The 71,186-nt window shown below is 44.6% G+C and overlaps 2 protein-coding genes across 3 annotated transcripts in view; one reads left to right on the top strand and one right to left on the bottom strand.

The window, feature by feature from the left end:
* Positions 1 to 24,805: 24,805 nt before the first annotated feature.
* RIPOR2 (RHO family interacting cell polarization regulator 2) lies at positions 24,806 to 58,831 on the top strand. Of its 2 annotated transcripts, XM_059815428.1 has the most exons (22): positions 24,809 to 24,924; positions 26,154 to 26,309; positions 26,953 to 27,031; positions 27,250 to 27,273; positions 28,313 to 28,366; positions 31,275 to 31,424; positions 32,395 to 32,458; positions 36,734 to 36,777; positions 38,184 to 38,309; positions 39,583 to 39,731; positions 40,775 to 40,904; positions 41,456 to 41,602; positions 42,938 to 43,627; positions 46,230 to 46,414; positions 48,216 to 48,384; positions 49,843 to 49,978; positions 50,904 to 51,065; positions 52,053 to 52,211; positions 53,281 to 53,483; positions 54,980 to 55,063; positions 57,172 to 57,262; positions 58,731 to 58,831. In XM_059815428.1, the coding sequence occupies exons 1-22, from the start codon at positions 24,824 to 24,826 to the stop codon at positions 58,829 to 58,831; spliced, it is 3,204 nt and encodes a 1,067-aa protein (XP_059671411.1). In that variant the 5' UTR covers positions 24,809 to 24,823. The 2 variants fall into 2 exon arrangements, with proteins under 2 accessions (XP_059671412.1, XP_059671411.1); XM_059815429.1 differs by lacking the exon at positions 41,456 to 41,602 and having other exon boundaries at positions 24,806 to 24,924.
* A 7,568-nt stretch (positions 58,832 to 66,399) lies between these two features.
* GMNN (geminin DNA replication inhibitor) overlaps positions 66,400 to 71,186 on the bottom strand; it is a 6,118-nt gene continuing 1,331 nt past the window's right edge. The window contains exons 3-7 of the mRNA XM_059815314.1: positions 69,966 to 70,064; positions 69,462 to 69,597; positions 68,685 to 68,767; positions 68,496 to 68,606; positions 66,400 to 66,899 (exon numbers count right to left, since the gene is read on the bottom strand). Coding sequence (XP_059671297.1) covers positions 66,696 to 66,899; positions 68,496 to 68,606; positions 68,685 to 68,767; positions 69,462 to 69,597; positions 69,966 to 70,064 — 633 coding nt within the window. The 3' untranslated portion in view covers positions 66,400 to 66,695. The remainder of the gene's footprint in view (positions 66,900 to 68,495; positions 68,607 to 68,684; positions 68,768 to 69,461; positions 69,598 to 69,965; positions 70,065 to 71,186) is intronic.

Raw genomic sequence — 71,186 nt, 5'->3', positions numbered from 1 at the left:
TTATAAATTGAATGATTTAGGGAGTTTTGGTTACATTAGGACTGAAGGATTGGGTTATAACGTGCAGCCTTCACACTGAACTGAGGTTTCCTTCTCTTGAGCATCTTGGAGAAAAGAGAGTTTTTATAGATGTAGATAGGTTTGAAGCTAGATAGCATCTCTGAGATCCTCCTACAAAACACTAGCAATACTAGCATACATTTAACAAGTGAGGCACTTTTTTTATTGAGAGGGGTGGGAATGATGAAAAGAGTCCCTATAATGATATTCTCAAAGCAAAATGAAGCCACAGGAGGAGCGAAGCCCTCCAGCACTGCTGAGCTCAGCTCTGGAGTTGGATGGCTATAGCTTTTTTTAATTTTCCCGCGGAAAAGCAGGCAGCTCGGGAGGTCCTGATATTCTCTGCCTCTTCAGTTGCTCTGGGGAGCTTCCTGCCCTTTCTATTCCTGATGCCTGTTGTGAGCCAAGGAAGAGTTAGCTTAATCAGCAAGACCAGCCACTGATTAGTGCCAAGGTGTTGTCATTAATCACTTCAAAAATCACTGCGCTGAAAATAGTACCCAGGGTCAGATGTTCAAATACTGGCGTGGTTTAGCTGGTGTCATTTAACCTCAGCCACAAAGCCAGGCCACATCCCTAAAGAAACACTATTGCTTTGCTTTACATTACATATCATTTGTGATTTTTTAATTCAAATCCACTCACAGCCCCAGTGACATGGCACAAAAAGCTGCTCTCCACCTTTCCTAGAGGAAACAACTGCTGCAAGTAGTTAAAAACCTCCAAGTGAAAGGCAGGCTGGACCAACAAGCAACCTCTATCTTTCCAAAAGATGCATAGGGGTACTGGCCTGAGGGTTCGCTCATGAGCTTCTCCATGCTGTGGACCCCCCTCTCCTTTGGAATCTTAGTCCAAATATTTGGCAGATGCGCTTGGGGCTCATTATGTTACAGAGGCAGCGTGTTCATTGCGCTCCCCCGAATGGCATTTCGTGTGCGCTGCACTTGTTTTATATTTGCTATATTTAAGCCACAAAAATATGCACTGATGAGGAAAAGAGGGCCGTGGCGGTATCTTGGAGGCAGGAAGGGAATGAAAATAATTTCTCAAAGCTGCAGTCGTCTGTGAAGAACTGTGGCTCGGGAGAAAGAAAGAGGAGCGCGGTCAGCTGGGGTCGCTGGTCGCACTGAGGACCCGGCTGGGTCACCCATACAGCTGACCATCTGGAAATGATTTCAGGGCAACTCTGGTTTTATACTAGTGCAACTGAGGACGGAAACTGCTTGGAGCCTTTGCCCCAAAGGGATCTTCCTGAGGTTCTATTATGAAATGGTCATGTTAGGAACATGCAGGAATAGGGGTGTGCAGCACTGCAGGGTTCCTATACAGCACTTGATTTTGAAACTTGTCTGGCATTATTTGCTCCTTTCCCTCCACCCCAGCCTTTGCATCCTTCTCCTACCTGAGCATCATTTTCCCCAGACCGTGCTCTTCATCCCTGCAGCTCCTCCCCTTCTTGCTGTGACCTGTGGGACACGCTGAGCAGGAGGAAGGCAGAAGCTGTTTCTACACTGCTGCTGGAGGGCACAGCAAGGCAGGCCAAAGCTCCCAACCCGCTCTTTCAGTCGTGGACCTAAGATACCTTCAGTGGCTGCTAACATGTCTCACAGTGTCTCGCCCCATATAATGACCATCCTTCATGATCCTTGGTCTGTCCAGGCCGATTGCCTTCTTCATAGCATGGGGGTGGACGAGGATGAGGCTGGCCCATCCATGCCTGGGACTGCTAATCAGAGTGTGCTTGGGCATGTACAAAGAAAGGCTTTCTCTTCCTCTGTGCTTCAGAGCTTGCCCAAAATTTGCCTCTTAAGTGCAGGTGAGGCTGCAAGGGGAGTCTGGAGGTGAACATGGGCTGGGTCCGCATTTTAACCGCAGTCCAGCAAGTTTCAGCAGCGGGTGCTACTGTCTGGTAACATGGGTAGAGATTGCACTGATTCCTAAGAGACCCCCAAACACAGCAGGGAGCTCAGCCTGCTGTCGTGATGGAAGATGAAGTTTGTGGCAGGGAGCTGGGTCTGGGCACTTGAGAGCCAAGAAACAGGAAAGAGCCAAAAGATTACCCAAAGATTCAACAGGATCCCAATGAGGAAGCTGGAATCAGATCAACTTTCTGTCTACAAAGCTGTATCCTTTCCTGGAGATGGTCTAACAGGGCCTTCTTGATCTTACACATGTTGGTTGTACTGGGAAAGGCACTCTACCTGCACAGCAGCCCCGAGCAGGTATTTCACATGCTGTGGACCCATGGGAAGCATTGCATCCCACTCTCTGCTCTCCTCCAAGCAAGGTGGGAGTGAGGGTTTTGAGGCTGTCCAGCAGCAGGACTTCAAGGCAGCCCATCGCCAACAGCATGGAAGAGGTTGTCTGACAGCCACTCTCCCAAAAAGCAGACTGACAGCACCATACCTGTTGCTTCAGATCTCTGATCACTGCCATAGCTTTGATCATCACATTGCGTAGCTGACTGCCAGCTGTCCAGGAAAGCAAAAATAAATTTCCAGCAGTTTTTCCTGTGCCTTAATTAGAAAACAAGGAATGCTTTTCAAAAACAAAAGGGGGAAAAAAATAAGGCTAGAGCTGCAGTACTAGACATGCCATCCACACACTTGGCGTGCACTTAAGAGCGGCTCAGCCGGCCCTGGTTGCTAAGCACTCTGAGAAACTGGAATGTGCTGCTGCCTCTAACCTTCCATGAACTCCTCCCCATTGCCACCCAAAACCTGCCTGGAAGAGGCATAGGGACTGATTTTGAAAGGGGGACAGTTCTGGGGGAAAAAATGCAATCAGTGGCTCCTTTGTCCCGCTCCCTCAAGTTATGTGAGGGTGGGTAGGGTGTATGTTTGCACATATGCCTCCCAAAGTTAACTTGCTATCTTCAAATGTGGCAGAGGCACGTCAGTGGGAAGTGTTCTTGCTCTGAACACAGCTATCTCAGACCATCACAAATGCAGCATGGTGGGACAAAGAAGAGATAAAAGAAGGATTACCTAAGGAAAGTGTTATCTCTTGCGGTGCATTAAAAGCTAAAGGCAATTCCCCTTTCTGTCCCTAGCCCTCTCCCTCCACGCCTGTAGCTTGCTGTTCCTCAGTATACCAACTGTGTCCTGACCACCACGCCACAGGGCACAACCACTGCATCACACTTTAGCCATTCCCAAAGATCCAGCTGTGCTGAGCATCTGGCCAGAAGTCCCAGAAGATTGAATCTGTTCCTAAATCACTGCAGAAGATCAGCTCAAGTAACTTTTTTCCCACAAAGTGCCCTGAAAGCTGCAGGTGGAAAACTTTGCGAAAGAAACATCAAGAAAAATGAGGAACTTCAGGGTGGAGCAGCAACACAGTGATGGGAAGTAAAAGGGGGGAAATGGTTGCACAGTGGTTCAAGGATGTCAGCAGTGAAAAACAAGTGGGTATCAAAAGCTTTTAGAAGGAGAGCAAGAAGTGTTACAGGGTGATGATAAGAGCAAGCCAGATGTACTGGGCAGGCTTGTCTGACAGAGAAGGTATAAATATGGGAACAGAATCAACCCAAAGAGCAGCATGGGCAGGGTGTAGTATAGAGTATGAAAGTTGTGGCAATACTTTAATATGTTTAGCTGGAAAGAGTAACAGTGAACGTGCCTATGGTCAGCAAGTTAAAGCTCACATCTTGTCCAGGTTGCTCTTGGCAGGGATCAGGCTCTTGCCTTTTACTTCTCCAGTAAAAGCCTTTGCCAGTGATGGTTCTGGCACCTGCCCTGTTCCCCACTCTCAAATCTGATCATTCACCTCTTTTTTTGGACTGAGGTTTCCAGGTAAGAGCACTCAGGTTTGCTACCTGTGTTCCCACAGGAGGCTTGCCTGAGTGTGATACCTCCTGGAGATGTCCTGTGGGGCGTCCGTCAGCGATAGGAAGATGCCGCATGCTTCCAGGCACCCCCCTCTGAGCAAGGGAGTTTCACAGAAACACAGCAAAGAGGAGTTACAACAGCAAAAGCCTATGTAGAAATCATCTTCCTTAAAGGCTAGGGCAGGCCTGATCTACCTCAGACAGCCAAAGCTCAAAGGCACCCATCCTCCAGGCTCCATTGGCCTCTTGCTGATCTGAACACGCTCACGAGAGACCTCCATGCGAATTGCTATCTGCATGGTCTGCTGAGCATTGCCACCCACCACCAAGACACCCAGGACTGGGCTAAGTCTTTGTGTCTGCATACCAGACACACATTCCCACAGTAAGCAGGGAAATTGCAGCAGTATCCCACATTTTCATGGGGGTTCTCGCAGAGTCCTCCCGCAGAGTATCTTATGGGGGAAAGAGGGTTTCCCCCAGAACTCTGTCCAGACTACCAGGTCCCGCTCCCCCTTTCCAGGTTTCTCTAGATGATACGTCTGCAATGGACCTGAAAGCCAGGGGGTCCTCCAGCTCTGCTGATTCGGGGGATTCAGTGGGCTGGAGCCTGTGGGGTGATGGGAAAAGTGAAGTACTTCTCATTATATCCACCCCCCAGAGCGATGTGTAACTGATGCATATCAGCCAGAAAATCCTGCTTAGCCCTTGCAAGAAGCCTTCCAGGTGCCTGGGAGGAGCAGAGCATTTAGGTATTCTCAGACTATAATCTCTTCTCTGATAATCCTGATTTACTCTTTGGCCTGGGAGCAAAGGCTAATGGAAAGCAAAGTGCTCTGGCAAAGCCCAGCAGGTAATTTAGGAACTCTGGCTTAGTTGTCTCAAGTATAATGTGGGGTTACCGTTGCTGAGAATTAATGTTTGTGAAGGTGCACAGAAGCTGGCAGGGAGATGGAAGTGGAGCATAATTGGCAATTACCGGTTTGGAGAGGTCACTGTTTTCTGGAGACAAAGCTAGAATTTGCTGTTGTCACTTAGAAATTTCACTGGGGACATTCCTGCTGACCTATTTTTGACATAACAGCAGATTACACTGCAATACAGTGAATAATTTATAGGAGTAGTAGCATGATCACAGCCACGATACAATGGCAGCTTTGGTTCCTGCCTAATTATGGAGGGAGGCAGAGCTCTCTGGCATTTTCCACTGAATTAGGAAAACAAGACACACGTGGAATGACTGACCCTTTCAAAAGCCTTTGTGTCAGGATGAATACATGTTCGGAAGGACTAAGTGGGGCACAGATTATATCTAGAGCATCTGTAAACCTACTCGGTCTCCGGGCAGTTTCGGCAAGCTGCAGCACTGGGAGCAGGGAAGTGGGAATGCGTGTAGAGTTGGGGGTGACAGAGAGGAGGAAATTAGCTTTCTGCGTTTGCGATGCAAAACTGTATTGAGAAACCAAAAGAAACAGCTCATACATCCCTAGCACATGTATTTGCATAGGATAGAGAGTATTTCCTTGAAAGAGGAGGCTGCAAATGAATGAGGTATTTGCATCTGCAACCTTAGGTTCAAAAAATCTTCTGCAAGATAAGACCAAAAGGGCCAGAGGGAATTTGCAACATGGGGCATACAGAGTAATTGCCAAGAACTACTGTAGGAGGCTCAAGGTTGAAGTAAGATGCTACAATTAGTTTATGGCACTGAAAACCTTTAACAAATTAACCAGGCTTCCACAGCGAGAGCTGCCACCCCCTAAAAGGCTGCAATGGACTCAAAAGCATATTAAGTATGCATGATGAGACATTTATAGCTTTCAGCATTGCCACAAATATTCCCTCTCCTCTTCCCCTGGCATTCCACAGCCTGAAGCGCGCAGCTGCTTTTTCCAGAAAGCAACTTCTCCGCCTTGGCCTCAGAGTTCACGTCCTATGTGAAACACATGAAACTGGGGCGTAGTCGATTCAGTCACAGACACAGAAAGGTCACCCTAAAAATTTCACCTTGCAGCTTCAGCCCTAGCTCTGTGTCAGCAGCGGCCCCTACACTTTTTCCAGTGGAGAAGTGAGCACCTCTGGAAAAGCCACCGCCGTGATTGCTGTAGAGCCCATCTGAACTCAGAAACCTTGGATACAGCCCTTAGGTCCCAGAGGTCTGCACGTTGATGTGAAGAGCATCCTTTTCTGCTTTTACCGAATCTGGAGTAATTTTCTCTCATTTCTACTTCTTAAGGCTACAGGGTGCTGTTCATTTTCAGCATACAATATAAATAACACATGTTCATTATTACCGCTGAAAATTACTTAAAGTAATAGGTCAGCTGGAATTGGCAGCTTGGATTTTTTATTCAGTGAGGGGTTTTTTCCATGCACAATGCCTTGTGAAACCCCAACTCTTATTCTTTGTTGTTGTTTCTTAAACTCCTACATACGGTATCATCCTATATGTGACAGGTCTGTGTGCTCCATGAAAAACATTTGCATTTGAAAGGGCGAGTCTTCCTATCCTGACCGAAACAGGGAAAGATGCAGGCATATAGGGAGAGTATCAGTATTGCCTACTCAACGCCCCTTCCAAATTGTGTCCATTTACGAAACCCATAGACTTGCCAGGGGTTCCCTCTGCCCCCCAAAAAGAAGCACTTCCAGCTGTTTAAGAGATGCAAGGGAGGGCTTGTTGAAGGAGCTTTCAATGTTGGAAGAGGGACAGCAAATCACATAGAAAATGCGACATGGGTCATGGCTGAAATAAAGTCCAATATGAAAAAAAGCTGCAGAAGAGAAATGGAGAAGTCCTAAGGCCAGCAATAAATACATGCAAAGTCCTTACCTTTATAGAGAGATGTATTTATAATAACTAGGACTAAGTATTTTGGAAGGAAGACTGAATTTGAAGAAAATAACCCACAATCCCTGTGAAAATACAGCTTTCCTGCCTTTTTATCTTGGTCAGGGTAATACAGGAGAGGTGCTCAAAGGAAGAAATGTAAGCTCTATCCATTGCCATGTTCTTTCATTTATATTCATCTTTAACTGCTGTCTTCAGCCCTCCCAATATCCAAATTTAGAGCCTGCTTTTGCACATGCTGCTGAAGGCAATGGAGGCTACAGGGAATAGCCCACCGGCCACGGGGAAGGGGAGCGGCAGCGGTCCGTTCCCTGCACCATTCCCCGGGGGTCGGATCAGGGGAGTTTGGCGGCTGTCCCATCCTTTGGCCAAACCACCGAGAGGCAACAAGCGTCGAATGAAAAAGGGAAGAGCCCCGCCGCCGCGCCCAAAAAAGGTGCAGAGCCACGGGCAGCGCCGGCTCTGCCGCACCCCGCCGGGGCGAGCTGGGGGGCGCCCGCGAGGGGCCCCGCACCGCACCCCTCCGCGCCGCCCGCGGGGGCGGGCCGGGGCCGGGGCCGGGGCCGCGGCCGCGCAGCGCCGCGCAGCAGCGCCTCCTCCTCCGCCTCCGCCTGCTCCTCCTCCCTCCCGCAGCTCCGCAAGGAAAAGCCGGCAGCGGCTGCGCTGCGTGCCAGAGCGGCGGTGCGCTGCGATCGGAGACGGGCTGCCCCCGCTCCTCCTCCTTTTTTTTGTTTTAAAATCTGAAATTAGTATTTTTTTATTATTATTAGCTGTTACTAGTTTTCCGGCTGCGGGCCCTGCCGCCGGGGATGGGGCGCCGCGGTGCCCGAGAAGCGCGGGGCGGCGGCGGCGGGCGAGCGGCGTCCCGGGGCGGGCTGTGAGCCGCGGCGGGCGCGGGCAGCCGCGCCGGCAGCAACAGGTACCCGGCCGGGCTCGGGGCGGGGGCAGAAACCCGCGTGGGGAGGAAGGGGCGCTTCCTGCTCCCGAGGCGGGACGCAGCCCCAGCGCTGGAGGGCTGAAGAGCCGCCGTCACGGGAGCCGCTCCCGTCCCCTCTCCTCTGCCAGTGCCCCGCCGGTCGCGGGAGTGAGGCGCAGATGGGTTTTTGAGGAGGGAAAACGGGCTTCTGTGGGGCTTCTTGTGTACGATTTTAGGCTGGGAATGTGAAGAAGGTCTTGGTTGTGGGTGTTCGCTGAGGGATATGAAAAGCTGTGCGTGGGGACTGGTTTAGTGTTTTCTCATGGTGCGTGGAAGTGCTTAGTCTTGTTTCCATCAAAAAAAAAAAAAAACCACCTCAGCGTTTCCTTAGGTCTTGTCTCTCTATTTCCAGTGCGCTTTTATGGTATTACTGGTTGGAAGAAAGCTTAGACCCTCTTAAGTTCTCCTTTCAGTCTCTGGCTCATTCCCAAGAACTGATACAAACATATTACACACTGGCATTGCACTTCAGTGTACCTCTGAATGCCCTGGTTACAAAAGGTCATCCTAATCCTATGACTGATCTTTCTATTGCTGGGTTAACTGGGCATTTTGCTGTCTCTCATTCAAAGTTTCAAAAAGCTTTCTGGAAACTGTGTGTGTGTGTTTGTGTGTGTGTGGCCATTCTGCCTTTGCACCCTTTCATACATCCCGCTGGGAAGAGCTGAATGTATTTTCAGCGTAATTTCTGCATTCATTAGTCTGGCCGCGCATTCTGCCATGCTCATCTTAATTACCGTGTTTGAGCTGCTGTCACGCAGCTGGAGCCTGGGGCAGGGAACACACTCCCAAACAGAAACATTATCTTCATCTTCTCCAGTGGCTAATTAGGTTTCACAAGCATCACTTTCCTTCTGAATAAACAAAAAGTGGGAGCATACCCAAACAGGGGGCTTGAGGAAGGAGGCAAGAGGAAGGTGTCTCTCCTGGAAGATTTATGTGCTCACTGCCCAGCTGTCTCTGAGATCTTCACACACTGGGAAGAGATATAATGGGATCTGGTTTATTGTGGCCAGTTGCGAGGAAGGTATCCCCTGGGGCGGGTTAGGAGCCCTGCTTTATAACCAGGATGGACAAACGTGACAAATTGCTCCACACTTAAGTAAGTATGGGTGGGTATGTATTAGACAGTGGGAGTCTAAAGGCAGCAAAATCTCTATCTTTTCTTCCACAAATTCAGCATTTTCTCAGCCAGTAACTAAATCACTAGGACAGTCACTTAAGATGGTGTCTGTGCTTCTTGTAAGTGCAGATAAGGACGTGTGCAATGGGGACTTTTAAAATCTCAGCACCGATAACCTGATGCTGGTTTAACTTTTGACATCCAAGCAGGATGTCTTGACAAGGTGTGGGCTTTGGGGTTGTTTTGATTGTTTGTTTTTCCTTTTAAGAAGCAACAGGTTGAGTTTCTTTCCAGGATCCTGGCTAAGGAACAGAGCAATTAGCTTTTCCGTGTCTCTCTACTCCTCTCTAGAATGACAGTACAGTTACATCTTAGAGGTATTTCTGTAGCAGAATTAATATTTCTTAAACGCTTGGCAATGTGTAACAGGAGACGCGTGTGGCTTGTGAAGGAGCATCCATAAGGGAGAAGGTTGCTCTACCTCCTTGAGGTCTGAAGGCACATGACCATTTTATTCACCTGTATCACAGAGCAAACACCCAGGGTAAGAGCTGTACAAAGCACAGCCTCAAAACTCACAGCAGCATGTTCACATGCCACACAGGGTTACCTTTCACTCTTTGATATTTTTAAACCCAAGCAAGCAGAAGGGTAATTTGCAGACAAAGCACACCGCTGGTAAAGGTCCGCTTCTGGGAGAAGCCACCTTGCTTCCCCACTGGGAAGAAGTAGGAGTGAGAACTAAAGACTGTGTTGGCTTTTTCCAAAAAAGGGATGGCTGGTCTGACTTTTTTTTTTTCTCATGCGGTACATGTGGCAGTGACAAGCTGCTCACAGACAACCTGCTTACTGGGGTAGTTTTCATCAGTGAAGCTAAGCCGCAAGCAGCGGGGATGTAGGTGGCTTGTGTCTGTGGCCATTCAAGCAGCACAGAGTATCAGCTGAAAGCAGACAGGGAAGGAAGTGAGGAGAGCGATGCCTGAACGCACGCTCCTGGCATGGGCTCGTTAGGGGCAGGATGTGAATTAGTATTGGATAGGGGCCTGTCACATCACTTCTAAGCTGTGTGGTTCCTGGATGACTCTATTAACAAAATGGGAAGAAACCTGGTTATTTTCCTGCTTAACAAGAGCTTGGAGGTCACTGTTTTGTTCAATCAGCTTCCAGTGCTCGCTGCTGTTCTGGTGGCGGGGTTGTTAAATAAGTTTCTCAGTAAGAGATTTTCAAAATTAATCAGCAGGAGTATGCACTGACTATTTTTTTTTTCCCTGCCAGTTTTGCACAGATTGTGTCACTGACTCCAAGATGTGCTTGCCCTTTTAGAAGGCAGAGAGAAGGAACTGGGCCCACTGTGAATTTAAAATCAAATTTAAAGTCTTTTGACAGCAGAAACAATTTTGCCTAGGGGGACTTCACAAACCATGGTGGCTCCACTCTAGATGGGCAACAGTGTAAATGAGAATTTAATTTCCTCCCTGTAGCAGAGTTGCCAACATCTTTGTTTCCCTCGCTGTCCTTCAGACAACTTAGTTTTGCCAGAGCAAGGCAGGAGGGCAGTCTGTGCGCGGAAGAGCTGGGCGGCTGGAGGAGGAACGACGGGATGGGCTTTGCCAACTCCCCATGACAGGGCTGGGAGGAGAGCGGCAGCCGGAGCCAACCCTGGATGCAATAAACCAGATCATATTCTATCTCTCTGCCTAATGTCAGGCATGGCTTAGCTAAGGCTGGGCAGCCAGCTCACTTTGAGCCCCACAACTGTCCTTCCCCGCATACCCTGGATGAGAGCAGCAACTGTGGTGTTTTCCTGCTGCAGCTGCTCAGCAGCCTCATTTCTGCTCCTCGGTGCAAACGCTGCTCTTGCCCTCTCTTACCTGTGCCCGGGTGGGCTGCACAGCTGGGCTAGGCTGCACAGCTGGCTCACTCCTATCCTGTCCCGTCCCGCAAAGCTGGTGCACTGGCTCCTGCTCCAGGCAGGTATTTCAAGGGGAAAGAAAGCAGCGGGTACCAGGTGATCCTCTCCCAGAGCTGGTTTTCCCCCCATTTGGCAACCTAGAGACAGCTGCCATGCCAAAACCTGGTTGAGCATCCTCCTGCGGGCAAGTACCGCTTGTTTGCTCCCCGGAGCACCTTGTGCTCTTGTTTTATTGCAAGTGGGCAGCAGTTTTATCTCAACTTTGTGCCTATACAGCCTAGGGCTGCATCCAGGGCATTTGAGTTCAATCCCCTCAGTTCTGGCTCTCTAACTGTAGCTTTGAAGTACCTTTGCTGCTGGGTCTGGTGCTACTGGGAAGGAGGAACCCCTCCTCTCCGACCAGGTCCAAGTTAATTAGGAAGCAGCAGCAGCAAGCCTCCAGGAACCGGCTGTATCACAGCTGAGATCAAAAAGCAGGTCCCGGTATGCGCTGCCCCGCTCCCTGAAGGTACGGAGAAGAGCAGGTTCCCTGGTGCTCTTGAGTTGCTTTTTGGCAGCCACAAGCACAGATCTTGCCTTGGTGTTTGCATCCAGGCTCTGTACCTGGTGGCCTCCATAAGAAGTGAGTCCTCCAAGCGTGACGGAAGAACTGTGTTTTTTTCCTGAAGTTGTCTTTTTCTGCTGTGTTTTTATGTTACAAGGGTATCCTGTAATTTTTACCCCCCAACCAGCACAAAAGAAATGAGGGATTAGCACAAAAGAAATGAGGGATTAGCACAGAAGTGTGCGAGCATCTTTCTTCTTTTCAATGAGAGGAACAAATTGAAGCTGACAGTTCCCTGGAACTGCAATACGTGAAGTAGTCACGATAACGCATTTTATCTTCCAGCCCTTTTAAAGCATCAGAAGCTCTCCGGTCTCTGATGCCTCCAGGAAGCTGACCTTGGCTGGCAGAGCCAGCCACCTCGTTACTGCTGTCCCACCGCTCACAGCCTGCCCTCTCTCCTGGCCCTCAAACAGCCCGACTAGCTGGAGCAGCCAGAGCTTCCCAGGTCAGGCAGCCTGCTGGTAACCCTTCAGTGATACCAGATCTGTTTCAAATAATTGCTTCTGCAAGAAACCATTTTATTTTTTTTAATTCAAAAAACCTGTTTAGCTGCAACACCCAGAGATTTGTCAGACTTGATTTTGTCCTGAAAACGTCACCGACAGGAAAACTTCAAGCCATCCATCAGCTCCAAAAAGCAGTTGCAGCAGAGAAAATCTGTCTAGTCATCACTGCGGTTCTGGTTTTAGCTTGTGCCTGAACCTCTACAAAAGGCCAGGCTAGACTGACCCTATCTAGTACTATTTAAACCTTTCTATTCGAGCCGACCAAAGGAAGGAACTCATTTACAGTGAAATCTGTTGGAGATAGACAGGCAAATAAGCACCTGCAAATAGCTGCAGAGGTTTGTGTTTCAACAGATGGGGCAAGGTTGAGCACCGCAGCTTCCTTTCTCTTTCCCCGAATTATCATCTCGCTGCCTGAGCAGCTGAAACAGCTCTATTTGTCCCTCAGTGAGGTGTCTTTCCTCTTCGGCAAATTTATCTTGCATCTGCTAGAAGACTGAGGCAAAACAGCAGAAAAATATGGTTAGTAGTGAATGGATCCCTTGAAGATGCCTCAGAAGTCTTGGGGAGAGGAGCTAATGCTTGGGGTGGAGATGGTGGCCCCGGTCCGTGGTACTGCCTCAGGTAGACAGGTAGGATGGTGGATGTAGCTCAGCATTCAAAGTCCGACAGGCGTTTTCTAATTGTATAACATGAGGGAAAGGGCCTTTTCCATAATTAAGCAACCTGACATCCTCTGTTGGTATTTAATTTAAAAATGTTTGAGTTTAAATCTCTAATTGTGGTACAGAAGTAGGGGCAAATGTTACAGCTTTGTGCAATAACATCCCTGCAAGTAGTTTTTGGGTATGGAGACACCTTTTTCTCTGCACACCACTGCAAGCATCGCTGGATAATGGTAGCAACAGCTATCCCTGTGCACTTTCCCAACCATACAGGCACGTCTGTGGGTGATGATGCTGTTGAAAAAATGCCACTGCTCAATTAAGTGTATAATGTGCCAAGTCCTGCATGACTGACTGCCTTTTCCTTGTCTTGTTTGGTGCATCCGTAAAATACCATTTTGTTAGTTCAAAGAAGGACTTGGGTTTTCATGCAGAGATGATTGTGGGATAGGAAGCAATGGGCTGTGAAGTGCTATTTGAACTGTAAGGCATTTTCCTGAATTCAGTGTAAGACTCGCAGGCCACATAGACTTAGATATACACAAAATAAGAGTAGACATCTGCTAGAGTAAAGAGAGATGAATGTTTAGTTTATTAGATGTTCTGATTAATAAAACCAAGAGCTGGAAATGCTCACTAAGTCATCTGTGCTACACAAAACCAAACTGAAGCCATATTAAAAATACTAAGACATCAGCTGAGGCTGGAGAATAATCAGCTTAAAATTCTGCCTGCATATACCAAGGTTTTGCTTTTTTTGAAATCAGAGAGGGACGTTGTTGTCATCTCCCCAGATGGCAGCTGGACCACAAAGCCTTGTTTCCATGCACACAGGTGCTGGACTGGAAGTGCTTGCAATATATTTGATTTCCATGCCGTGTGCTAAAAGCAGAAGCTCCCTGAAGGTTAGACGGCTTTCATCTGCAATAATCCAACAAGGGTTTGCTTTTTCCCCATTCTTTCCTGGCTCTACCCTTAAAAAGAAAATAATCCTCCTTCTTCCTGGTAGAGAACAAGGCACTGGTGGATCCAGCATAACAGCTCCTAGGTGAGCATAAACCGAACGCTGTATGCATGCTTTCTCCAGCCGCTGTATTTCTTGTGGGCATGTTGTGCTGCCACCAGGTGAGGAAGACAACTGGTTCCCTTGGCGAAAGGACGAAATAGTTTTCCATCATCATATAAAAACATTATATCCTCCTTTTCCTATACCCAGAGTGACGGTCCATTACTATGACGTGAATTGGAAAATGCAGAAATCTCAACAGAGAAGGAAAGGAGAAAAGAGTGGGAGGGCAGTGGAGGACAAACTGCGGGGTCATTCCTGTAAGCTGTTCATTAGCCTGTGATGGCCCCAGTGGGTTTTTCCTTTAAATGGCAGACTGTGGAAAAGCAGGGCTGTTCCGAGGTGCATGCAGCTTTAATTTGTGCAATGAAAAGTTACGCAAGATAATTACCTTGTAGTTCAGCAGCAATAAACGCTGTCAGATCTGTTTAATCCATGCTCAGTTTATCTGTAATGTCTCTGTGTCTAAAAGACTCAAATAGTAACTAATCCTATAGCATGGCTGGAGCGTATGATGTTTTAAACTCAAGATTTCTTTTTTTAGTGTTCACCACAGATTAAATTTACTGATTTAACCTGACTAGATCTACTTGCCATATATTTAAGGTTTTCATCAGGTTTGCATTTGCTGTGTCTGTGACAGTAAACTACGGGCATTTGGGATTGTTCTCAGGCACTAATGGCAACAGGCACAGACCAGCCTGTCTGTACCCATGGCATTAAACTCCCCTGTCCTCCAAAAGAGGGAAGCACATGAAGACTGCTTTGGGAATGGTCCTTGGCCCACGCTGCTTCCCAAGCCATGCCCAGTAATTGTGTGACAGAGTGCTAACTGGCCCAAGCCAAATCTGTGCCAGCAGTTGCTCAAACAGTGTAATCTCCTTTGCCCCAAGGAGCAGAAAGCCCTTGCAGATTGAAGAGGGAACAGCTTTTCTATATTGAGAAACTTGATAGCTATTGAAATGAAATGTGGTTTCAGAAAGCGGTGGCAAGGACAGCAGTTCTCCATAAAATTCTACATATTTTTTCAACCGGTGTCTGTAAACATTTGTGTGTCTATAAAGCTGTCCTGCTTTTTGCGACTACTCCATGTAAAACGGCAGTGTGGGGACAGGGAGCCGGGATACCTGTGCCTCCCAGCCATCTGCACATAGCAATAACCTCCCTAGTGTTTTTGCTCAGCTGTCCCATTGGTTGTCAAATCTCTTCTCCAGTACCAGCATCTTTAACACAAGTTTCTCCTAGCACAGACGCCCCTTACCCCTTTATCCTGCATGAAATCTCTTTCAGCTGCTTTTTACAGCTCCTTTAATTATCCTGGCTAGAGGAGATGGTGGTGGTTTGGGGGAAGTTTAGGCTATTGGTGATATTAGATGTGCACTGTTGTCTCCTACGCCTTTGAGAGTTTTTAAAATTGAGAAGATTTTAGCCAGAAGAATAATAACCTCTGTCATAACTTTTATTTAAAGTTTTAGAAGTCATATATATCTAAGTTCTTCTCTAGCACGAGATTCAAGTTTTGAATTTAAATGAACTGAAGCCAAGAGACAAGAGAGTTACATCAGAGCACACAGCCTCTCTTGGTTGTGCATGGACAGTGTTCAACCACTTGATGTACTAGAAGACACATGCTATAGCCAAATATAAATGAAGTAATGCAGGACTTTTATGGCAATGCTCTTGAAATGGCCGCGCTTGTGAGGTGTCGAAAAGATTAAACAAATCCATTACTGCAATACTCATATCTGGGACAAGAACATCCAGCTTTAAAGATATTCTGTCCTAAAACACGTAGCGATGCATCGTCAACAATATTTTAATGAGCAATGTGCCATTAAGACACCCCTTGAAATAGAATGTTCATATAAACATCGAAGGCATTTTAAGTCACCTTAATCCCACGTATTTAAAGAGGAGCAGCAAAGCATTTGTATCTCATTAGCGGCTGAAAGGATTTGACAACAATGATGTTTTACTTCCCTTTCAGGGATGAAAAGCCTGTCTTATTTGTTTAATTTAGCTCACTGGTGCTTATGTTAGAGCGTACCTGGAGTGGATACTGAGTACAGCTACAGTTTGTCTGTCTTGGCCAAGGCAAAACAACTAATCCCTAGAGCAGCCCACTGGTTGCCTAAACCATCCTACATGTGTTTACTTGATGCATTTACTTTCCTGCAGATGCAAAGAGGTAGTAGCCTCAGCTTGTTCTCCTCTCCCGCGCTGCTGCCTCCTGCATTAAATGAGGGTTGTAAACAGCAGAAATGCTGGTGCAAAGTGATAAAAGAAAGCAGCACTCTTAAGGATGATTTTATATTAAACACTGCTGGGTGATTGCTTTTCTCTCCTGCCAGTGATGTTTTTATGATGATCGTTGCTTACACACTCTGAGAAAGTCAAGCCACCCTACTACTTACACTTGACACACAAATACAGGTCACTGCTCAGAGTTGTCATGGATTTTCCCGGAAGACTCCTACCAGAGTTGCATCTATTGACATCAGGGCTGACTTACCACACTTGTTCTCAGATCTCGCTCATGGGCTCGTCCAGATGTTACTGTTGGTCAGTAAAGGACAAGGGACACCACCAGCACCACTCGTGGTTTCCTAGGATTCCCCTACTGCTAATGCTTGCAAAAGTGCAGAATAGGTTGATCACTTTTTGTGATCTGAGCTGAGAAATTGAAATTCTACCCAATGCGTGTGGTCAACAGGATGGTGTTCAGTGGCGTATGCCTAAAGAGGTAGAGAAGTAGCCAGGCTGCTGCTAGACAGCGTAATTCCCACAGCCCATTTTGCATCCTGCTAGTCTTACTACTTGTCGTAAGATTGGTCTTTGTAGTTTATCTTCTAATATAGGGATAGATAACAGAGCAGCACGGTCTTCCGTGTTTTCTCCTGCATAGCGCTGTCGAAATGACAGTGTGATCCATTGCATGCACAGGTTACTCGCGCTGAACCACTGCTATGGATTCAGTTCAAGGTGGGTTTAAAGCATGAGACCATCATTCTCAGCTGATTTTCAGAAATGCTTTTTCTTTAGGTTATTTGCCAGCGCTTGAAGAGCAGGGGGGCTTTGTTTTTATTTCATTCTTTAACTGACATAAAGAATAATCAATGATGAGTAGAATTGGAGTTGACATCTAATCAAAGATAATTCTGCATACTGAGGTGGGTTTGAAATGCATGAATGTCAAATCTAATTAGATGGACGGATTCTGATCCCTCAGCCACACTCATATATACTCTTACAGACCAAATTTTGCTTATCTACACTAATACCAGCTGAATATGATTGCTCTGTGTCCCTAGTGCTGTAAGGGCACGGCATGAGGGAGGGCACCACGTGGGGTTCCTGTGCACCTGGGGTTCCAGCTCACTCCAGCTGCCAGCACGAAACAAATGGTGGAACTGAAAAAAATGAGGTCAGCTACCACGAACCCATCTGTCATGCGCGGGAGCCATTTAGTATCAAATTTATTTTCCTTGGGTTTATTACAGTGATATAACTCATTTGCATTTCCCTCTCCTTATGTTTTCAGCACATGCTAAAGCAAGGCTAAGGAGCGGTGCTGTAGGTGTTTCTCTGAGGGGAGGTTAAGCAAAGGAAAGGGCAGCTTGTGGCTGCCCGGCCGGGGAAATGGGGCATGTACTGAGAGCTCTGGCAGAAAAGTAGCTACAAAAAGGGCAGGAAGAAAGCTAATCGTGGTACAGGACAGAAAGGTGCTGCTTTTACCTTAGCCGCCACCAGTCATTATTTCTGTGCTAGTGAGGTGATGAGAGTTAGAGCCAAAGGCATGTTTTACAGTAAAAATAAAAGATGAAGTTAAAAGTCCCCACACTGACTTTGGCACCTAGACTGGTGTGAAAGACAACTGATGCTTACTGAATTTATGGAGCTGTATTGCAGTGGGAGCACCAGGTATCAGGTCCTATACATTTACAGCCACATACTCTTTACCATTTTGCTATTGACCTGGATTGTTAGCTTTTTTCTTAACTATTATTATTGCTTTTTGGTTTATGTACTTCATCCAGTTTGGGTAGGAGGAACAGAACAAACAGCATGAGGTATTCCAGATGGTAGACAACTTGTGTTTCTGCTCAGGGTGTCTAGTGATGAGCTAGCAAATACTGTAGCATTTGAGTTGAAAATGTCCTTACATACAACATAAAAAATGTTCTTCCAGAAATGAGACCATAAAGTACAAGTCTTGCTATTAGTACCAAGCCTTGGGAAAAATATAATTTGAAACAAAAGCTAAAATTTGGTACCGAAGTACCCAAAGCTAACATTTTCATTTAGTACAAACAGGTAATGGTGCCTTTTACTCGCTCGCAGGGATTTCTGCATGACAAAGTAAAGCTCCCAGCTATGGGTTTACGCTGTAAAACATGCATAAACACTTCTTTGTGCATTGTAAAAACTGAATCCACCCAAATTGAAGGTATTGAAATACAACTAATAAAAGAAAGAATCACTGCAGGCATCACTAATGCAGATAAAACCATCAGTGAAAAGGGAGTATGAGCCTTCAGAGAGATCCCGCTGGATAGTCAGCAGCACAAGAGGCGAGGCTTGGCTGTCCACAGTGGGGAAGAGACCCACCTCAAGCAGCACGAGCTGTGGTAGGTTAAACTAAGATTCTTGTTGCTGCAAGAGATGGGGCAGAAGTTTGACTCCCTGTGATGGGGCAGGAATATATGGGCACCAGTGGCTTTGATGCCCACCCAAGCGTGTCCCGGGTGCTCCCACATCTCCCATTTGAAAGAGAGGGAGCCATCTTGGCTATAGCTCCTTCTCAGTGTAATACTGCTCTTGCAGCCGTGGTGGTAAGCCCACGTGGCTCTTTTTCTGTATGCTAAAATTAACGTTTGAAGCTCACAGATCTGCTGGCCTTTCACTGGCTGATGTAGGCTTGGGACGTGTGCTTGTCAGTATAGCCATATGCTGCTATTTAGGAATATCTTATAGCCTTGGACTTTGATGGAACAAATGCACATGATTTTGTTCTGGCAACCAAGAATAGTTCTTCAGATGGAGCTCACATGTCTGTACAACTCTGGCAAATCCTACCCTGCACAAGGAAGGAGCAGCCCAATCACTGGGAGCATAAAACGTGCCATAAAAGTCTTAATTCATGTAATCCAATGACCAACAGAAGACATGCTTCTACAGGTGCTTCCAGGAGATCCCATCCCACAGAAATGTTCCTGACACATCCAGCAATTATAAGCCTATGAACTAACACCTAAGAGTTTTTGTCCTAAAAGTGTAAAAACTCTTGGGAAAGAATTAAATTTCTTAGGAAAGTTTTTATAATGCTCCTGAGTGCTCTTACCCATATATTATTGTCAAATTTTTATATTAAAAAAACATCCACAAGAATGTCTACATTATCATCCAAGATGCATACCTCTGTGCCTTCTAGGAATCTAGGGAACACGGAAACCATAAATTCCAGGTGGTTATTTGGGCTACTGGCCATGCTGGCTTCATAGTGCCAGGGTGATTCAATTAAGTCAGAAGGAAGAAGTTAGAAAATGAATATTAAAAATGGCTAAACTGCAGGCTACAAAAGCAAGCGACACCAGCTGAAGGCGTACTGAATGAGCTTAGCATTGAACTGAGCCTGAGTAGGTTTAGAATTGAATTGTGCTCTTTGGGTTTATGAGTGCAAAGCAGAAAGAATTGGCTGACTGGGAGGAGGAAATGGCTTCTAGGGTATAATCAGTTTCTTCCCTTATTGGATTTATTCTTTTGGAGATGCACGCTCCTAAATGGGATCTTATTGCAATTAAAAGTTTTTACCTTCGTAAGCTGGCCAGCTAGTCTGATAAGCAGAACGTAGACCTTGACACAGATGAGAGAGGAACATACTCATTTTTTCCATTATTCAAGAAGATACCAGTTCGTCTGTTGGACGTACCCCAGGTTTGCAGGTAAGAAATGTTCCTAGCATGCAAAACAGAATCAGCTGACTTCTGTAGCAATCCACTCACATCAGTTTCGTGGACCACCACGTTTTACCTTAACCTAAATAATTATCACCGAATTTTAGTGGACAGCCCGCAGACCACAGATCAGCAAAGACAACAACATACAAACCATCTCGCTGTAGGGATTGCAGCTCCTTAGATCCAGAATGGGCCTTGAAACGTGTGTCGCACAAAAAAATATGATAGGAACAAAGGATTATCAAGGCTCCCTTCAGTCATTGAATCCTACTCCCCATTCCCATTCAATCAAGGAGTATACATAACCCCATAGTGTCCCCAAAGCCTCTATTCCACAAACCCTCAGCTACAGATGGCTCCCTAACACCCTGCAGCAAACCCTATACCCAGAGCTGTAACTGCAGCTGCTACAAGGAGGGAACAGGAGGAATGAAGGGCACCATCACCACTGGTATGTTTGTTGCAGCTTTACATGGTTGCTAGCACACGTGTAGCAAAAACATCTTCCCCTCATCATGTGGTGAACAAAAAATACCATGTCCAGATTGGTCATGGGGAAAAAGCAAATAAAAAGGGACTGTGCAAAAGTCAGTCTAGATTAGCAAATGTGTTTCTGACTGAACTTCCTCTCTCTTAGCTTGGATTGAAGTCCACACTGTTTATCAAATACTTCAGCATTATGGGAGGTGGAGGTCCATGCTGAGGGTGATGACGAGAGGGCAGCCCTGTGGAAGTGATGGGCTTGACAGTCCCTTCCCCTCTCATTAGCTGAGGCTCAGCTGTTTCTCCGCTTCCAGACTGAAAGGAGAGCTGGGAGAGGGGATTTTTATTTCCCTGGGGACAGAGACATCATCAATTATCTGCCATTCCCTGCTGCAAGCTGTCAGTGAATAGGGAGAGAAAGAGTACTGATAGGATTTCACCTTATCCTTCAACTCTGCTGATGGGCTCATCATTCATCTGCCGTGCACTCAGTATGGGCAATACTAATTATATTCATTATGCTCCTATACAGCGCATGCTTATATTAGCAGTAGGCAGACTGGTGACTTTTTAAAATGAAACATCAATGGTTCATTAGCTATATAGATTTAAAAATGTAAGTGTACTCATTGCATCCACTGCTGAGGTGGAGCTCTCGAAGCTCAAAAGCATTTAATACCATTTTAGATGTGCAATATGCTTTGTATTGAGAGCAAAATGCGTACTGTGTCTAGAAAACAGTGGCAGTATATCAGGTAACTACTAAATGCAGACTTAGAAACTTGGTCACTGCATTGGAATAGCACCAAAATCCCCTTAGTAGTGTTCATCTATAGGGATTCTGGTCAGGTCAACAAGAGATCTGGGCAAGTCCTTGTGAGCTGAGCCTTATTGAAATTATACTAGTGACTACATCTATGCATATAATCAGAATACAACTGTAGTATTAAATGCAGAGGTGAGTTTATTTAGTCAATAGCACAGAGGCCTGTGAATCGTTTAAGAGACAGGAAAATAAATCCCCCTCTACAAAGTATATTACAACATAACAAATATTCATCCCTCAAAGTGTGTTTGCTAGATGTAGGTATCATCAACGTGGTGCCTGTTTGCAGCCACTGTCTGTGTGAATCTGGGCTAAGGGGCTGCTGCTGCTGCTAGGCAGAGTCAGTGCAATTTTGTGGGGTCAGCTGGAAATATCTGAGACATCAGCAATATAAGTTCAAATCTGAAGAACAGATTGTGTTTGTACAATAGAGTCAACCTCTAACCTGACAAACTGAAAAGTAACTGAACAGAACTGGGAGATTTCTTCAGTTCTGACTCTGTTACCTCCTTTTATCACAGTTTTCTTCTGTACAGAAATTAAACATACATTAACCACCAAGATTATATATAATATACAGAGAGAGCACAAGCCTATCTGGGCTCTGAGTTCCGACCATTTTCTGCAAAAGCAAAGCAGAACTAGCTCCAGGCAGGTCTTCAATTTGCATTTCAATTGTACTTCTTCCATGCTTCTTTCTGGTATCTTGAGGAAAGTCTAGCCAGTGAAGCATTGCAAAGCCATGACTGCTTGAGCAAAATAAATAAAATAAATAAATATTTTTTCAAAAATTTTCTTTTTTTTTTTAAATTTCCCCAAAACAAAAGAAAACCTAAACACTTCCAGTATGTGTGCACACGGTCACACATGGACACAAAGATTTTGTTTGGACTGAAACCCATTCATCTTTCATTCACATTAATACAGAAGATATTCGTCATGTGGAAGATGTTAGCATTTTGACGAGAGTTTTGAATCTAAAGTAATGACGTTTTTATAGCCATTATTGTCATGACTAGTACCCAACTTCAAGTTTGCTTTTATTCCCCTTATTTTCTGAGGAACAGCTGATGTTTATGCATTTAAATCTCCTCTGACTGTCAGTGTTCTTTAGCTTCTACCCTCACAGGTCTCCAGATGCTGTCGGGGGGAGGAGGACATTAATCATCCTGTCAAACAGGGCAAGTGCTGAATACTTGCAGGGGATTTTCTGCTCCTTGGCGCTCTGGACCCAACTTTTAATGCAAATCCTTGTATGCAAATGGGAGCATACAGCACACAGCGTAACTGTCTTAAGGTTATTTGCAAAACCAAAGGGAACTTGCTGCGCGGACCCCCAGAGTACTGTGATCGGGTGGTTTCTGCTTTGTCTCTCAGGAGCTGGTTCTCGGTGGGGTTTGAACTGTTAGCCGTCAGCTGGCGCAGGTAGGCGCTGTACTGTCTACAGGGATGTGAGGTTTGACCCTGGAAGCTGCAAAGTGGCTTCTGCCAAATGCTGAGTATCAACAAGCCTGAGCAGAGCTCAGCCCTGCAGAGGTGTGCTGAGAGCTTTAAGGAGCTAGGGGTTGAGTGTAGGGCCAAATTTGGGCTCTCATTGACCAAAGACTCAAGTGACTCCAGCTGTGGCTGGAGCATGTTTATCCCTGTGCGAGTTAGCCAAAGCGCGTACTCATTGTGGTTTCTCCTGAGCCTGCAAGGAGCCGCTGCTCCCGAGCCCCTCCTGCTCTGGCCCTCTCTCTTTCCCCCGTCTCTCCTGGCCGTGGGTTTCTGCCCAGCGTGGGTGCTCACAGCACTGGTCTGCTTGAGAGCAACTTCTTTATCCCAACGGTTTATCCTCACTGTGGATAAGCTGGCACGGCTCTGAGCTGGATGCACTGCATCCAGGCTCAGCTGGGGACACAAACAGTGGAGCACCATTATCTGCTGGCCACAGTGGAGGAGAAAACTGGCCTTAATTGCAGCCCAGGAGGTGTCTCTGAGGGCTATCCAGTCACAGGGGGCAGCTCTTGCTTTTGAAACAAAGATTTACGCTGTTTTGGTTGTGCAATAGAGAAAACTTCATGTTACCAGTAGCACTGGCAATGCTGGGACTGGAAGAAATATTTCTGGTGGAGCTGTTGCAGAAATATTCCTGACAAAGCAGCTCCTCAGGCAATGCAGTCCTCTCCACTGAGAAGCAGTAGCTCACCACGACGCCTAATGTCACCTCAAAGAGTATTTGCCTAGCTTAGTGCTACAAATTAAACATAACTGGACAGTACACAACATTTCCCCCTGTATTTGCTTTCTCCAGTGAGTGTTTGCCATGCAGGCACCATGTAGCTCTGGTGCTTATCTTTAATAAATATGTTCGGTTGCGAGGGCTTACATTGCAAATCTGTGGCCTTCACAAATGGCTGCTTTTTTGGGCACTCGTGATCATTCCTCGTCTGCAGGGATGAGACGGTGGTTTAGACTCACTGTCAGCCCCTCAGCTCCACAGGTCGTGGTTCCACAGAGCATCAGCTCTGTTGCCTGTGGGCAGATCCAGCCCCTGCCACACGGTCCTGCCTCGGCACCAAACTCACCCCTCAGCCCAGCTGTTGGAGTGAAATGATCTGGGGGTATGGGGCATGCCAGGTCCAGCTTTTAAAATAAATGGGAAAAAAAAAGTTCTCTTTTTCATTTTTTCTCAGGTTATTTTTAAGCTGGCCTAGTTTCTCAATCCGTTTCACAGTGCAACAGCGTTAGCAGCCGTGCTGGCACCCCGGCAAGGAAAGCGGTGGTGAGAGGACGGGTCCTGCAGGATGGGGGAGCCAGTCACTGGCAGCACCTGAGGACCAGTGCCCTCTTCTCCAGCATCCCCCTTCCCCTCCCGCTCCATGCCCTGCTGCCTGGCCTCAGCTGGCTGTGATGCTCCTCAGAGGGCTCGGTGAGGCCATTCGTCTTGCCAGAGCAGCAGAAAACCAAGGCAGTGTAAAAATCTGCTTCATTGTCTGCCGAGGGCAGCAAGCGCCGGGGTCGGGACACAGAAAACAGCAGAGCAAGGAGGAAAGGAAGAGGGAGACCTCCCCCTCTGCCCTCATGGCAGCAGCAAGCTGAGGGAGCTGTTGTGAACGATGGCACTTGTTCTCTCTTTCTTCATGGGTGGATTGAAACCACTTTAGTTTGGTGCAGATGCCAAGCTGGGCATTGGAAATGATCACACACAGAGCAAGTGCTTCCTCCTGGGATGCTGAGCCCCCCCCGAATACATGAAACGCAGAGCATACGGTGCCTGGAGCTTGTTTACTCACCTCTCGTTGTGGCAAAGAGTATCCCCCTCTCATCACGGCATGCCATGGCTGCATGTCCGCCCACTGTGCCTTCTTCCTCAGCAGCCACGTTGGGAACAGCCACGGGGAAAACGAGCAAGGATCAAAGGGGAGCTGCAGGACTTGATTCATGCTGAATGGACCCTTTTTCTTTGTTTTTATTTGAATATAATAACGCTTACAATAACACTTATAATAACACTTCAACAGTAATAACACTTCACGGTGATGGTGAGAGCCCCCTAAGAGCTCTGCACACTCCCAAAATAATCTCTGGGACACCCTGGTGTAGCAGATGGGGACGCCAGGGCTGGGGAAGAAGCATGCCGAGCACAGCAGAAATTGGGGATGGCGTTGGGATTAGCATGCTAAAGCATCTGGTTTCTAGTGCCACGTCCAGACCCTCTTTGTGTCTGCAGCACATTTTCAGTAGTCTCCGGGACATAAGTCAGAAGTGAAAATAGGAGCATTTTGTTTTTGAGGCGGGACTATTTGGCAATGCAAATAGATTCGTGCCCTGGCTCATGGCCCCTCATGGGGTTCAGTTACCCCTTAACATGCCTGATGGGCACCAGGCAGACTCTGCCTCACTGCCTGCCTCTTACTCTCCTTTGTCACTGACCTGCTTTCTATTGTTTTTCAGGAATATCTTCCAGGCTTCCCGAAATCATGTCAATAGGATCACATTCATTCTCTCCAGGAGGTCCTAATGGGATTATTAGAAGCCAGTCCTTTGCTGGCTTCAGCGGGCTTCAGGAGAGGCGCTCCAGGCAAGTGCCATGCTCTTTAAGGGGAATTTCCAGATCAGGCCTTAAGGGAAGGTGAAGGTGGAAAAGAGGAGAGAGAGGACTGCCTTCTCTCTGACTGCAGACGAAAGTCTTCTAGGCTAAAATCTCTCTATATATTGTTTGTATAATTAAGCTGTTGCCCTCTGCCTTAGCTACCAAGTGCCTGTTTGCCTCTCCTCCATTAATGCAGGGCTTCCTCACATGCTTCAGAGCTGTGAAAGAATTTCAGAAAATCATTTTAATTTACTAACTTATGCAGTGATCTTTTCAACATGTGAAATGTGCAGGAACATGATACATTTCCCACTGCCCCCAATTTAAGACCGTTGCTACCTAAAAGGCAGTTTTCTCATTGCCACGCTGCTATGAATTCAAAACAACTCTGTTTCCCTCGCAGGGCTGCCTTCATGTCCTGCTGGAAACAGGGCAGAGCTTGGCTGCAGAGCCTTTCCTTGCACTGCCCTTTAGCTAGACAGGACTTAGTGCTTTGAGTCAGACACTTACCAAGTCAACCAGTCCCTAATGCCCCCAGAGGCTGCTTTACAATTAATTTTAACTTGTGTAAAGTCTCTGAGTGCCAGACCACCAGTTAGCGATTGAGGAGGAACGGCAGGCAAAGGGTCGCCCCCCATTATCAGCTTAAGTCAGTGATGGTTGTTAGATGCTGACCTACCCCCAGCAGAGTCATCAAAGAGGCACCCATATGCAGCACAACTATCCTCCCTTTTCTATACAGAGCTACCTATGGCCCATAGTCAAGACCAGCAGCGTGATACTGCTCTCCAGACACACTCTTAGCCAAGCCCCAGTCTTCCTTGGGAGCCCCCAGGCTTTACACCTGAGATTATCTGTGCTCCCCTTTGGTTTTAGCACCTGGGTGTAGCTCAGCCCTTTTATGGCTGTGGCTGAGTGATGTGAGGCAGGACAGGCATGGTATGAGACAGAGAAACGTCTGATGAGCCTTAGCCCGGCATTTCCAGGCCAGCATTCATATCTCGGCAAGGCAACTGGCACATCAAAAGCTGACAGCCCATGTCCCAGGCTGCTCAGACCTCTTAACCTGTAACAAATGCAGTCCTTTAACTGGCAGGCACAGAAGCAGATTTCATTTCTGCTAGCAGAGATAATATCAAAAGATTTCTTCAAGCTACGCTCCTTTGAGATCGTTATGATTTATAGGGATTTCCTCCTCTTTAATGTTAATTTTGCAGGTGTAACTCCTTTATTGAAAATTCCTCTGCACTTAAGAAGCCCCAAGCAAAGGTGAAGAAAATGCATAATTTGGGCCATAAGAACAGCACCACGCCCAAAGAGCCCCAGCCTAAAAGGATGGAAGAGGTCTACCGAGCCCTGAAGAATGGCCTGGAGTAAGAGCCTTTATCCTGCTTGTTGGTGGAAGCTTTCTGTGACATTTTAGAGCCTAGAGAAACATATCACAGGAACAGGGATCCTTAATCATAGGAGAGGAACATACACCTCTTGGAGCCTGGATTGTAACACTTAGGATCTGAAATAAAATTTGTGCTGGAAACAGGAATACAGGGGGCAGAATCCCATTTTCACTCAAATTGCTAGGAAAGCTCCCAAAGGCTGGGATTTCAACATCAGATTTTTTTTCCTCTGAATTTCCTACAGTCCTATCAGAGGTTTGTATCGCCTTTAAGATAACGTCCCAGACGATAACAGGGCTTCTACCAGCCAGATACAAGGGCAGCGACTGGAAGGCACCAGCCCATAAACTAAGCAGCAGATTAGCTTACTTGAAGCTGGTTGTTCAGCGTAAGGAGAACACTGAACTCTTATACACAGTGAAATAAGTGGCTCCTATTTATTCCCAAAAAGACAGTAGGGAGCTGCTTTTAGGACAGATGAATGTAAATGAGGTTTTGTTTGAAAACAGATCCAATGAGGAAAGCCATTTGTTGCGCAGATTTTCTTTTAGGATGGTCAGCAGCCAGCTCGGTATGTGCTGCAGAGCTCATGCATCCCTTCTCTGGTTTGTGTTTACAGTGAGTATCTGGAAGTTCACCAGACAGAGCTGGATAAGTTGACTACTCAGTTAAAAGACATGAAAAGAAACTCACGCCTGGTATGTGTCACGCTTTTTCATTGTGCGGATGCACAGTAACCTTCTCGAGGTGCTGGAGCAGCCAGGGAGTGGGAGCAGCATGTAGGGGATTTACACTGGTGTTCTTCTTCGTGTCCAGCCTTGGTCTTGTTTGTGATTTCTATTGACTGACAAAGATTCATTTCTCTTGGTGCTGTTATGTTGCAAAATTAATCACAGTTTTATCTTTTCTGTTGCAGGGAGTCCTGTATGATTTAGATAAGGTACGTTACCCCCTTTGACACTGGTTTGGCAAGGAAATGGTGGTATCCGTATGGTGTACATAGCTGGTATGGGAAACCTCTCTCAGCGGATCTACCCAGGCCAACACCATCAAGGGAGAGGTTACCTGGCAATTTGCACTTGCAAAGGAAGAAGTCTCACTCCCCTCCTCCTTCCCAGGGGCTGTGGTATTGCCCGGTGTCTCCGCCAGCCAGCTGTGCTCACTAACCCGGCATCAAACTTACTCCATCAGCCCTTGCCCAGGGTCCGTTGAGTTAAACTGACTCTGAGACAGGCACAGGGAAGGAGATAGACCCCTGCCAGGGGAGGAGGGAGGCAGAGGAGCAAGACCTCCTATTTCTGTCAGCTGCCAGCCGTTAAATCCACCGCCTTGCGCAACTTTGCCTGGCCAGCTCCAGGCGGGTGGCAGGCTGGCAGGGGCACGCCAGTGGTGGCTGTGGGAGCCGGGTCAAGCCCCGTCTCATCCCCGCTCCTGCCAGTTCTGGGGAAAGAAAAATTGAAAATATTTTTCCCCGCAGGAAAATTTGGGTGAAACAAAAGGAAAGCTTTCAAAAACGTTTCCTGAACAAGTCTGTCTTTTTTCCAGTCCAAATGCCAAGCTTGGTTTTGCTGTCACAAACAGTTTGCTGAAGAACAGAATGGATTTTGAAATGCAAAACCCAATCAATTTTAATACAGGTTTCAAAGTACTCAAAATACTATATTTTGAGCTAAAAAAGCTCTGATCCTTTTTTTTTCTATTTTAAGAATTAAAAAAACTAGGGAAATCCCATCAAAAAACCCTTTTTTTATTCAAAAATACAGTAGTTAAAGAAGTCAGTGAGCTCCATTTTCAGCAGCAGATTAATGGTAGCAAGGTGGGACAGCTAATTCCAGATTCACAGGCAACAAAACCCTGCGTGCTTTAAGGAGGAGTTTCTCAGCCTCATGGGGACCTGAAGACCTGAGCAGAGCTAGCGTGGCAGTGTCTTACTGATTTATTTAAACGTGCCTCACCCTCTGCCTCTTCCTTTCCTTCAGCAAATCAAAGCAGTCGAAAGATACATGAGAAGGCTGGAGTTCCACATTAGCAAGGTAACAAGTGCTCCTGTCATCTTGCTCCTATGTTATTAGGAAAACAAACCCTTGGCCTCCTGCTACCCCTCCGCTCTGGGGAGGTCACCTTGACGAAGCCTCTCCCAAATTGAATATTTTTACTGCGATGGGCTGGTGGTCGGAGCCAAAGAAAGGGTTTCCACATGGTTTGTAGCCCCTGAGGTCCAGCCATGCCCCGAGACACTCCCGCCTGCTTTTAGGTACAGAGAGAACATAGGGTCAGGCGCTTGCTGGGAAAAATCTTTCTCGTTGCATGCTTACTGTTAAACTATAGGTAGAAAGAGAGTTGCATCTGAAAGTAATTCAGTTGTCTCTGCTGTACACAGCAGCTAGATTGGCTTTATTCCTGGATTTCACTGCTAAGGCTTTTTCTGCGTGGCTTGGGGCCCACATCCACTTGATTACTTCGGTGAGAATATTCAGTAGAGGTACTTGTGATTTATACTAATACATTTTAGACCTGGACAAAATCCATGGCCTGTGTTCTCTTAGTTATAAACATATCTGCTAGCAATTAGTTGCTTTTCTGAGCCTGACAAAAGAATGATTTATTTTTGATGGATGAAATGTCTTTTGAGAGTCATTTGAAAAGTGTTCACACAGCTTGAAGTGCTCCAATTACGACAACCCATCCAAACCTTTTAATTTCAGTCTTCTCTTACTCTTGGAGCTGAATAAAAAGTTATAAATCATAAGGCGATAGACTGAAATTTTGTTCCCCAAACCACCTTCTCTCTTGCTGGCAACATGAATGGCAAAATTAGTGCTTAAAGAACATTTCCATTCAAGTCCTTCCCACTCCAGCCTGCTCAGAGCTAATGGTTTCTGGGCTCATAATAGGACTGAAAAGCACCAAACGCAAGAGGTAATGCTGGTCAGTATTAGTCAAGCTTGCCGAGTACATTAGTTCACTTTCCGTAACCCACAGCAGCAGAGACAAAAGGAACCAAGCTGTGCTGCGTTAAAGCTTATGGGCTTGGACAGGTAAAGAAACAGCTTTGTTTCTAATGATAGAGAAGGTCTTTTTCAGCTTTCCAGCCCAAATCAGGGCCGCAGTGATGCCTTCTGCCGTCTACCTGCCGCTGCTCCATACAGGAAGCAAAGTGAGGAAAACAGGATGCGCAGCAGCAGACCCCATGTATTTAGGGGGGCAGATGAGCGTGCCCTAGCCACGCTCGCATGGGCAGGGGCAGGACATCAACCCCAGGTTAATGCTCCACCCGAATGGCAGAAGTAAATACCAAGTGACAGCTATTTATAGTAGCTGTCTTTAGCTTGCTGACTTGCAAGAGAAATAGGAGTGGGTATGACTCCAAGAAGCTTTTTTTGTAACTTTGAAATGGCAGAATGCTACCTGTGCCTCCGTTACCCTTTGCTGAACTCTTTCACCTTGCAAAGCAGACCCTGTTTTGGTTAGAGGTCCCTCAAGTCAGGGGCTTTGGCCATCGGGAATCCAACCTGGCCTTGTAAAAGTCGATGTAAGGCTTTGAAGCTGTTAGGAAGACCAGTCCCATTCCAAACAAATAAGCAACACCACTTTCTGTTAGAGGTTAAGCAGTCTTGGAAAATGGGATTTTGAACAAGCCTGGATTGTCCTATCAGGCTCATTTCTAATGCAGCAACACAGAGTCGTAGACTGAGGAAGCCAAGGCACTGGATGTTTTCATAGAGGGAAATTCTGCTGTGAAAATCCACTACTGAGCAATAAGCACCATGGGGCACAGGGTGATCGCTTGATGTCAGAGATAACAAAGGAAAAAAGTTATTCTAGGTAAAAACCAAGTATCATCCTATTTTAGCAGGGACATTAGAAGCAGAAAGAAGAGACAGCTGCTTCTATTCCTTTCCTTCTCCTCACCCTGATAAAGTCAGGTTAGAAAACCTACATCTCCTGTATCTGGCAGATTAAGTTTATATAAATATATTTCACTATACATAGCTGATATATATATACACACACATTTATATACACCAGCTATATCACTGTAGACTCCTACCGAACAGCTCAGATGGAGTAAATGTATACATTCAGTGCAGGGATTAGAGGGAAAAGGGAAACCAAAGCATGAGACACATGTAAATCCCTTGTGCTCTGAAGCTAGATCCAGGCGAGACTTTAAACAGTGTGTGACTAGGTTTTGCAAAACTTCCGGAGCGCTTACGAAATGCTGGATGCCTAAGTCATGCCAAAGGAGTTTAAGAAGATGACTAGGAAATCATGTGTGTGCCTGGGGGTGCTGAAGTTCAAAATACTTTCTGAATTTGATATCAGCTGTTTCTAAGCCCTTTACCTGTGCTGATTCTGACTGTGATTCTCAGTTTCTGGAGGACGGGCAGTGAGAATTCAAAAAATCACTCCCTGCTTCCAATACTACCTATGTAGTCAAATATTGCAACAGCCTTGATCCATGGCTGGTGTTAGTGATACAGAAGACATTGCTGGCCCTGTTAAATGTGCCATTTAACATGTCCACTCCCCTTTGGCAGTGTGGACTTTGCAGTTGCCTTTGAAAGAGCTCTTCCGCACCAATATATTTGAGAAGCTTGCTGCATGCCTACTCTACTCTTATGATTGTACATAGCCCAGGCAGGGCGGAAAGGGAGTAGCAATGGTTAAAGGCAAGCAAGGCAAGCAGGTGAATTGCTGGCAGCATCTAGTGTAGCTATAATGAGATTTTTACAGTGGAAGTTATTTTTATCTTGTGTTTCTTTTTCATAGACTGTAACAGTATCACAGCTTCATTTGCTCACCCCCTCCAGTGGATCTAAGCGTTTGCCACTTGTTTGGCTTGGTTTCCTTGTAGTGCAAATTACTTCATTGTTTGTTGGTTTTATTTTGTTGGGTTTTCTCAGGTTTTTTCCAATACACCCTCATTGTTCCCCCTAGGTGGATGAGCTTTATGAAGCCTATTGTATCCAAAGACGTCTCTGTGATGGTGCCAACAAAATGAAGCAAGCCTTTGCAATGTCTCCTGCCAGCAAAGCAGCTCGAGAGAGTTTAACCGAAATCAACAGGAGTTACAAGGAGTACACAGAGGTACATCCTCATCCGTTTAGTCTTTCACTCTTGCGCTGTTTGAAGGCCATGGGAATTTTGCCACTGAATTCAGGGAGAATTTCTTCCAGATAAAAGAATTCAAAACATAATCAGTGAAGAAGAATTAAAAAGCAAAATCAGTGAAGAAGGATTGTTATTTCTTTGTTCATCTTCAGATGAATACCTGATGACTTACAGAGATGGGTGACATGGGCCCAAATTGTTCCTTGAAATAATAATGTTTATGCTCTATGAGAGGAGGGTTTTACCCAAGAACTGCTGCAGAAGCAAAAGCATAAATCTGCCTCAGACCTACTTATACTCCAGCCACCTCCTTCCCACCCCACAGATTTTGGCGTGGCATGTTGGCTGGAACCCATATGTATACAGACATCTGCTGCATCCTATCCAGTTTTGCTTGCTGTGATCAACATCTATTTTTTTAAACAGGCAGTAGATGAAGAAGGGTCTAATAGTATCGTAAACATCCCAGCACTCAAGCTGTGACAGCCTTCCAAAATCTGAAGGAAGAACTGCAGAGGGTCTGGTACCTGTCTCCCACAGTCTTTTTTTCTTAAAGTAGTCCCCATCTCTTGAGAGATTAAAAATATGCTGGGAGCCACTTTGGCATGGAGCTGCTGCTGCTGGCACATGTCCTGGCTGGAGAGGACTGGGACAGTGACCAGGTTACGCTTCAAGGACCACAACTGCCTGCTGCCAACGGCAGGATTAGAGGGCAACAGAAGAAGAGCACGGGGTTACATTCAGCTTCAGCGCAAGCAGACATAGCTCAGCTGCCATTTTTAGGGGCAGACCTAGCTAAACAGCAAGGGTGGCTCTGGCAGATTGATTTTATTGCAAAATATCTTTCATTTGCATAACAGATGCTTTTCTTTCTAAATAAACCTTTTTTAAAAAAAAAGGTGAAAAGAGGGTTTATCTGACCTCACTATTCTCTTTTCCAAAACAGAACATGTGTACTATAGAAGCAGAGCTGGAAAACCTATTGGGGGAGTTTTGCATCAAGATGAAAGGTAATTGCCTTTTCACCTTTCCCTTCTTGCTCCCTGAACAGCAGTGGTCTCTGCGCACGTTAGCGAGGGCATCGAGACATGCTAGTTTGACGTGTATTTATGATAGGTGTGGTTTTCTCCCACCGCACCCGTTGCTGAGCCTTCAAACCCCCAACTTAGACCTCTGCCCAGTGGAAAGGATCACAGAGCCAGGAACATCAAAGCTTACAGAGGGATGCTTCTTGTTTTCAAGGCTAATTACGTCCCACAAACACTCCTCCCAACAGCCAAAGCAATTCAGTTTCGAAGGCTGCTGGACCTTTTGCCTCTGTTTCCATAATCCTTTAAGAAGATGACTGGGAAATATGTGAATGCCCGTGGAGCTGAAGTTCTAAATACTTTCTTAATTTGACATCAGCTGTTTCCAAGTCCTTTACTTTTGCTGTTTCTGACTATTACTATTTTTGAACAAATGTAAAAAAACAAAGAGCTTTTTTACACTAGATAACTAAAAACACCTAGATAACTCAGTGGTGGCATTCACCTTTCCGTTTTATTCCTTGTCTTTATGACAGGGGACTTTAGGGGTTTGAATACAATGGAATCAGTTTTACCTGAAGCCTCAGTGAATCACCAGGTATTGCTAATGCTGTTATCCCTTTAAGGCTCAATGTCTTAAAGAAGAGATTGTGGGGGGATATCTTTTTTGGATCTTTAATCACTGGCATGAAAATAGTTCTGTAAAACAAAATCAGCATCTAAATATTCATGCACTCTTAATTCTTCACTTGAAATCTTGCCATTTAAAAAACCCACAGCATTGCTGGTGGAGTTTTTAGAGCTCAGAAATCTCATCCAGGGTTTTGATTCTGCTGGCCTTGTCACAGTTGTGTTTTAGTTTTGTCTTGTGGTTGAGCTGCGTAAGATATGATCTAGCTTAGATTAAGTTGAAATAGTTACTCCATGCTCCCATGTTAGAGAAACAGCAGCTGTTAGAGTTCTCCTAGCTCCATCCCACAGCACCAAACCTCAGGTTTTAAAGCCCCCGCTCTTCAGTACTGGAGAGGCAGTCAAAGGTGCATAGATGTAAAGTTACAAGATGGACACGCAGAGCCTGAGCCAGGTATTTCTATTCAAAAGCCCACAGCAGAACCGCAGCGTGGACATGCTGAAGGAGACACGAGGTCACGCAATGTAGAAAGGGAATTGCATCAAGCCAGGTCCCTTGGAGCATTTCCTTACTTGCTGTAAATGCAGCGCAATGTACGGTTCCTGACAGCAGGACACCTTGCAAAAGATGTCAACGGCATCGCAAATGACTGGGCTGAAAACGTCTGGCCCTTTCTCTTTCGAATGCCCAAATCCTCCAGCAAAGCTCCAGAGCTCTCAAGAAGCCAGGTGCTGCACTCACATGCAGGAGCAGAGCACAAACCACAAACAGCAGTTACTTCTGAACACAGTTTTCACAACATAAAGAAGCCCAAATTAGAAACTAGCAAAGAGAAATGCCATATCATGAAGTATTCTCTAATTAGGACATCTAAGATTTCTATCTAGCTAATTTTCCCTAGGAATAGGAATCCCATAGGACAGTCTAGCCATTGCTGTTGCGAAAGTTCACAACAGCACTAGCCCAAAAGCCTGCAGATCATGCAGCAAGCTTCCCCCTTAGGTTATGCTGCAGCATATCCAGCTAACTTTAGGATCTAACTTAAAATCAAAGCATTCCTCTCCCTAAAGCTTATCTGTTCCTAGCCATTCCAGTGAAAGTTATTTTTATTTTGTGCCCTCTGTCACTTACACTGAAAGCAAGCCAACCTACACCGTGCTGTCAGGAAGCAGGGGACCCACGTTGTGTTTTTATGACTGATATTTAAAAAAAAAAAGCCTAATCATTTTTCAAAGTAAAGATTATAAACTTGCCAGCAGGCTTTGATTACTGGTCAGGATTAATCAGCTGTTGAAATTAAATAGGGAAACCCAGTGTGGAAATTTAGAAGTCCCTGTATGGAATCTGCGTGTCCTGTTCGGATGTTTAGGGAAATGCCCCTATACCTGTTGGAAGGGCCAGGACAGCAGGAGGTGAAATGCCCAGCCATTTCACACAGGGGGAGCGATACGCTGGCCTGACGCACCAGGGGCTCCGCAACACCGAGCCCAGCACAAGCACCAAAGTCCATGTGTCCAGCATCCTGTACACGAGCAGAGCTGTACGTGCTGCGTGAACTGATGCCTTCAGCTGGCCCTGCCAACAAAGGACACTAGTGCCCTGCTACCTTACCACAGCCATGTAATGGCCCTATCCCCTAATTACTTATGCTGAAGCCCCAGGAGCAACCTCCCATCCCATCTGGCATTACAAGCCCAGGACAGTGCTTTTACAAAGGTGTGACATTTGAAATGGTACAATAGAGCCATTGGGTCCTGCCATACATTTAGGCCCTAAGGGCCACTCAGTTACCAAAAAAGTCCCTATCCCCTGTAATCAAGTCAGCGCTTCGCCCCTCTTCATCAGGCTGAAGGCGCTTGACCAGCGCGTACCACTGCAGGAGCTCAGTTCCAGGTTCACCTCTCCTGCCGCTTCCTTCTGTGTCCCTCTGCCCCAACCAGTGCCTGGTTGGGTCAGTCACTGCTCACAGACCTCAACTCCGGACAACGTCCATGTGGAGTTTTAAGCTGTGTTTCCTCACCCTCCCACCCCATCCACTGAGCAAAGAAAGGACCTTTTGTTTTCCTCAGATACTTTCAGTGATGTCCCAGCAGAGATCGAATTCACTTATAAAAGCATGCCTGGGGAGAGAGAAGCAGCAGTGGAGTGCTAGTAAGCTTAAATTATTTATAAACAGTAAATAAATTAGACAGGAATTGGTAATATGAGCTCTGCGCAAGGACCTCTCTGTTCTGCTGAACAGTAAGATGAGTGAAGAAAACTCTTTTCTGGTCAAAGAAATGGAAGAGGAGGATCAGCGGATCACAGGGACAGGCCATGACTGCATGCAGGAGTCTTGTTGCTTCTACAGTCCAGCTAGAAAGACTAATTCAGCCCAGTAAATAAAGCCAACATTAGGGTTCATCTTACTTGCCTTGATTTTAACACACCCATGTATGTTCAGCCACAGTATTGTAGGATAAATGCAGACCAAAGACCCCAGAAAGTTTATTTTCATTCCTTTCTCTGCCACAGGCTTTGTGTATGTCCTCAAACTGGTTTCTTTGGGCGTTGCAACACTAGAGGCAACACTTAGGCTTACCCAGGCAAAGCTGGGTAGATTTTTGTATCAAAACAAGTGCAGTAGCTAACTACTGAGAACTGTGAGAAAGGAGATGTTCCCTCTGTGGAGGCAGAGGATTAGGTTAATGAAAACCAAGCAGTTGCATCCCGTAGAAGAGGTCACCAGCCCAGGAGAGGGATGGTAACTTCCCTGGGATTTCAGCATGGTCCCTCAGGAAACTTTCATTTCATGTGCACAGTGCCAATATAGAAATAGCATCATCATGCCCTACCTTTAAAAAATAAAAAAATCAAGCAAACATATACCACAACTACTTTGCTGCACTATTTCTCCCCCTCTGGGGAAAGATGAGATAAATCTCGTATTACAGATGTCAGTCATGTTTCTTGATGTACTTACTATTGAAAGATAATCAGATCATATGAGAATGATAGTGTTATGGAAATGCCAAACAGAAGGAGCCGCTCTTGTTCCTATTAAGATGTTCTAAAAAGGAATCTGCGTTAAAATGTATAGCTCGGTCTGATTAGTGTTAAGCAGCAAGCACTACATGGTAATCAGCAGCTCGCCTACGCAAGGATGCTAAGCTTGGTTTCTGAAGCCAGATGACATCAGGAAGCTGTTTCTTCTTTTTCTAAAGTTACTGCAGAATAATTCAAGCTGTTGTAGGAGAAAAAGCTGGGAAGTGCAAATCTTTGATATGCAAGGAACCACAACGTGGTTGGACTTGATGGTCTTGCAGGTCTTTTCCAACCGTCATGATTCTGTGAATTCTATACCAAAAAAAAAAGAAAGAAAGAAAATTAATATTGAGGGTGGGGTGGGGTGTTAGTCTTGGTTTGGAGGGCGCTAAGGCAGCAGTAAGAGGGGGGTTAAAAACACCTCCCGCCGGAGCGGCTGCCGGGGGGCTGCCGCCCTCTCCTGTCCAAGCGCGGCAGCGGCGGCGGCCCCGGGCACCCCGGGCACCCCGGGCACCCCGGGCACCCCGCACCCCGCTGCCGGACACCCCTGCGCTCGGCTGCCCAGGCCCTGCCACAGCCCCTCCCTGTCTTTTTCTTCTCAGGTCTGGCTGGCTTCGCTCGGCTCTGCCCGGGAGATCAATACGAGGTACGTCTGCCTTGGCTTATGGTTTGTTTCACAGCAAAAGAATCAAAAGGAGATTTTTGCTGCTTTTTACATTGCGATGAATAAAGCCGTTTCACATCAGCACACCAAGAAACAGCTATTATTTTTCCTGTATATGCTCTGAAAAACCTTGCAGTTCTCTTTATGTTTGCCTATGTCAGGGCATCTGTCAGAAGACCTCAGAATTGTATTCAGAGCACTGGATGATGGCTATTTGAAGAACTACAAGCTTTTTCTTTTTTTACTTTTAAAAATTCAAATTAAAAAAAGAACAAACCCACAAGCAAAACCCCCTTATTTTTTAAGTGTCTCCCAGAATGAGGGCATGCTTCTCACTGTCTTATTCGTGACAAACATTTCTAATTCCCCTGGAAAAAAGCAGGTGCCCCATCCCATGTAACGCAGAGCAAATTGAACAAGTCCTTGCAAGCATCCTTTACTGAATGTTTAGGCTTTACTTCATCATAAAGCAGAGCAGCACAAAGACACAGAATAACCATTTCTTGAGACCCAGATGTTACCTGCTGTGAGGCTGTGTCAGGATCTCTGGTCGCTGCAGTGTTCCAGCGGAGAACATCAAGAGCAGGTTAATTGGAGATGGATTAAAATAGAAGTCTCCAGCTCTATCCGGCACAGAGCTAACCCTGCAAGAAATTTGCAGCAGCTTGATAATGGATCCCCCCCAGCCTGTACTTCCCAGCTGTCCTGATCATCGATTCATTTGTTCCCCCTCTCGTTCCCTGTGACAAATCTCTCCTGCCGCTCTCATGCCTGCAAGCAGCATGTGCATCCTCTGCGGGGCCGATTAGTTGGTGCAGGCCTCTCCCAGCTGGCCCCGCAGCCCAAAATGGACTTGCTGCTCTTACCGCTTCAAATTCTGTTACTGCACTGTGGGTCTCATTCATTTCCATCACCAGCCAGCCAAAGTCTCGCAGCTGGGGAGGCCTCTGATGGGAGACGGCCAAAAGCTCACCTGCCCTCTCCCCTGCCTGGGAAGGCACCAGATCCACCAAGCTGTAGGTGTTAGGAAAGGCCACAGGGGCTTTCATCCTGCCCTCCCAAATCTCCCTGCCCTCCCTCCATCCCAACTGCTTTCCCTGGAAATAGAGTTAAAACTCCTGCAGCATCTTTGTTATGAGTCATCTAGTTATATGAAGGTGAAAGCTGCGTTGAGGGGTGCCTTACCAAAAGGAGTGATTAGGAGAGCTGAGAGGCAGAGGTCTTGCAGGATAGACCTTTTTCCTCTGGCTCGATGGGAAGCAGAAGGGCAGCACCTACACCACGAACTCTTCCAACCTACTTCAGACCCTTCCCCCAATTCTGTTTCTGATATTTGTGCATCAAGAGAGCAGATTTCTCAAGAAAATAAGAGGATTTTTCTTTTTCAGATTTTCATGCGTTATGGTCGCCAGCGATGGAAACTGAAAGGCAAAATAGAAGTGAATGGCAAGCAAAGCTGGGATGGAGAAGAAATGGTTTTCCTCCCTCTCATTGTTGGACTGATCTCCATTAAGGTATGCATGCTAACTCCTTTGCCTGCAAGCAAGGCAGGAGTCAAGAAGCTGCTTTCTCATGCACCATCAGCAAAAACGCAGCAGAATATCATTAAACTCTTTGGAAATGAGCCATCGTTAGTATTTCCAAGACACCTACTAGAATGAAGTGCTCTAGTATTGTCCAATCTAGATGCTACAAGACTGTAATCAGTTTGGGAGTCCTGTGGGAAAGGTTGTCCTAACTCTCCCCAGAGGGGTGTCATAGCCATACTAACACAACCTTTGCCTCACATCACTCTCCAGCAACTCAGATTATTTGCACCAAAGCAAGGGAACACTAGAAACCTGTTTGCTAACAGTATTCAGGAAGACAACAGCAATTAAAAACCCCAAACCAAAAAAATCCCACTACTGATGAGTTTTTTAATACTGCTCAGATAAAAGAGCTGCATCTGCTGACCTGGAGATATACATTAGGCTCTCATTTGAACACACACAGGGCCAGTTGGGCATAAGCTGGAACAGTCCTGAGGTCCAGCCTCACCACCCTGTGCAGAACAGCAGTGCTACACTGTGAGGTAGCAGTGCTGTGAGGTTTCTGCTCACAGTAAGATGGGGGTGCATAGAAAAACCACTCTGACTTTTTGGCACCTTCCTAGAACACAGCAGTTCCCAAAATTTCTTAATGAAAGTCCCTCCAACTCCATGCCCTGTCCCCCAGGGAAAGAACAACTTTTGCAACTCCTAGCAATCAGCAGCGACTATTCCTCCTAAACCAGAGTCTTTACATCACTGCTCCATCCCCTCATTGCCCTAGAGTTACAGGAGATGAAGACATAGAATAGGGCTCCATTGGGAATTACTAAGTAGGCCAGCTACATCAGGAGATTGCCTGACATGAAAATTGTCAATTGCTGAGAGAATATTAGACAGGAAAACATCCAATATGCTCTCCCTGTTCCTACTCTTCCCTTGGGCTCTGCTTATGGTCACTGCAAAAGACCAAATACAAGGTCGGATAGCCCCTTGGTCTGAGCCAGCATGGTTGTTCTCTTCTGACACCCATAAAAGCATAAAGAAAACATAGAAGCATAATCATAGGCAACTATGCATTTATTAAAAAAATAATAAATCTGAATTTTCCCCAAAGTTACGAAGATGCAACAAACATAGTAATGCTTTAGAAGCCTTTTCGGTAGGAGTCCAGGCCAGAAAATCAAAACCATTGCCTTGTAATTAAGGATTGCAGTGCCTTGTATGGTCCTTGATACCCTGTTCTTGTCTCTTACAGGTCACAGAAGTTAAAGGACTTGCTACTCACATCCTTGTGGGAAGTGTTACCTGTGAGACAAAAGACCTGTTTGCAGCTCGGCCTCAGGTGGTTGCAGTAGACATTAACGACCTTGGCACAGTAAAGCTGAACCTTGAAATCACCTGGTAGTAAGTAGAGCTGGTCGGTTGGTCAATCAATCAATCAGTTGTAAAAATTCAACTGAAGAGAAAAGGTCCATGTAGTCTCTTCTCTCCTTTTTCCTCCCTGCTGAGGCAGATGGGGAAGGAATTGTGCCCAAGTTTGGGAGATGAGAAATAGTTCATGGTCAGCCGCAGTATTCTCATGTTACCTGTGACAAATGGGGTTGTACCTAGTTTCTTAGTTGTGCCTATTTCAGCTGTTACAATAGGTGTGGTGAGTACTGACATTACGAGACGTGTGAAACAGATAGTGATGAGAGATCATAGAATTGACTAAAGTGTATACTTCTTCCCCAAGCTCAAGAAAGGGACATAACTGAGTCCGTATATATTCGTTATTTTTTTTAATATTAGTGTAAAGTTCAGTGGAGTTGCCCTGGATTTATGCTAGCCTAGCCAAGTTCAGAAGTTGTCCTATCTTTAAAAGCTGGCTTTTATGGGCATCGTACATGGCCTGAGGGTGGTGGGAAATCTCCTAGAATTGTCCATCTGCATTGGTAAGCATAGGTAGCTGATGGTGTTAGGATTCAAACCCAATTCTCGTGGCACTTTAATAAAATTGGTAACTGTTACTTCTGAAGGAGCATTGATGCTTTTAGCTTTTACAGTCATGTATCCTGTTTCTTGTAATGCAATAAATGTGAAGACAGCAATAACAGTTACTGGTTTCCTTTATAATGCAACAGCTCTATTAACAGTAGAGCACCTTTGTCATTAGTGTGACACTTGTCAGCTCAAATACAAGAATACTTTTCATGTGAGAAGAATAACATCGGACTACACTACATAAATGATTTCTGAGACTAGAATACTTTTATCAGAACCGAAAACCACACTTCTGAGCCTGCTGTCTAATTAACATTTTCTTTTAAACACTTCTGTTAAAAAACTTGCTACCTCTGGGTTTTGATGTGCTAATAAACCACCTTTTCAAAAATCCTTTCTATGGACCTGAAATTCCTTCTTGCTCAGCCTAACAACATTTTTTTTCCCTGCCTGTGTGTCCGTAGTCCCTTTGATGTTGAAGACTTGACCCCATCCACAGGAAATGTGAGCAAGGCATCTGCTCTCCAGAGGAGAATGTCCATGTACAGCCAAGGCACTCCAGAAACACCAACCTTCAAGGACCACTCATTCTTTGTAAGCTCTGTTTCGCTTCATGTTTATGTAATGAGAAGCCCTAGAGCAGTTCAAACACTGCAAACGCTTCATTGCTTTACACGTTTAAGCTTTTTTTCCCTGGTTCCAGCAGGTTGCCTTTACAAATACTTAGAAAGCAAGTGCATTCCTAGCTGCTAATTCTAAAAGGTGACTATGATCCTGGCATCTTTGAAACTATGTGGCCAGTTATTGCATACCTATTCGTCTTGCCTGACTGCTATAGTACTTGAATAATCTTTATGAAATGCATGTTCATTTTGTAACAGTAACAACCATTATAGCACTAGTATTTTTAATGCATCCCATGGTCAAATTTGCCCCTGTACTGAAGATATTCACAGGGTGCCATTACATTTTGCATGAATCAAATTCTGAATGCTTAATCAGGACTGTGTATTAAGCTGAATAGGCCATCTGTACAGATGTGAATTTTAGAAGTGCTGCATCCCGTGCCTGTAATTTAGTATTCTGCTACAAAGCATTCCTTAAACTTGCCCTTCCTCACACCCTGTTTGCTTTAACTGTTGAAGAAATGGCTGCATCCCCTGCAAGACAGGCCAAAGTTGACAATCTTAGATGCTCTGCAAGACACTTTTTTTGACAAGCTTCGTCGCAGTCGCTCTTTTAGTGACCTGCCATCACTCAGGCTAAGCCCAAAAGCAAGGCTAGAGCTATATGTGAGTCCTGGTTTTCGTTTGGTGAAGGATTTTTTCAGTCCCCGTGTGGCATCTCTATTCCCATGCATGCTTCATGTGTTGCTCTCTATTGTAACTCACTCATTTTGCTGACTGATTGGAGGGGAGAACATGACTGTAAGAGCCCATGCTGCTCGCATAATATCAAAGTTCCTCATGGTTTCTACAGGGATAATGATCAGATCTGTGGGTGGAGAGCAGGGCAGGAATACACACCAACATGGTATTGTTAAAAATGGCCTGCTACACTGATTGATGTTATACATTTGCCTAATAACTTGACTTTCAGATGCTAAAAGCATACCCATGTCGAGGGAAGGAAGAAATGAACCTTTGAGTAGAATTATGTTTAAGGAAAAAAAGCTGCTAATAGTGCTGGGAAAAAAGATGCAAGTTTTGGACACTTCAACCTTCTGCACCTTACCAACACGTGAATGCCTACAGTTCTTTCCAGCAAATTGTCAGCAAAATAGTAGTTGCCTTTCATCTGTGCTGTGCATTTCCGTGAGTTGGCCACATAACAAAGCAAGATTTGTAGGTCAGATAGGCAGGTTATGATTCCAATAGTGATTTTTCCCCACAGGTCAGTCAGAGAGATGAACATGTGTATATGCTGTGATCATTTTTGGGTCTGTATACGCTGTTTTTGCTTCCTAAATTATCAATGTCCTCATCAATACATGACCGCACAAATTATTCTGTTGCATTTCGGCAGAAACTCATGTTGAAGAGGAATCCCATGTAACTCATGTTCAACAATTATTAGAGATATCCATGCCACATGCAGAACATACTTTCAACAGAAAAGAAATAGCATAGTAATATCACCATTAAAATGCCATGACACTAGAGAAACTTTTTGAGCAAACTGTGTTAAATTTTAGGGATTGCTATTTTAGAAGTCAGAAAAGAAATACAACGGAAATCTATAATGGGTACAAAAATGCAGCCAGGGTGGCTTAAGTACAACCCCATTAAAAAGAGACATGCTGCAGGAACTAGAGCAGTGCAGTGGAAATGCTGTCAGGGAATCTGGTAGGACGAGCAGAATTCGGGTCTCTGTTCTGGGACTTGCTTTCTAGAGCTCTCTGCTTACCAGAGATGCTGATCCCAAGTTTTTCAGCAGTTTTCCTGCCGAAATCAGGAGCCACGCCAGATGAAAGCAGAAGCTGGATTTGAAATATTTTCCCCACTTCTCAAGTCTTGAACGCTTCTTTAATCTTTTTCCTTGCATTTTTCTTTCCCGGGCACATACTGTGGGGTTCTTTCCAGTGCTGTATGAAAAACATTTTCTCTCTTTCTCTATTGCCTTTTCAGTCGAATTTGCCAGATGACGTCTTTGAGAATGGAACGGTGACTACCGAGAAGCGGCCTCTTTCTTTCACTTTTGGCGACCTGCTTTACGAAGACCGTGTGCCCCCTGCCAATGCAGCAAAGTCCTCTTCTGCTCATGTCAGCTCCAGCCCTGACATCACTGCGACCCCCAGCCAGCACCGAGCTCTCAAGTCCTCCAAGAGCTCAAGCCTGGACTGTAGCAGCAGTGACTCCCGCAGAGACTCTGCCGCCGAGCTGAAGGACCTGCCATCCCAGGGAGAGGGAGCAGTGGTTGAGAACAAGGCTACCCCCAGAGCAGCTCCTAAAGATTGCCAGAACAACTCTGATGCTGGGAGCGATCGTGTCGTTACAGAGGCAAGCGTTCCGGTGTCTCTCCTGCAGGACACGGATGAAGGTTCAGAGCTCAAGCCCGTGGAGCTGGATACCTATGAGGGCAACATCACGAAGCAGCTGGTAAAAAGGCTTACATCAGCAGAGGCACCCATGACCCCAGAGAGGCTGCCGTGTGAGGGATCGATTAGTGGGGAGTCAGAAGGATATAAGTCTTACCTCGATGGAAGCATTGAAGAAGCCTTGCAAGGGCTTCTCTTAGCTCTTGAGCCACATAAAGAGCAGTACAAAGAGTTTCAGGACCTGGACCAAGAAGTGATGCGTCTGGATGACATCCTAAAAGTGAGTACGTTTTCGGAAAATACTACCCTAAAGAAAATCTGAGCGGGTAGAATCTCTTCCCCTTCTTCACAAACATTGAAGTAGAGTTTTTAGAGATCAGTAAAATTCCTCAGTAGCAGTAGATTTGCTCCTGCTTGGAGCATCCTTTCACAGTGTTGCATTTTTAAACTTGTCTGCAATGTGCTTACCATAGCCTTGTATCCTCAAGCAATGGATCTTTTAATCTACTCGAAACCTGGGGAAAGAGAAAAAAGTGCAGTGGCAGAGAGGTCATTAAATTACACCCTTCTCTGAAGAAACCACTTGCGAGCCCATTGCTTGTGCCATGCTGGAGGTCAGATTATAGTCAACCTTCTGCTTTTAAAATCTATGGGTCACATCCTCAGTGGGTGTATGGTAGCATACTACCCCTGAGCTCTGTAGAGCTGTGCAAAACTACACATGGCCTTGTAGCCATAGAAGCTGAATTTTCTAAATTGCCAAAGCGATTTAGAAGCACAGGTCTCACTGAAGGTTGCCATCCCCACATTGCCTAGGCTTTTTCCAAGCCTTTTCCTTTTTCCCCCATCCATTTTTAAAAGGAGAGACATCCTGTCATTACACCAGGATGGACAGAACATGTTGAAAATTAGAAAGAAGAAAAGGGTTTTGCATGTGTGTTGTTAATATGTTTACTGCCAATCACTGTGATTTTATCTCCCCCATGAACTCATGACGCATTACTGTGCAAAGAATATTATATGGGAAATAATAATTTCAAATGCTTCATATTCATATGCAAGTTGGTCTGCTAGTCATTTAAGCCTTGTCATTTAAAAACACAGCTGAGGAGGAGGGAGGGAAGCACTTATCCTTCAGCATTATCTTTTTACAAAGAAACTGAATGTTAACATCTTTGTTTCCATTGGTGTTTGCAACTGCATTATACTTTCCCAAATTAAGTGCCTTTTTGACAGCCTGCAGCCCCTGTTTCTTGCACTATTTCCCAAAGAGGTTCAAGCACGCAAAGCTACCATTACTATTATTTTTTAACTTCGTGGCTGCTCTGCGGCTTGTACAAAGAGGTCAACTACGCAAACAGCAGTGGGACAATGGAGACTGTTTATTTACACTCCTTTTATCAGAAGTTAAAAGGGACAGACTTGGGATAGGGGGGAAGAGAGAGGATGGACGCGTGCAGACAGGATTCCTGCACGCTGGAGAAGGATGCCTTTTCCAGATCTGCTTTACGTCTGTGTGCTGCCTATTGATCAGCTTGCAGACCAGCACTCCGCATCGCCAGCGGCTGTGCTGGGCTCCCCATGCAAAAAGGTTGAATTGGAATCCAGCTGAGGCTGAAGAGATCTCTCTTGGCCATATCAGATGGGCAGAGAAAAGGAGAAGCCCACATGTTGCTGTTTGCTTTTGCCTGAAGAAGCTGCACTACCAGCCCTGAAAGAAATGGTAGCTAAAACCATCGGTGCTGCAGAGGACCCATCTGTACAGCACCCATCTGTGTCACAGAGGTGTTGGGAAGTGTGTTTGATCAGCTAATGACTGGACAGTCAGCTTAAGGTGTCAAACACGGTGAGTGCTAACATATAACCATTATAGCATTAATATTGTGTGCAAGCAAATTGGAAACAAAACTCCAAGCCTCCTCAGCTGTGGAGCAGCGGGTGCTGAGTCTGAACTCGGAGGCCAATGCATTTCTTTCTACAAGCTGAGACAAAGTCCTGGCTCCTGGAAGATGTGGACTGTGGAACGGCACTGGTGGCTCCTGGCTGTTTCTGATCAAATAACCACATAGTGCTACAGGCGGTGGTCATTGCACAAACTGACGGAGGTGATCCCTCAAGTTACATCTGATCCTGCAAGGTGATCTTGGAAGCAACTCTGTGGGCATGTCTGGATGAATCGCCACATGGGACCAAGGCAACAGCAAGACTTCCGTCACATTTCTTCCCAGCAGTGAGATGGGATGGCTTCCCCCCTCTCTAGCAGTGTTAATTTCCGAGTTACAATACTGCCTTTCTCTGTCACCTAGGAATCTAACACATGATTGGCTTTTCCTTGATAAGCCATGTGACTTCAAAGGCCACAAAAGTCCTCTCATCCCATGTATAAATCTGTAGATATGGCACCAAATTCACCGCTGGCTAAGCTCCATTGGAGTTACATCTGGGATAAATCTGATAGTGCCATTGGATACATAGAACTTGGCTTCTGTATGGAACAGCAGTTATGGAATATGCCTTCCCCTTTCAACTTCCAGTGTGTTAATTGCCATCTCTCCTTTTCGAGGATGCCGAAAGCTGCATCACTTGGATTCAAGATGTACTTCTTGTTTCTATAAAACACACCGAGTTTTGTATTTGAGGGTTTTCCTTTGGGGAAGAGAGGGGGTAGGATGGGGAGGGGAGGAGGAAGGGAAGGGTTTTCCAGTTCTCAGGCTTTGATTGTATATGCTATGAATATGAAGATTTGAAATGAAACACCCAATAAAATGAAGTTTTAAAAATAAAATGAAGAATTTGAAAGTTTTAAGCTTTATCCTTTTTTTTCTTTTCTGTCAGTAGTAGCTAATGTCTGGGGTTTTCATTGGTTCGTTCTGCCTTTGCAGTGCAAGCCAGCAGTAAGCCGAAGCAGGTCCTCCAGTTTAAGTCTAACAGTTGAAAGTGCTTTAGAAAGCTTTGATTTCCTGAACACCTCTGACTTTGATGATGAGGATGGTGGTGGTGTGGAGGTTTGTAATGGTGGAGGAGGTGCAGACTCAGTATTTTCGGATACTGAGATTGAGAAGAATAGGTAAGTTTGTAGTAACTGCCAGCTATGCTTACGCCAAACGGATAGCCTAGCTCTTTGCTGCTAAAAGGGGATCCCGGTGCACACATTATTCAAGGAAGACTGACTAATCCTTGATGAGTTTATAGGGTCAGAGGGTTCCCCATGGCTGCTGCATACAAAATCTTTAGCTTCCAGGATCATTTTTTTCCTGTTCAGATATATGCAATCTGTCCTCCAAAGGAGAAGGGTAAATTAAATTAAGCTGACATCAGTACTGGCAGACCCTCTTCCTTGACATAGGTTTGGACCTGGCTTTCCTTGGATGTAATTACTAATTCCTCTGTGGTTTTTCCCCCCCTCCCTTTGTCTTTTCTCTCTAGCCGAATGAGTCTTTGCAGTGGATTAAACTTGTCAGTAACAGTAACACAGGGCCAGATTTAAGCAGCATGGTGTAGGTTTCCTTTGGAATGTAAGAGTGATGACTGGTACTCTGTTCATGGCCCTGCGTGTTACCTGCCCTTTTTTCATCACTTTTGGTCTGAGAAAAAAAAGAAAGAAAGAAAAAAAAAAGCTGTGCTGTTTGTGCCGTGGTCTGCCATTGTCATGTGACCTTAAGATGCTGTGTTTCAATCATTAGATCCTAAAAGCATGTTTGCATCCTCAGAGCTGACATGATGCCCAACAGGCACATAAATGGCACTAGAGCTGGGACCAGGGAGCTATACTTCTCACAGCTTGTTGTGGCCTGTTTAAAACAATTTTGAGTGCGAACAAGCAACCACCATGCAGTTCCCATCATCTCACTGCATATCCTCTTTCCAGAATAAGACTTGGTGGGAAGAAAAACTTGGAAAATTGTGTTGCTTGCTAAACTGGCACTCTGAGCTCAGTTCAGTCTGCGTTGATTTAAGGATTTAACCAGGCACTTTAGCATAAATTTAACTTAAGCAGCAGAAATTTAAGTTACTTGTAAGTTAACTTAGAACGCAACTAAAATCTTTTAAGTGAAAGTAGAAGTTAAAATTTCCTTTTTTCCCCTCTGGCTTATCCCCGGACAGTGTAGATTCCCGCTTCCATTTTTAGATATGTAAGTGTGTGACTCAGTATAAAGACTGCAAGTGTTGAAACTTCTGAAACTTGCAGCCAAATACACTTGCCGTCTGGGGACTGACCTCAGGCTTTGCATTTAAACATAGGGAGGACCATTTGGACAAGAAGACAATGTTGGAAATAATGATTTAAAACACAGTGAGGCCAGCTTCATGCTCTTAGAGAAACAATTGGCAAAGTAAACTGTACGCGCTGTGCCTAAAACAGCATATGAAAACATCATGTCTCTTACTCCAGCAGTGGTTTTCCTTTCCTTCTGCAATGAGCATTAAATTTGGCACCAGGAGAACACTGAAAGCACAGAGCTGTTCTTAGCAGCTCGGCGCTTGGGATGGCACAAATTGTAATGGTGCTTAATCCAGAATGACTGGGGAGGTGGTTTACCAACAGATGGGAGGAAACACTGTCACCACCAAGCGACAGTAACTGGGGGTTAAAAAGTCTTGCTGGTGAGCGCATCGCATCGCTCAAGGCAAACCAGCCAGGGGACAGAGAGTGGTCCCCTCAGTGGGTACAGCCTTTCCGCGCCCGGCCAGGGCAGCACTGCTCCTTTGCGATATGATGTGTTCATCGCGAGGTTTCTGGCTGCTTTCAGCTCTTCTGCCGTGCTCGTTGCTCGTCGCCCTGAGTGCGCGTGTGTGTGTGTCTGCTGTGGCTGCGGTCAGCCCTGCACTGACCTCCCTCCTCCCTCCCTCCCTCCCTCCCTCCCCAGTTACAGGACGGAGCACCCAGAAGCCAGAGGCCACCTGAGCGAAGCTCTCACCGAGGACACGGGCGTGGGCACCAGCGTGGCCGGCAGCCCTCTGCCCCTGACCACAGGGAACGACAGCCTCGATGTAACCGTAGTTAAGCACTTGCAGTATTGCACGCAGCTCATTCAGGTACCGGGCCCAGCTCATTTGGGGCATATATTTTAAAATTTTTCCTGCAGGCACCGGTGTGCCTGCAACATGGGGTAGGAGCAGGCTGGCAAGGTCAGCGCTGCTGCTGGGAGGCGGCGGGAGCGCAGGGCTGGGACGGCCGCTGTGCTGGGGTCGGAGGGTGACAGCCTTCACCCGCAATGGGAAAAGCCTCCATCGGGTCCACCCTAGCTCTTCTCGGAGCAGACCTGCTGTGCAAACTACAGGGCGCTTTGCAGCGCTGCCCAGCAGACTGACGGGCAGCGCAGCCGACGGCGGGGGCAGCTGCTGCTCTGGGTTAGAAACACCCACTGGCTTCACTGGGAGGTCCTCAGTGAGAGCGCGGCCCGGTTAAGGCAGCCCATGTCTTCAGAGGTGAAACAGAAGCCCGTGGCTCCACTGTTTAACCAAGCCCCAGACAAGGCTGTGATGTTCAAAGATTAATTTCTGCATGTGAGGTGGAGAGATTGTCTGCAACAGACACGGTGAAAGCAGCACACGACAGCCCCTCTGGGACATCAAAATGTCTGTTCATGCTCACAACTAACTAGCACAACCTTGTAGAAGGTTTTTTCAGAGCTCAAGCACAGCAAATGGGATTTTAAACCTCCAGCAAGTGAGGCCATGAGGGTTTTCCTGACGAATTAAAACATTGCAGCATCCTCTTTGCAATTATTTGACTCTTCCATCTTAGATATGTTTAGCTTTATTTTCCCAAAGCCCACTGAAGCAATGCAGAGTGAGCCTGATTCCAGCACCCTTAGTGCTGAGCTGGACACTCTGCTGACTCACAAGTATGAGAAAAAGGGAGGTTTTTGGCTTAAATACAAGGGTGCACAGTAAATATGCAGTTGGGGGAGGCAAGCTTGAACTCGGTCCACACACTGAGGAGATTTGATATGAACAATATTTACACGGACTGCTGAAGAAAACGTGGATGTCAGCAGCAGGGAGTAGTAGGAAGGGGAAAGCACCAAATTATTAAAGGCACCTGGGTAGTTGATCAGAGCTGAAACAGAGTGCGGAAAGGGCAACCTGTGGTCTGCCCCCAGGCAGGTATGTCCTGAAAGTCCATGGCCTATGTTATGCAAAAGTCAGACTAATACTCTTTTCTGGCTTTAAGGCTTATGATGATGGATTCCTTTAGCTTTGCAGGTGTATAAATCAGAAATTGCTTATGCAAATGGCTGCTTGGATACTCAAGTGCCTGGATCTGGATGTAGATGTTAAAGATAAAAGCAACAATGCATATCAACTAGGACCATAAAATATCACGGAGACAAAAAACTTCTGAAGTTAAGGAGATCCCATGGTTCCAGGCAATGAATTTGCCATTGCATTTCTTCAGGTGCTAGTTGTTTTGGAGGGTTTTGTTTTCTTCTGAGGTGGTTTTTTTGGTTCAATGACTCCTTTTCCTCCCTTCCCATTTGTCTCCACCAGCAAATTGTGTTCTCCAGTAAAACACCGTTTGTGGCAAGAGACCTCCTGGATAAGCTGTCCAGGCAGATCCTCGTGATGGAGAATATCGCAGAGATCAGCACTGAGAACTTGGGAAACATCACCTCTCTTACTGATGGTAAGAGACAAGTTAGGGGGTTTCCTTCTGAAAAGGGCTTGTTTGGGCACGCATGCCTGCTGAAATAATCGCAGTGCAGAGCTCACCATCACTGCAGGAGATGCCACCATAGTAAGGGCCGACTCACAGTTACCAGCAGACCAGCAGATGTAGCAGTCACTACAGCAGGTCAGGGACCTTACTCTATCTTCAGCGCTGGTATCCAGAAATAAGCAGGTGAGAAGAGAAAGGACTTCTTACCCTGCTTGATGTGCAGAAGATGGACAGAGGTCATTGCTGTGGTGGGATGGGGATGCTGCCACCTCTGAAGAGCCATAGTCTTCCCCCACCTCTCTTTCCTGAGGAAAGGCAGGATCTGCCTTATACTATCAGAGGCATAATACAGCTCCTCGAACATTTTATCTGTTTTATTTTTAGTCATCTCTATGGAGAATTAGTTATTTTTCTTGTTGTTGCATCTATTTTAATACCTTAGAAGAGTTTGACAAACGCTTAGTTACTCACTCTTGTGAACACTAAATACACCATGGTGTATTTACTTTGTTTATCAGAAAATTGAGGCAAAATTGAGTGACTTACCCAAGGCCACAGAGCAGTGCTAGGACAGGGTTCAGTCTTGTGCAGACCATTTGCGGTATTCCCCTAGTATTTCATAGTATTTAAACGGATGAGACATCAGTGCCCGGAACTGGATCAGGAGCAAATTTTCTCACATCCTACCATGGGAAATGGAAAAAACACGTTACAAACTTGGGGTGAGCACATGATCACGCTCTGTGAGAGTAATGGCACAGGGCGACCCACCAAACAGTAACTGTCCATCGGTGGGTTGGGGATTTCCTCGACTCTTACCATCTTTTCTCTTCTGGAAGTCGATGCTTCCAGCATGGCTTTGTTACATCTTTCATTTTGTCTTATCCGCTAGCAATTCCAGAGTTCCACAAGAAGCTGTCACTGCTGGCATTCTGGATGAAGTGTACTGGCCCTTCAGGAGTGTATCACACATCTGCAGACAAGATGATGAAGCAGCTGGATATCAATTTTGCCACCACTGTGAATGAGGAGTGTCCAGGACTTGCAGAAACAGGTACCAACTACTGCAAAAAAATTGTGTCAGTCATCAAAATGGAGAACAGTTGTGTACTGGGCTTTACTCAACCTTCATTGCTTTGTTTTCCAACTCTTTGGAGGTCTGTTTGGCCATGGCTCCAAGATCTCATTTGAAAACTAATGCTACAACTCTTGAAACAGTTTTGGCCAAAAATAATCAGATCAGACTAGGAGAAAAAGGTGAGGTCAGCAGAAAAGAAAATATTGTTTTAAGGTTTATGAGCTAATCGGAAAGTAAGTCTATTCCCAAATACAGGTCAGTGAAGTAGGAATCCTCTCACTTAATTTTATGTGTCTGTATAATGTCCATGCCCCATTACAGTTCACTGGGATGGAATTAATACGCATCCAAGTGAGCCTGTCTGAGTATAGGTTCCTATTTGGAGTAAGATGTACCACATTGACTAGGTCTTCCTGGGCTAGAACAGGGATGTAGGGTGACTTGCTCAGACGTGGGCATCTGCATTGCAGAAGCCTACCCAGGGCAGTGTTCTTCTTCCTGCTCCATGCTACAGCTCTCACAGACTGTGCCTCAAACTTGCTTTCTGCATGCCACATGCTCACGCAGGAACATAAAAACAAGCAAAGCCAAATCCTGCTTCTGTGCGCATCTCCCCTACTTCAGTGGCATCGTGGAGATAAAACTGGCAGTGCATGTGGATATGTGTTTAGCGATTCGGGATATCGTTTGGGTAGAAAGGATGCTGTATGGGATAGGAAGCTGCACTAGCCATCTGTAAACTGGCAGAGGCTCATCCTTTCAAAGATATCCTCTGGTGATGAGAGCTAGACAAGGAGAAGGTCTGTCTAGCTTCTAACCTAACTGCAGTTGAGGTTAGAAATGTTGGGAAGTATCTGGCTTTGCAAATACCTTCCTTTCTTTCTGGCTTTGAAGTGGACTGTGGCATTTTGCCAGCAGCTTTTGCTCTCACTAACGCGTCCCTTTGTCTGTGGCTGCCTGCAGTCTTCAGGATCCTGGTGTCTCAGATCCTGGACCGGACGGAGCCCGTCCTCTACTCCAGCATGTCCTCCGAGATCATTACCGTCTTTCAGTATTACAACTATTTTGCCAGCCACAGTGTTAATGACCTTGGAAGCTATTTGCTGCAGCTCGCAAAAGAAGGTAGGGTGTTTAAATACTGGTGGCTGACGGGGGAGTACATCGGTGTCCTTCTGAGCTCAGCACAAAACAGTTCAGCCCTAAGGCTGATTTTACGAAAGAAGGGGGGAAAGGAGACAAGGAGGTGCCATGGATACTAAGTCTGAATACACCTGAACAGTTGTACATACCAAGGGAAAGGAGCTAATGCAGATACACCTTCAGTCATTTCTATTTTCGTATTCGAATGGGAAAAAAATACACTGAAAGAGTTAGCTTTTAGGAAATGGCTGATGGTAGTGGGCTGGGCCCAAAGTCTGGGAAGTTTTCTGTGCCTGCAGCTTGGATGACATTCTGGTCTTTCACCATCCTTTATGGAGAGACCTTCTGAAGTGCTGAGATCTTCTCAGGAGCGAAGGGATCACAGCACCTCAGTGTTTGGCAGGCTCTGCCACTGAGAGCTAAAGAGAGAAGCAGACGCTCCACAGACCATGCTAGGCTGCAACCCCGGGCAAGCCAAGTTTTCTTCTTCTCTATTTGAGAGAGAGTTTGAGGAGCCTTGCCTAGTTTTCATTTTTATTTGGGCATATTGGGGAGCTTTTCCTCAAAAACCTGGAAGGAAAAAGGCAGGAAAAAGGCATTTCAGCCCACCTTTGAAACACATTAGCCCTGGCTGTTGGTGGCAGACATCAATCTGCCTAGGGAAAGTTCTCACAAAGATGCCCTGGAAGGCAATACACTGGCAGTATTGGGTTTCACTTCTTATAGGGAGGATTTACATCTTCCAGCAGAAAGTAAAGTTTTGACAGGCAGGCCCTTAACCCTGGGTAGACGTAAGTGCCGCAGCATCCCACCTAGCCCATCTACTCATCTCCTCCTTTGGTAGAACATCTGAGAAACTGGCCCAACTTAAAGCCCAGGCAATTCCCTGTGCAGACACACCACAATATGGATCCATAGCAATTGTCAGATGGGGATTTTTCATGTCCTTTGTGTGTATAGTAAAAATTGAGGATTGCTAGCAGGGAACGGAGCAATCTGAAATATCGAGTGGATAAAATAAGTAACAAGGACCTTCCTCTTGCACTTCTAGCCTCTGTGGTTCAGGTACTGCAGTCAGTGAAAGATGGAAAACTGCAGCAAAATGTGGCCAAAATAAACTCCAATAACCTGCCACCACAGCAAGAAGTTTTGAGAGCTTTGGCTTTACTTCTCAATGAAAATAAAAATGAAGTCAGCGAGACTGTGGCATCACTTCTGACAGCTACCGCAGAGAACAGGCACTTCAGGGAGAAGGTAAGTGGCAGAAAATCACCTATCGCATAAGAGACCTGTATCATCATGACATTTTTTCTGCCTGTGTGTCTCAAATGTCTACGCATATAAAATAATTGCTCCAAGCTTGATTTAAACTGATCCAGAGGGATTTTCTGTCTAATTTTTCTGCAAATATCCAGGTCTGTTTCTGTCGTTACGCCAGTCTGCTTCTACCTGTTGTTACACTAAACAGGTACTAACCAAAACTCTGCAAATACTGAGTGATGTGCTCTCCAGCTATCTTCCACACTGCAGCATTTCTGCTGGCCTGTCTCAGACTTGGCTTCAGGCCAAGGCTTGAAAGCAGCAGTCCCCAGCATCATCAACGTGCAAAGATGTAGGTCTGAGATTTTTACTTTTTTCCCAAAGGAGGCTGGCATCTATGGGACCTCCCACCATTTCTGGAGGGGATGGACTGCCTCAGGCAAACACAGCTCAGCTGTGAGATCTGAGATTTGAGTCAATCAGAGATGCCAAAGACAACTAGCAGCGCCAGATTAAACACAGAAATTAAAGAGAAGGGAGAAAAGGAATACGAAGAAATTAGGGATTGGCTTCTACCCTTTCATGGCAGACCTTTCCCTACTATCCTTCTTGTTCCTGGTCAGGAGAGAGTGGAAGAAAAGGCAGTTGGAAGAGGAAGAGTGGCGGAAGGAAGGCAGAGGGAGGAGAAAAAGTAGCTCACTCTTTGCTGTTCTTCTGTTGATCGAGTCCCCTCTTTGCTTGCCCTCTCGCTTCATCTTCCATTTTTGCAGCCTCTTGGTATCTCATACCATCCTTCCCCCTCCCCAGCTTCATGGAGGCAGCATCTCACGGAAAACATAACCATCTCCTGTAACAGGCGTGTGTAGCTGATACCTGGTTCACTGCCTCCAGGAAGGACCACAAGGTGCCTTGTGCTGCGGATGAGTTCCTTGCGCAGACAACTGCCACCGAGATTTGCTGCTCACACTGGTTTTGTTTGCTCAGTAATAGCTGCTAATTTCTAGGACCAAGCAGTAAACTGGTCTAGCAGCTCATGCTAACCTTGTAATAGTTATTTGCAGTCTCTCTGGGGTCCATCCCAGCCCATTCATTACTATCCCTACATTAGAGAGACCATCTCAAGGGTCAGCTCTTGAGCTACTTAGACTCTAACGCCCATTTAAAGCTCTTCGGCGATTTGTGCAGAAAGGCCTTCAAGGGTGCTGGATTGTGCTTCTCACTTTAAAGTGAACTTTTCCTCACCAAAAGCTGGCCTGAGACTACGGACTCCCACTGAGCTATAACTAGTGGCCTGGCCTGGATCTGCTGTAGGGAATTATCCCACCACACTACCTATGGCAGGGGCTGTGCCTCTGACCCACATGCTCACTGTCAGGGAGATGGGCTGCAATGCCTCTCTCTTCAGTAGGGTAGCAATGCCTCCACGCTCACCCTTCTGCTCCGCACAGGCACAGACATTTTCATTGCTACTCTTCTTTATCTGTTTTCAGGCCTTGATTTATTACTGTGAAGCACTAACCCAGCCCAACCTCCAGCTGCAGAAAGCAGCTTGCTTGGCTCTAAGATACCTCAAGGTAAGAGACAAGGAATTCAGTTGTGGCGCTTGGCTTTACTTTAAAGAAAGGACATCTGAGAGGTACAAACAGCAAAACAGAAATTACACTAGCAACAGCAGCAGTGCTTTTGTTTTGCACTGCTGCACTGCATCCTTTTACAGATGCTGTGCTGCTTGGGAATGGTTTAGAAGCTTTGTTTCAAAAACAGGCTCTGCAATGGTGACAAAGTTTATCTTTTCCTCCCTCTCATATTGATTTTAGGAGACTTACTTCCATATCACAGAGAAAAAAAATATTCATCTGCAGAGTACTGACTGAGAGCAGAAAAAATCATCCTTTCCCAGGATAAAATTAGCTGTAATGCACATGGATTGCAGCGGGAGAAGAGAAAGGGAGAGGCAGGTCACAGCTTATTTTGTGACACTGCACAGAGCAGCTGTAAGCAGCGAGTACAAACCATGCAGGCAAATAGCTGGTACATCTGGGTGCTCCAGCTTCAGCTAGTGTCTGGTACCATTTCTGCACTCCCTCCCGCGACAGGAAGGAAAAATGCTGCTTTTGTTTTGGCTGTATAGAGCCATGGGAAACAGCAGCCGCCCAAGGCCAAGTGGTATGGGACGTTGGGGCAAAAAACATATTCCGTGAGACAGACCCACCACAGACTGACTGTTTCTCCCCCAAAACTGTCTCCTGGAGAAGACGGCTCTAAAATGTAACTGCATCCCAGCCAGAACTGATACCATCCAATACATAATCCAATATTGTTTAAATATGAAAAAGCTCTGTTTTCCCTTAAACAAGATGCTAGCAGGCATCCCTGAGAGGCAATGGTGAGGGGCATTACACCTCTGCTGCATGCAGGGTGCAGTGGAGTTTTTGATCTCTCAGGAGAAGGCAGACTAAGACCAGTGGGGGGAAACTGGAGCTAGACACATTTAACTTCAGCAGTGTAGCGCTGACGCATCTTGAATAGAGAGAAGGGCAATTGCTGGGGAAAAAAAACTACTGAGGGGAAGTGTCATCATTTAGGATCTTCAAAGAAAAAGCTGAAGCATTTCTGGAAGATATTATTTCAGAGATGGGAATGCTACAATGGATAGGTGACTGTGGATGAGCTCACCCAACGGCAGTGTCATCCACATCAAACCACGCCAGCCTCACAGGGTCCCACTGTGAATCTCTGAGAGGTTTTGCAGATCATGGCAAGCTCTGTGTTTCTGTGGCCCCATCACTCAAAAGCATTCGAGCTGTAGTCACCAATATGCACCCAGCGCAGACTTGCCCTGAGTCAAGCACAAGCGACCACGATGAAGACAGGGTGGTGAGATTTAATGGTAACTAAGCCCTCATTCAGAGCATCGCAGAGCAGACCTATGCCCCTCAGATCAACAGGACTCATACAAACTCTGACTCTGTGGCTCAGCACCTCTTCCATGTGTCATGCTGGAGCAGTACTTGCCCTTCCTTTCACTCATCTCTCTTCTTGTCGTATTAAATAGCCTGCCAGAGACACTATGACAGCTGCTCTCCCCCAAGGCCTGACATTTTTGTAGCAGAGAACAGGATTATTCCTTTCTTTCTTCCCAAAATAGCAGAGGCAAGGCAAAAATGTGGAAATGCTGGTGAGCGCAGGTGTCGGTGAGGAGCCTGCGGTGAAGTGAGTGGGCTGGCCAGCCAACCTGCCCCTGTAGACAGAGTTAGGCTGGCGAGGACAGCCTTCTCAGACCTACCAGGTTTGACATGCTCAGAGTGAAACTCATTCCCTTGACGTCTGTCTCCCGTTCGTCTCCCTGCCGTACCCTTACCTTGGCACTTTTATGGCCTTGTCCCATGGCCCATCACCCAGCCTACAGTCAGAAATGGCAGATGTGGCTGGTCAGCCAGATTTATGCATGTAGCACATCACCGGGTAGGAAATACAGAGAGGGTCCACACTGACAGCAGAAAATACACCTTCTTCTAGATGCTCCCCCTCAGGGAAACCCCATTCCCCGTGTCCCCACCAAGGCCCTCTCCTTGGAGTAGGAAGGGCAATGCAGAGAATGGTCGCTATTTCCACACAAGGTTGTGAAATTAAACCACGGCGTACTATGCGGTGCTAATGCGGTTCTTTTTGCACTTCCCAGGCTGCTGAGAGCATTAAAATGCTGGTCACGCTCTGCCAGTCTGACAACGAAGAGATCAGAAAAGTGGCCTCCGAAACCCTGCTCTCACTTGGTGAGTTGCCTGTTTTAGAGCAGTGTTTCATTTTCTTTTTTGACAGAGCAGCATGTAAGACACCTGAGTTGTTATACAAATGGGAGAGATTAAATGGAAACAAAACTTTATACCTAGAGACTCAAACAGGTTAGAAAATATATATTCTTAGAAATCGTTCATTTTGAAAATCATGAAAATGGGGCAAAAAGAGAGAAATTGTATTGTGTGAGTCTGGAGGGGGAAGTGGAAAAGGAAGAATAGCAAAGAAGTTGACAAACAGAAATACTTCATAATGAATTTGAAAACCAAGCAGCCTTGAGGAGGCAGGACTGGCACACAGCCTGCTGCGTCTCATACACCCTCCTCTTGGGGATCCCCTCCCATCACCCCTATAGTGCCATTGTCACACTCTCAAGTGCCATTAGCAGTGCCAAGTGTTCATTTACTCTAAATTATCTTTATATGCTTATTTGGACAGACCCTAGCCTGCAAGTCCTCCTTCACACAGTACCTCAGGCACCTTGCATTGACCCTCATTTGTCCTTGAGACACCAGATACTCTGTTCCCTAACCTGTAATCTAGCTGCATAGCAGTGTGTGACTGCACGTGTGGCTGCACAGTTTCAGGGTACCAATACTTCAGTGGCACAGAAAAAATGTATTTTTCTGGCCTTCAGGCTAGGCATGAATTTCTCTTCCATGGGTGTGGGTATCCATTTGAGATTTTAGTTATGCAAATTCTTCAAACATACTCTCTTTCACTCACCAATTCAGCAGAATTCACTCTGCTGCTGGACGTGTTATTTCTCAGGTTATAAAATAACTAGCGCAGGGACACTTTTGTAAACTCTGGGAGATTGTACTGCCATTCTTCTAGAGGACATACAGAAACCATTTTGATTCCTAATGGTCAATTTAACACACTAGGCTCAATGCTATCTTCAGGTGCATATAGGTGACAGTACCTAGGAGAAAAGGGTTTGACAGACGCAAATAGTTAAATTTAGCAAACATACTGCTTCCTCTTTTTCAGCGGTATATAAGTAAAGACGTGGCTAGACTCAATTCTTTAAAGTGCCAGGAAGTGAGAAGTGGGTAAACTTTATATTGTCCAAAGTAGAAGTGGATAAACATCGTCTGCCTCGACTGTATCACAGCTGCAGCTGAGACCTTGACAAGCACCATGGGTCATTTAGTACGACAAGTGTACAGATACTGTCGTCTAATCATACAAGCCACGTCTGCTTCTGTTTTGCTCTAGATAAAACCAGCAAATTACACGAGAAAATAAAAAAAATAATGTGAACATTCACAGCATGCTTAATTTTTCCAAGTAATTTCTGAAGTTGCCTTCAACAAGATAAATTTTAAGAAGGGGAAGAAGTTACCAGCAGATCAGTACTTTCTAACAGCAGAGAATCCAGTATTTTAAGTGTTGTAGGGCAATGATATAATACATTATTATGCTTTAACATTTTGTGTTCAGGTGAAGATGGGAGACTGGCATATGAACAGCTGGACAAATTTCCCCGGGAATTCGTTAAAGTTGGAAGCCGCCGTGGAACTGAAGCTGCCACAGCTTTTTAGGTGGAAAAGAACCTGCCTACATTTAACAGTCATTAAAGTAGGATGGAGCTGCACTTCATTGTGGGGAGTAGAAGGAAGACTTTGAAGAATTTTATGAGAATGTCCCAAAATGTAGCAATTTACAGACTTTTTAAGGAAAAGCAAAAATCCAGCTTAAGAGTTCCTATTGGCTTCTCTTTGCAGCTTATGATGGAACAGTTGGATGCTGAGGAATAATACTTTGACTGATTTGTAACAAATAATGTAATTGCCTAATTGTTGAATAACAAATAATGTTATTCAGCCTCAACAAACTTCTGTGAGTTTTTAGAATTTGGCATCTACATATATTTTGCTATTACATTTACTTCCTTGAAGTTGTTGTGAAAGCTTGAGACGTGCGATACTGTATCTAGCAAGAAGGAGTAGGAGGCCACATGAGCAGGACTGCAAAGAAGCTTTCTCTTCAACCCCGCACTAAGCGTCTGCTGCCATGCAGTGTCCCCAGCAGCACTCCAGCAGCCGGGAACACCACTCGGCTTTCTCAGTTTTGTCTCAGTAATGATATACAAGAGCAAGTTTCTTCAAGTTTTGCCTCCAGAAACAGCATGATGTAAACCCTGGGAGGTGTCACTTTGGTGACTCATGCTGAATGCCTCCGCTGGTCTTTTATTTCCTTTCTCTTGCCCTCCAGCAACGAACCATCATTAATCCAGAGATTTGTGAGGGGGATCAAACAATCACGTAGGTTTCCGAAAACTAAATGAAAAGGTAAAGCGCGTTTATTTATTCCGAGGAGGAGTGAATACAGCTAATTGTGCGAGTCCCCAAAGCCATTTGGTCCTGTGCGTTGCAGGCAGGATTGGATTTCATACACTCTAATTAGTGGATCATAGCTTCTATAGAGTGATTTCAATATACGGAACTAGAACAAACTGAAGTGGACCTTGGAGGCAGTAATAAACAGAGGGTGACATGAATGCATTCCCCCCCTCACTGCAAGGATGAAAGACAGTGAGTGCTTCAAGCTGTTGATTATGAGCCTTAAGTTAGCAGAGGTGGTGAATAGAATTTAACAGAAGAGTGTTCCTGTACTGTGTCCATTATGCATGAAATGCTATTTAGATGTCAATTAAAGTATCCAAATTTGCATAGGCTACATAGAAAAGATTGCAAACAATTCACATCGAAAGGAAGCCTCTTTCGCCAAACACACTGGCAGGCAGGGGTCATTTTGTTTTGGTTTTTTTTTACTGTGAATGTTACAACAATGTACATAGCTGTATATTTATAAATATATATATTCTTCCTTTAATTAAAAAGTACATTTTGTACAGTTCAAAATGCTTACTTGTTTACTGAGGGATATAGACTCCTTTTGCAGAAGGTGAAATAACCATGTTATGGTTTTTATACCATGCCTATCCCATCAGCTGAATTCTTCCAAGGTGTCTTTTTGTACTGACTTCTGCTTTTTTTTTTGCTTTTAGTTTTGTGGTATTTGTACTCACCATATTTCCTATCACATTTAAGTTATAATAAAGATTATTTTTTAATTACTAAGCACATCAGTCCATATGTATAGTCACTCTTTCTATCAGCAGCCTCTCCACTGTGAGGCTCATACAACCTTCAAACATCACGCAAGTCAGCTCCCAGTACCCTAAATTGCTCAGTAAGAGCCACCTACTTGCAGTTGGATTTGGGACAAACCATTAGGGAGTTGTTTAATCATATTAAGGGAAAAGGCTTGTAGGGAATGTTTGTCTTCTCAAGCCTGGTCACCAGGACAAAACTTTTAAGACAATCTCTGAAAGTTCAGCTAAATTATATGAAGGGGTCTGCCAGATTTCTTACAGAGTAGAAATAACTTGTGTTTCATACCATATCAACTTTGTTAAGACTTAGAAGAATATTACTTTACGATCTTACAAAAACATCTAAGAGCAAGTGAACAATACACATAGCAAGGACTACTGCCCAAGGGCGGACAGAGAACTGCAATTTCTTGTGCAGGGGGAGAAATGGTGCAATACTAGCTTGTGTTTTAATATGCACAACTCCTGCATTGTCATCTTTCCGCTGGCCAAGGCAGGGTAAGTGGCAAACTATTTTAGAACACACAAACCACAAAAGTAGGAAAAGTAGAGAAGGGATGAAACTATAGTGAAAATGACTGTTCTTAGTCGTACCTCTGTGAGATGAATCAAAGCACATTTAAAAAAAATCCCGTTTTAAACTAAAATGCTATTTTGGAAGCAAGGGGAAGACTGAGCCCTCTCAGTGTTTCTTCTCTGGTTGCTTTAATGTGTGTGTGCAGGCCCTTGCTCCAGTCCCAGAGCATCAGCAAGAGGCATACGCTATTTAAAAAGAAGATGAGAATATTCTTATATTCCTCTATCTGTCAAAAGCTCCTACCTGTAATACATACTATCTGTCAAAAGCTTGCTTGTAGTTTGTGTATCACAGCATGGAACATGAATCTGTTAAAGCAAAAGCTATGAAGTCATCATGTTGTAGGTGCTACATTCTGAACTGTTGCTTAGGAACAAGTGAGATGAGTTTACTTTCAAGCAAGCACTAGTACCCTACAGTTCTAGCTGCTGCTAGTTTAAGTTCAGAGCAAACCAGCTTTGTGTATCGTTCAAGATACTCATCAAGAAAGGCTCCATGAGGATTAGCAGAAAATATGCTGAAGAGGCTCCATGACTGTTAGCAAACTTTTGCTGATTACTTCTTCCCTTCTGTGAAGACAGACTCATCTCAGGCAGATGACACTCCTTATCCTCTTACAAACATTCAGCCTTATGGTGCAGACCTGGGGAATGCAGAACTGCCTATTGAGCAGAGAGCCAAAGCTGCAGAGAGGATAGGGATGCTCACATATACAGGTACCATGTCAGATGGAGCTTATATCTACCCTTTGAGAAGTTTATTAACCTAAAGCAAATCTGCTACACCATTATAGCCATTAAAAACCATGTATACAACTCATATGAACCAGACAGGAGCAAATCCTGCTCTCAACAAAGTCAGTGAGGAAATTCACAGGAATTTTAAGTGGGAATGGTTAGACCAAATTTAGTTCCTGTTGTGGTATCTGAGACTGACAAGCTTGAACCTGGCATATAGGTGTATAGAGGCTAAATCTCACTTTAGCATTAACACTGTTTTAGAAAACAAAATAAAACAGAAAATCACGTTCTAACATGATTCACAATAGCATATGAAAAAAATCACACTCTTAATTTAAGAACAAAACCAAACAAAATCCCACAAATAACAAACCCTTGAAAAAGTGAAGGGACCTTGAAGATTCCAAAACCAGAAGGCAAATAAAAAGGCACAAACCATATATTTGTCTCATAACTTACACTTTATGCTCACAGAGCTGACAATGCTGCCCTTTCCTGCCACGTTAATACAAGAGCTCTCCTTTGTGGAGTAGGAAAAAACAGATGCATAGAGGTGAATGTAACCAGACAGATGCTTACCAACTAGCAAAGAAGGAACCAGCAGGCAGTAATTATAAAACCTCTTTCTGAGGGTTGCAGCAGGTTGACTCAAAACAAATTTAAAGGTCTGGACCACCCCAGAAAAGTATGTTAGGAAAAAGTTCTGTACTGAAATAACTCAGCAGCAGTGCAGACTGAAGAGATAAGGAGCTTGCCAGGAAAAGTGCGCTCAGGAAAGGGGTTTGCTTGGTGGTTTTACTGGTGGCTCGTTCTCACCACATGCTTTTCATGATCTATGGTGGTTTTCACTATCCCCGCCACTGTTAGCATCTCTCTGAGTTCTGCCAGGTAGATATAAACCCGCAGTGCCTCTGTACTACTATTAGGTTGCCCAGAGTTTCACGCTGCTATTGGTAAGACTCCTCCTGTACTCAGTACACCTTCAGAAAAGGTATCTACTATAGCTTTACCCTATGCTGCAGTACGTTATGCACTGATTATTGCTGACTTTAAGCCTTAAAATCAGGAGTCAATAGGACTGCCAGACTGCATATTTTAAGTATGGACCCCTGCTTTACTGATTTGCAATGGAATTATCCTGATGGTAGGATCCACAGCACCCCCCTTCAAATGGCTGCGGTGCCCCTGAGGGTATGACAGAGGTATCATCATACCCATGGGTTTGACCTTGAACACAGACGATCACATTTTGTAACAGGCAGTTGTTGGCAGACTGACAAAGCAGCAGCAAATTAAAGTTTCTCAGAACACTATTATCATTTGCTGAACTACTTTGTTATTACAAGAATGGAAAGAGAAATTAACAATAAACATTTTCTGCTGAAGAAAATGTTGATGATAACAATGCAACTCAGTCTCAAGAACAACAGAGCATTAGGAACACACAGCCTTGTCAAGTTTGCAAACTTTCTGCTCAAAATCTCAAATCCAGTTCTGAAAAGAAAACAGCCTCAGATGGCCCTTAAGGAAAAGTAAATATGCAGTGTGCTTCCTTGCAAAAACCGATGACCAGCTTGGTTACTTATGCACAGGCTGCAACACAACAATGCTGCAGGCCCTCACATAAGCAATACAATGCCCAACACTAAGTGATTTCACTTGCCCAGCCAAGTAGTTACTATGGTCTAATTCACTTCTCCTCCACGCATTGACTTAAATACAATGGGTGTTTACACTAAAACTAGTATTTTTGTTAAACCAATTAAAAGTTCTTCCTCACACAAACCATCCACCCTCCCCACAGCTTGCTTTCCTCTGTTAGTCCCCACACAGCTGTTACTTCTTGAAACATCCAAAACCTGCAAATGGCCTGTCTCCCTACACTTTAGTCTTCCATATGCAAAATTCTGTCCTGTTAGGACACGCACATTTTATGGGAGAAGCACTAGGATGCAGCAGATGCATTGCACTTCTGAGCAGCCTTAGGATACTTCAGTGAAAGACAAGATCATGGCGGTAGCCTCTGCAAGGAAAAGGAGTCAGCATACTGGTCAACTCGGTGCACAAAAGCATTTATGGCTTCTTGAAAAGAATCACATTTCGGAGTTAGATTCCAGAACTGACAGTTTTATTCCACCAGACAGAACATTCTCTCTAATTTAGCTGGATATGAAATTTCTTCATCTTTAGTGACATTGATTTTCAGCTGTTACATAGCTATGTTTCAGTGGTAAATGAGTGTTTCCCTATACACTTAAACAAAAATAGAAGGTCAGATAGTAGTTAAGAGAACTAATTACACATATCTCTGTATGATTTCCTTCACATTTGACAAGCCTTTCACACATGCATACAGATTTCCTATACTTACTATGGAATATAGTTCTACTGCACATTTTGAAAATTACTCAGGAATTTTCAAGACAATAAATGAAACTTGACCCTTCTGAACATTTTTAAACAGCAATTAACACAGCACCACAAAACTTGTGACACTTTCATACATTAATATTTCTGATACAATAGGCATAGAAAGATTATTTGATCAAGGTCCAATAAATCTGTGGCAGATGGAACATGTATATGGGTTTTATTCCTATGCCACAATTCAGCTCTCACACCCAGTCTTCTCCTGCAGCATGTGTAAGAGTTCATACAGCAAACTATTTTCCCTGCTAATGAATTACAGTTAATAAAACCATAGTAGCCCTAGTTTGAAGACTTCTGGTGCAAATGTATGTATTACTAGGTGGCCCATGTCTTTTTGATCTAAAAATGTCTTCTATTACAGGTGTGCCAAATGCTGCAATACCTCCATCAGCCTACATGAAGAACTTCATGATTTACATCTGTTGAAATGGATTGTGTACAAAATAAGGATCCAGCTACTCAAGGGACTGTCTTGTCTTTGTTATTTAAATAAAAATCAATCAAGAAAAAGCACAAGATTTAAATCTAATAAGCATTCTTGACCATATTGATGAAAACAAGCAAGAGCCAGATACAGATAACACACACAAATTCCAGATTTGTTACTTTCTGGCAGCTTTGTTTTTTTTCCTCTAAGAACAGCACCTGTATTTCAGCACTCCACAGAGCAGGAGGTGAAATGGTGAAAAAGAAGTTGCACTTGCTGTCTCAGTTGGAATGGTCTGCCTGGCCAGCTACTTATGCAACAGTGCTTTCTTCCCTTCTACAGTCTCTGCAAATGCAAAATATTTCTGACATTTAAAAATAAAGCCACATCTGAAGAATTACTGTTAACTATGAATAACTAAATTGCACTGCATAAATATTATAACAAGTTAAATTTTATGCATTTCCTCATTTACTATTGTTGAAGAGCTACTTTGACATGAAATTGCTTAGAATCTGAGCTAGAAATTTAAGTCACTTGGCAGTGTTGCCCATTTCTTTTGAACAGAAAACCAAGGTTACTCTATAAAGCAGTTATCCAGCATCCAGTTTTGGTTTTTCTTAAACACAGCATCAGTGCAAGTTAAAGGAGACCCCTTTGTCACCATCTCTGCACTGTGATGGAAATGATTATGTCTAAGCACGCTTTAAAGCACAAATTGGAAGGTGTAGTCTTTTGTTCACAAAGATCCCAGGAAAATACGATGCCTCACCTTGTGGTTACCAGATTCACTGTGACATGGAAGCCAGAAGGAAAATTACTTCCTACAATGGTTCTGACATTCCCTTTCTGTCACAGCGGAAATCAGCTGTGAAACATCTGTTAACTTAATGACACCCACAGGGACTGAGCAAGATATGAAAGGAATCTAGAGGTGCCATTCTGATGGCTCTACAGGTGGGTTCACACATACCTGGAAGCACCATTTTGGCAAGGCCTAATAGATCCATAAACTGGAATCCCTCTGATTATCTCTGCCTCCTGAAAGCCACTCAGCTTCAAGCTCTTCACAAGATACTGCAATGGCCACCACCTTTTAAAGCCCATCTTTGGCAGACCTTGTTACTTACAGAACAACTGCTGAGTTCACTCAGGACTGGAAAACAGGTATTTAAACTTACTCCCTTTCTACCTCAGTGCTTTCAACTGCAAGCATATGGATGCCAGATAAGGTGCACAAAGTTTTAAAGAGTGCTTTTTTTATTCCTGTAGAACCTTCAGAACGTTACTATCTTGGTAAAAGGCACTTCATCCTAGTAAATACCAGAGCAGTACTTTGAAAACAGACATTGCATTTCCTTTCAAAATAGCTCTGAAGTGTAGGCTGCCTTGCCTCCCTCTAGTTTTCAGTATGATTAGGAGCAAGAACACCCCACCTTTTCTTTGTAAGTCAATAAATGTATTTCTAAAAGAGACTAATACTTTGTACTTACTTAAGTCTCATCTATACATCTTGGAAAAGGCTGCGTTAAAAGACAGAGGAAATTACGTCAAAAATCCTTGAAAAGCATAATCTAACTGAACTTCAGATCTTGACTCTTATTGCCCATTCTTGACTTTCTGAAGCCTCACCAACAGCACACAAGTTTTATTTTGCTTTCCCTATCCACCAAAACCACTCTCTTCTCCAGAACCCTGCAGATCTAAGGAGTTAAAAACTGCCCAGGCAATCCCTAAAAAACTTGAAAGCTTCCATCTACAGTAGTCACAATTGACTTAAACCTAGAACTAGCCATTCCCCACTCAGTAAGAGGCTGTTCTGGTAAGGCAAAGATTTATTTATCAATTTTCATGTATCATGTCAGACCAACTGACAAGATATTTACAGAACAGTTTGAAATACACAGTATTTGCATTTTATACAAGCAATTAAGTGCAGCCTGTAGTAAGTTTTCTACGCAGTATCCAGATAGTCCCACTGCTACATAATTCCAGTTAAAAACAACATCTGTAATGCTTCCACAAGAGTTTTTATACCTGAGAAGTTTTAGTATATCCTTTCAAGAGGAAGTCTGCAATTAAAAGCCACATACATAAGCTTATTTAAAGGTTGTCATTCCAGTTGCAAATTATTTGCTTCCTTTGAAGCAAGATCTGATATAGTCCCCCTTAAGCCACATGATACTTGTGATGGCCCTTCCGAAGATGTGCTGTCTGCATCATCTCCACAGTTAAGCTCTTCATTCTCTTGTTTGGATTTCTCTAGAGCCAGACTCTTCAGTGTCTCAAGATTGTCAGGTGCTTGCCCAGTTAGCCTCTAGAAAGAAACAGAAGACAGTGAACTTAAAACTTTTTCTACTTAATAACCAGTGAAATGAAACTGTGTATGTTCAATTAAGCAAACTAATTATCTTCATTTGGAGATTTGATACAATTAAAACATTCCTCAGTCACAAAAATGAGACACTTAATTTCAACTCAAATTGCTACCTCTAACTCAGACCACAACTGCTTTGTTGACTGTTAAGTCTTTCTTCGGTTCTTCAGTAGGACAGGCTTTATATTAGGCAGCCTAAAATATGGGAAATAGCTTCCCAAGTTAAATATTACTATAGTACTATATAGGTTTAATTTTAGAAAAATTACATACAACAGATTACACATAATTTTTTAATCAGAGATAATGAAGCTACATTAACTCTAGATGAACTAGAAGACCAAGCTGTTTCTAGCACTTGGTGATCAAAAAGTTCCTAACCTGATCTAAGGAAGAAAAACAGGACTGTAAGAGGCTGCTTTTGAGGCTTCTGGTTGTTTGATGTATCACTTAAGGCTCATTAAAGCCTCAGAAGTGAGCAGCTTACAACTAGTAAGTGAACTTAACTGTTGAGGAACTGTAGACAAGTTTCCAACTACATTAGTTCTTTAAGTCCTTCAGTCATTTAATTTCTGCCTGTGGGTTTATCATTAACAAGCAGCACTTCCTGAATACCAAAAATATTCAGGTGTAGCAAGTTAGTGGAGTCTTTCTAAATAATTGCACTAACTGAAAATTAACTTCATCAAGTTTACTTGATTAATCAAGTTGCTTGCAATAATCTTCCATTTTGTTTCCACCTCCCCAGTCTAATCAGAGAACCAAAATATTTGCCAGGCACCCACCTTCATATCCCAGTTGAGAGCTCAATCCCTACAAAAACAACCTAGCAATAATTTTAGTATCAAGGTTCCATGGCTATATATTTATCACAGCTTCAGAGGCTGTTACAAGACAATCTGCTCCTGGTAGAGGAGTCATGGAATCAGTGACACAACTACCTGTCCCCAAGGAATTCTCAGAGGAAGCTGTTTTGAAATTTACAAGTTTATAAACCCTACAGACTTTGGGCAATAGCCACAAAACAGGCAATTCCTCAGTGAAACCTTGACTTTAAAGAGCATAGGTGCTCCCTTCTCTCTCTCACCACTCCACTTTGTCCCCATTTCAAGTTTAGTTCCTCAAAGGATACAGCCAGTACCAACACTTCATTTAGACAGCAGCTTCACACAGCCTATTAAGCATTTGAATTTAAGTCATCTCAGAAAAGTGAAAACAAACCCTTCCTTCCCTTGTCACCATCTCTAACATGCAAAGCCTGTTCTGTTAAGACAATAGGCTGAATCTCCCCTTCAGAAAACATCGCTCTTAGTACCTTCTCATTACTCCTGTGTGTTCTAAGGTGGAAAAAACTCATCCCCTAGAAGGGGCTTTATGCCTCTGGATTAGAGCAATCCTGCAGGAAACAGGTCAGACTAATCTAAAATGAAGAGTTGCATGAGCACACAAAACAGAAGTCATGATTCATTAAAAATATCTTTGCTGGTTTCTCACTTTTTTCATTCTACATTATTAATTGAAAATTCCTTAAAGTACCTCAATCATGCTGGTCATATAATGCACATGTTCAGCGAGGGACATTAGTTCTTCATTTTCTTCTTTTAGGCAGGCAATTTCACCATCTTTCTGTTCAATTTCTTTGTGCAACTGAGTCCAAATAACAAAATGTTAAAACAGGAAGACAATAGCCAGTGGTAAAGTAGTTAACTATATTTTACTAGCTACCTTTTCATTTTCTTGAAGCACTTCATACAGAGCCTTCCTCCTTTCTTCAGCCAGTTCTTTCCAATATTGAGATGAAGGACTTCCTGAAGTAAGAAGTTACATAAGTCTGTGCTAAGATGATCTCAAGAACTCAGTCTTAAGATCTAACTTGTATGCAAGTGTTCTGTAAACTGTGGTAAGAACTCACTCCTTAGTGTTTTCCCAGAGATTAGATGTAAATTTACAACTAGAGACATAAGCTTACACTGTAAGACTTCCGTTTTCTGTATTAATGGCTACACAGGCAGAGTCTTCAAGAAGCTGCCTCAAGCACAGCAGCAGACTTTGTAAGATGGTCACATTCGCAAGTGTCAGTCTTAATGTGTACCTTTGTGGAAGACAGAAGTCTTATTCCCAAGTCACTGTCCATATTGGGCTTAATGGTTCTGAGAAACTGCTCACGCAGCACACTATGCCAAAACAGGCTTTCATTTCAACTTAATTATTAGTCACTTGAAAGCCCATAGCCACACCAAAGCAACAAACTACAGGACTTCTTAACACTGCTGCACACAATGGTTCTCAGCTGCTGGTTACCATAAACTCATTCTTAAACATTATATGTATCTATATGGTATTTACTGTACTATAGAGAATAAGTATCATTAATTCCTGGTAGGCATTACAGAAAACCACAAAGCCCTTATCTAACTGACACAGGAACCACGTTTCGAGTAATATTCCAATAGGAGCATAGCATTTTAAGTGCAAGAAAACATTTCAGGCATTGTCACATACCTTTTATCATGAGATCTACATCTTGAATGACATTCATATTCTCATTTTCTTGCTCCTTGTCCACAGACACCTCAGCTTCACAAGCCTTTGAGGTGAACTTGTTATTCCAGAGTTTCCTTTTGACTGAAGATTTCTTCTGCATAAAAACACAGGCAGGTTTAACTTGAGAGCAACATTTCAGCTTTAAAAATACAAAATTGTAAGTCTGCTCACTCATGACTGCAAATAAGTCTTATAAGCCTCACTTTCTTCGCAGTAATTCCAGTTTACAGACACTTTCCTTGATACCCATAGGTTTCACAAAAGAAACATCTCAAATATTTTCCTGCAGTACTCAGAAATTGCTAGTTTTTAATCTTATTACTAAAACAATAGCAAGCTTAAGTTGTGGCACACTAGTTAATGTATGTTTTTCCAAACATATTAGTTTTCATTTAAAAGCTCAAAGTATTTCACTATGAGTAGAAATAATTACACATCTATAGCTTATCTTTTAATTCATACCTCATTACGTCTGCCAACCAGGCAACCTGTTGCTGAAGGCTGAATCATTTTAAGAGTCCGTCTTGGGGGAGCACTGCATGTGCTGTCTGTGAGATACTTCTAAAAAGACAAATAAGGCTTCAGATGGTTGCCACTCTTCTCTACATAAACTGAAACTCAGGAGTTTCTCATGCTTCCATTAAGGTAACCCATAGTTCATCTTTTCAAGACAAAAAGGTGATAACTTTAGTCTGTGTTAACGCTTGTACAAAGAAGGGGATCTAGTTATTTGTAGCAGAGATGGACCTTAATCACATGAAGCTATGGTCAGTCCCTGTCTCTTAGAAAAACTTTACCTTTCATAAGGGAACTTGAACAGGTCTTGCAGCAGAAATATTCTGACTAGATTTCAAGGCCAGTTACAGTGCAGCAACACATGTAAACTTTAGCTGAAGCTCCCAAAATTGTACTTGACAACAGCAGTATTAGACTCCAGGGGAGACAAGCGACTGCAATTGCAAGTTTAGTTGGTAAAGTCACACACATCACTTTAGGCAGTACCTGTTTTTATTACCTGTGAACACACCCTCAAGTGGTGTTCATTTAACTAGATGTGTTGCTTCAATTATCCATTAAAATGGATCTAAAGCTTCCTTGATTCGATCCAGACAGACTATTGTTTTGTATAAACAGTATGTTTATCACCTTTCCTGTCATGCATAAATACCCATTTCCTTCATTAAAGCTTTCTGATTGGGTCGGTTACACTACCACCATGGGATAGCAAACAATGGCAGACAACCAAGCAAGAATAGCCAGAATACAAGGCCACACTAGCGTGAGAAAGTTACCGATTCACACTGTACTTCATATGACAAAAGTTCACCTTTCCCACGGTAGTTTCTGCCACCAATTATCCTACTGTTGAACTAAAGGACAAACACCAACTGCTGTGGGAACAAAAATCACACCATGTGTCAGGCACTGCTTGCTGCTGTTGAAGGTTAGAGTTAAGTATACTCCGCCAAGAAATTATTGACTAATACTCGAGTTAACCCATTAGAAGTGCAAAAAGCCACACTGAGCAATTTATACCCTAGAATCACTATAGGACAAGATTACCATGTCTAAGCCAGACTTATCAATTGGCAATTTTCATCAATACCACAAGTTTTCATTGCAATCACACTATCCCTCATGACAGAGGGCTACTAGCCTCTATTTTATATGGTATTTGTACAA

This window comes from Gavia stellata, chromosome 3, assembly GCF_030936135.1.
Source record: "Gavia stellata isolate bGavSte3 chromosome 3, bGavSte3.hap2, whole genome shotgun sequence".
Classification (NCBI taxonomy): domain Eukaryota; kingdom Metazoa; phylum Chordata; class Aves; order Gaviiformes; family Gaviidae; genus Gavia; species Gavia stellata.
The sequence above is the reverse complement of the archived record's forward strand: the minus strand, read 5'-3'. Positions and strand labels throughout refer to the sequence as shown.

What these genes read in the sequence shown, in the direction of transcription:
- RIPOR2 (XM_059815428.1), top strand. Translation starts at nt 24,824, where the DNA reads ATGTCAATAGGATCACATTCATTCTCTCCAGGAGGTCCTAATGGGATT. An exon ending in TGGAGTTCCACATTAGCAAG is followed by an intron (nt 28,367 to 31,274) that starts GTAACAAGTGCT and finishes TGTTCCCCCTAG; the next exon opens with GTGGATGAGCTTTATGAAGC. An exon ending in GCTGCAGCTCGCAAAAGAAG is followed by an intron (nt 52,212 to 53,280) that starts GTAGGGTGTTTA and finishes TTGCACTTCTAG; the next exon opens with CCTCTGTGGTTCAGGTACTG.